This window comes from Buteo buteo, chromosome 2 (genome assembly GCF_964188355.1).
Source record: "Buteo buteo chromosome 2, bButBut1.hap1.1, whole genome shotgun sequence".
In the NCBI taxonomy this organism is placed as follows: Eukaryota; Metazoa; Chordata; class Aves; order Accipitriformes; family Accipitridae; genus Buteo; species Buteo buteo.
Window position 1 is genome coordinate 63,581,225 of NC_134172.1, and position 68,988 is coordinate 63,650,212.

Genomic DNA, 68,988 nt, shown 5'->3' on the forward strand with positions numbered 1-68,988 from the left:
TTCCTTTTGATTGTCATCTTTAGCGATCCAGGCTCTCTCATCAATTCCCACTGGTCCTCTGACAAAGGTCCTTTAACTCTCAAGGCATGGGTCCATCCTCTCTCGGCTGTTCGAATCGCTGTATCTGTAGTGAGTAAAACAAGAAAAGGTCCTTCCCATCAAGGGGTAAGGGACTGCTCTTTCCATGATTTTATTAATACTTTATCACCAGGTGTAATAGAATGGATAGACATATTCAGTGGAGGTCTCTGTACTACCATTCCCTTTTTCCACAGCTCTTTCCTTCTTTTCATTAATTGGGTGATATAGGGTTCAATATTCCCTTCGCTTATTATTGGATTATCTGCAGGGCATTCCATATCATATGGCATCCCGTATAACATTTCAAAAGGAGATAACCCGATATCTGTCCTTGGCTGGGTCCGTATATTTAAAAGTGCTAAGGGTAAACACTTAAGCCAGGACATTTTAGTTTCAATCATTAATTTAGTTAGCTGCCTTTTAATTTCTCCATTCATCCTTTCTACTCTCCCTGAACTCTGTGTGTTCCAGGGGGTATGGTGCTCCCACTTTGTCCCAAAAGGAGCTAGGGCATCCCTCACTATCTTAGATACAAAGTGGGGGCCCTTGTCAGAATCAATAACTTCAGTTCTCCCATATCTGGGTATAATGTGTTCTAGAAGCACTTTTACCACACTGTTAGCTGTTGCCCGTGTTGTTGGAAAAGCCTCTACATAATGGGTTAAATGGTCTACCATTACCAGTAAATGTTTATACCTTCCCACCTTTGGAAGGTCCGTAAAGTTTATTTGTATTCTAGCAAACGGTCGTTGTGCTAATTCCCGTCCGCCCATTACCCTCTTACGAGCTTGCCGCTTGTTAATTTTCTGACAGGTTATACAACCCTGAACGATTCCTTTTGCAACATCGTAGATCCCAATACTCACATATTTGACTGCAAACTGATCTATAAGAGCTTGAGTTCCCCAGTGAGTCTTTGAGTGTATGCTTTTCATAATTTCAAAAGCTAATGCTTTAGGGACTACTCGCCGACCATCTGGCAACACCCAGTCATTTTCCTTTTCCTCAGCTCCCATCTGCTGAAGCTTTTTCTTTTCTGCTTCGGTAAATGAGAGTGTTAACCTCTCACGTTCTTTCTCACCCTCTCTGTCCTTCCTGGTTTCATTCCCTGATTCCTTCAGAGTTAGCAAAGCCGCTGTTCTCGCTTCCCTGTCTGCGATGTTATTTCCCCGGACCTGCGGTGTTAGACCCTTCTGATGGCCCCTGAGATGTACGACTGCTATCTGCTCAGGACCCCGTAATGCTTCCAGTGTTTGAATTATTAATTCTTTGTGAATCAAATTCTTTCCCTTTGAATTCAACAATCCTCGCTCTTCCCATATTTTTCCAAAAGTATGCACTACTCCGAAAGCATATTTAGAGTCAGTATATATAGTACCCGTTTTCCCTTTCAACAACTGCAAAGCCCTTAATACAGCATACAGTTCACACGCTTGAGCAGACCACGCAGCACTCAATGGCCCTGACTCCTTAACTGTATAATGCTCTCCTTCCACTATCGCATACCCAGATTTTCTTTTGCCTTCTACTACCCAAGAAGATCCATCTACATACAACCTTTCTCCATTCTCCAACTCCACCTCCTCCAAATCCGGCCGAATCTTAGTCTGTTCTTCTATATTCTTTAAACAGTCATGTTCTAATCTTTCCCCCGGTACCCCATACAAAAACTGAGCCGGGTTTTGTATTGTTGTGGACTCAATTTCTAATTTAGGGGAATGAATTAATATTCCTTCGTACTTCAGGAGTCTGGCATCTGTAATCCATTTTTCTGCTTTTTGTTGTAAAACTCCCCTGATATTGTGAGGGGTGAAGACTTTAAGCTCCCCTCCAAATGTTATTTTACTAGTTTCTTCCACTAATAATGCCACCGCCACTATTGCTTGCAAACACGTTGGCCACCCCCGCGCCACCGGGTCTAACAGCTTCGATATATATCCTACGGGCTTTCTCCTTCCTGCCCATTCCTGGGTAAGAACTCCATACGCTGTTCCCTCATCAACAGCCACAAACAAATAAAAAGGTCTCCGTACATCTGGTAAATTCAAAACCGGAGCATTTACTAGATCAGTTTTGAGTTCTTCTAATCTTGCATCATCCTCCGGGCTCCATTTAAGAAGTCCGTCTTGTGTTAACTTATGATACAAGAATTTTACTTTTGCACTGTAATTTTCAATCCACTGCCGACAATATCCGAACAAACCGAGAAGCTGCCTCACTTGCCTCTTACTTCTAGGGGGTTTTAGCGACAGAATCCCATTAACCCTATCAGGGTCAAGTTTCTTTGTTCCGTTATTTAACCAGTGTCCGAGGTATTTAACTTCATCCTCCACAAATTGCAGCTTAGCCTTAGACACCTTAAACCCCTGAAGACCGAGGAAATTCAATAGACGAATACTTTCCCGCTGAACTGCTTCCCTATCTCTTCCAGCGAGCAAAAGATCATCTACATATTGTACAAGGGTCACCCCTTCCTGCAACTGATAACCTTGGAGTATTCGCTCCAAAGCCTGACTAAACAAATTAGCAGATTCAGTAAAACCTTGGGGAAGCACCGTCCACCTAAGTTGTTGTTTTCTGTGAGTATCCGGATCTTCCCATTCAAACGCAAAATAATCCCTACATTCCTCCTTTAGAGGACACGTCCAGAATGCGTCTTTAAAATCTATGACGCTGTACCACTGAGTATCGGGAGGAATTTGACTCAGCAAAGTATGTGGATTTGCTACCACCGGGAACCGACTTACAGTTCTCTTATTAATTTCCCGTAAATCGTGCACCAGCCGATAAGTTCCATCTGGCTTTTTAACTGGAAGTATCGGCGTGTTAAACGGTGACATGCAGGGCTCCAATAACCCCTGTTTTAATAATCTTTCTATTTCAGGTTTTAAACCTTCTCTCCCTTCCCGAGACACTGGGTATTGTTTGATTTTTACTGGCACCTCCGGATTTCGGATTACTACTTCAAAAGGCTCAATGTCTAACTTCCCCACTGTATCGGGGGAATACCACACCTCAGGATTTATTAACCCTTCATCTACTTCCGTAAGCGGACACAACTTCACTCTCAACTCTTTCTCCTCCACTTCCAGGGTTATCCCAAGCTCTATGATCAAATCTCTTCCCAACAAGTTATATTCTGCCTCAGGCACCAACAGCAAATTCCCTACACCGCACTTGCAATCTGATTCCACCAATACGTTTTTGATCACCGGAACCTTAAACGGTTCCCCCTTTGCTCCAACCACGCTGACACTTTCTTTAGATATTTTACATCCTTCTGGTAAAGATTGGACAGTCGACCTCTCTGCTCCAGTATCCACCAGAAAAGTCACGTTTTGTTGCTGGGGACCCACTTTCAGTGTTATCAAGGGCTCTGATTTACCTGGGGTCCCCAGCAAATAGAGCCCCTGACCCCTCTAATCCTCACTGAACGCCTTTTTATCCTGCTCTCGCTTTTTACAGTCCCGCTTCATATGTCCTTTCTTTCCGCAATAGAAACACTCAACTTCACCAATATTCTTTCTTCCCTTATTCGGGGTTTTTTGATCACCCCGCTCTCCCCTCTGCTGTCCGGCCTTCTGCACAACTCATCTCTGCCCTTCCCGAACAGCAGCTACCAAAATCCTCGCTTTCCTTCTTTCAACTTCCTCTTCCCTTCTTACAAACACTTTCTGAGCTTCCCTCAAAAGTTCATCCAGACCTCTATTCTGCCAATCCTCTATTTTCTCGAGCTTTTTCCGAATATCCACCCACGACTTCGCCACAAACTGTGTTTTTAGAAGTGCCTGACCGACCGGAGTGGCAGGATCCACTCCTGAATACAACTGAAAACTTTTCCGCAACCTCTCGAGCCATTCTGTTGGTGTCTCATCCTTTTTCTGCTGCTCATTAAATGTCTTATTAATGTTCTGTCCCCGAGGTACCGACTCCCGAATCCCCTGAATTATTATCATCCTAAGATCCGACATATTGTCTCTATGAACCGGGTCCTGATTGTTCCAGTTAGGTCTAGCCAACGGCCACTTTTGATCAGCCGCGGGACCGGCTTGGTGCTGCTGATCCCAGACTCGCATTCCAGCACCCCTAATCATATTTCTCTCCTCCGCCGTAAAAAGAATACCTAAAATTGATTGTAACTCCTCCCAAGTATAGAGATTGGGTCCTAAAAATTGATCCAATCTCTCTGCAACCCCTATAGGATCGTCCAACAAATTTCCCATCTCCCTTTTAAACTCGCGCACATCTCCCGTATTTAACGGGATCGCGACATAACCAGTCCCAGGTGCTCCCTGTCCACCTGCTCCTGGGATCAACATCTCTCTCAGAGGAAACAAACCACCTCCCCTCGCAGACTTCTGCCGACCAAGTCCCCGAGAAACCACATCATTCTCAGCCTCCTGGGATCTTTCCTCCTCCGTTTCGGAGTCTGACCTGGGACCCCCCACTAACATAGGGGCCCCTTCTCCTTCTGAGGCTCTACCACATTCCCGAAATGACCCCCCCTTCTGATTATATGCAGACTTTAACTCCCTGCGAGATCGCGACCGAGTTTTAGGACCTTCACAGGGTTCATCCCGAAGCACAGATTGGGCTTCTAACGGGGCTTCGGGAGGCTGAGGTACATAGGGTGGGGGCCATAAGGGATCCTCCGTCCCTGACTTTTTCTTCTTTTCTTTCAAAGGATACAAATAAGCACCCTCCCCTGGTTGGGGAATCCACAACGCCGCGTATTCACTTTCCTCCGAACTCACAGGGGGTTTCTTTCCATTAACCCAGGCATTTAACTGTTGACACACCCAGTCTTCGGAAGAACCGAAAATCGGCCACACTATATATGGATTAGTAAGGGGTTGACCTCCCCACACCTCCATACAATAATGTATCATTTTGATTTTGGACTTCTCCTGCCTCCGAGGAGAATCATCCCAAAATGTTAGCATCATCCCCAGCGGACTATCTGGGGGTATATCTGGTGACGGGTCCTTCCCGCCCATGGGTCCAGAAGGCCTACTTTTCCTTTGGCCCATCTTCCGAGGTGCCTTTATTCACAGTTACCAGGTGGGACTCGAACCCACAACCTGTTTTTTTCCTTTCGCTTCCCCTTGTTCGTGACTCGCTCCCTCGCGGGCTACGAGAACTGCACTACTTAAAGGGTCCACACTCGCTTGGCCTCTATGAGACCTCTCAAGCACTCGCACCTCAGGATCACCCACCCCAACCAAGCAGCTCACCGCGTACCCGGTGGGACTCGAACCCACAACCACGCAAATACTTACCCTGTCCAGGGTCTTCGCTTGGTCTTCGTGCACGAAACTTTAAGGGGTGCTGCAGGTTTTTTTGCTTAGCCACAGAAATTTAGAGTTCGTCGGTACGGGGGTTGGTACGGGTAACCAACACAAGGCTATCCGTAGATAGGGTGCGCCTCCCTTCTCGTGGGGACCTGCACCAAACTCACCCGTATCCGAGTCACGGCACCAAATTGTTATAAACGCGAATAAGGGAAATCCAAAAGCCAATCAGGATAACCAGTCCGTAATTTATTAGCAGGCTATGGCTAAGCAAACAGCGCTGGGCGAACAGGAGGAGTCTTGCTCCAAAGGCCTGTCGCACCAAACAGTTAATGTGTCCGGTATTTATTTCAGTACATCATACATATTCATTACATCTTTTTTACATAGCTATTTCGGATAGTTAGTTGGTTTTTGTTAACAATGACTTATGAGTTATAAATTCTTAACCTTTATCTATTAGGGGTTATAAATTCCAAGATTCCCCTGTCTAGGGAAGTAGGGGAGTCTGTGGTCTGTCGTATGTTATAAACTGCTGGTTTTTCTCATCCTTGAGGCTGTAATAGCCCATTTGTTTCTTCTCCGGTTATCTTATCTCTTGTGTCTGCATGTGTGCATTTCAAGCTACAATTATCTCACTAGGCATGTTTCTAAGTTTCACACCATCAACTCTAACAAAGCAATCCCTGTTATGTTACAATGGGCCTTACACAACCAATTCTAACAGCACATTATTTAATTAGTTTAAAGAATTATTGCTTAGTCAACATATTAGTACCTTAACCATTACAATCCCCCTCCCTTTTTCTATACCACTAATTTACTTATCAATACCCTATTACCACCCTTCTGGCCGCTTCCAGGATGAAGTTTATATAATGAACAAACCCCAGGTTTTATTACAGTCCCCTTTTAGAGAGTGGTCAAAATTTGCCTTAAATCTCACTGGCTTTCCTTTCCCACTGCTCGTGATGGAAAGATCATTCATGAATATGTATATATTTATTTTTTCCTTCTCATTTCCAGCTTACGTTTATCGTGGTCAGTTTGCATCCGCTTATTCCTGTACCAACACTGTTGAGAGAAAGAATAGCTTCCCTACCCTGCTATTACATTTCTCCAGTTGATTTTGCTTAGTTTGATCCCTCCCTTTTATGATTGTTTTCTTGTTCTTGGGCTCTCTGAGGTTGCTTTCTCACAGGTGCCTTCTGTGCAGAGAAGAAGAGCGTAGCCTAACAGTAAATTCTTCTGGTGTCAGCATGCAGTTTCAAACTCTGGGTTACCGTCAGCCATTTACCTGATTTGGTGATAAGCTTTCCTTAATGCGTAGAGTATGCCTAACCCGCTAGTTAATTCTCGAAGCCTTCTGGCTGTTCCATACATTTCCTCTTCTCTCTGGGGAGAAAATAGATTCATTCCTCAACCGTCAAATAGACCCATTGCCCAAGGGTCAAGATGTGTCCTGATCCCAAAGTGTCAGATGAATGATTCGTCCCCAGCGAAGATGTCATCTTTCCTGCCGGCTTTTACTGTTGCGCAATTACGTGCTTCGGAAGCGAGTCGGCTGAGAAAGGTGGTGGTGTGAACATTACCTCTTTCTTGATTCTTTTTCAGAGATTTGTCAGAGCTGAAGGCAGAGCAATTGAGGCTTTCTGGATCTCTACTTGTAAACTGCTCCCGCCTAAACTGTGGCGTACGGCCCTGGGAACCCGTTACGCTGGGTAGACCTGTCCTCAAGGATCAGGCACAGCAGCAAGCGGAAGAGGAAATAAGCCAGAAGACTTGGGAAGCGATGCACTTACAAGTCGAAGGGGACCCGGAGAAGAAGGAGCTTCAGGACAGGTGAATGTGTTTTCAACTTTGCTGTTAGCAGCGTTATCTTCTGTGGGTGCTTGTTGGATTCATAGGATGGGCTGTGTTCACGTTTAAAACGCACCTATTCTGCACAGCCTTGTTCCTGTCCCTAGTCAAACTATTGCCTTCAACAGAACAGATAGAAAAAACCATCTGACAGACAGAAGCTCTTGTGAGTAAGGCAGGACTGGAAAAGAGATGGCGTATTACAATGTTTTTGCTGTTAACTGATTCTTGGTGAGAAATGGAGACCAGCGTAAAGAGAGCCGTGTCTCTTGTACAGCCCTTTTGCTACCCAGGGCTGTGCTAAAGGAGTTGGGAGGAATTTGCCCAGGACCATCATATGCAATGTAGCCCCTCCGTACTGCCGTTTGCACGCTAGACTGAGCGCAGAAGGCCTTTGGGGCAAGGAGTGCCATTTTGCAACATCACACATACTAACCTGAATCATCCTGTGATCCTGTGACTATTAGTTTGGGAAATTCGTACACATCTCCCCAGATAGATTGCCAGCTCTTTGATCGGTTCACTGCTGAAGGCAAAAGTAATTGTGGGACTCTTAAGGTGGACTTTAAAAGTCTGTCTTACCCAAAGAAGAACTTTGGAAAGTCTCGTGTCCAACGTATGAAAGAGGAGAGGGAGAACTCCCAGGCGGGAAGCTGTTAGCTACCTGAAAGGCGGTTGTAGCGAGGTGGGTGTGGGTCTCTTTTCCCGAGTAACAAGTGATAGGACGAGAGGAAACGGCCTCAAGTTGTGCCAGGGGAGGCTTAGATTGGATCTTAGGAAAAATTTCTTCACCGAAAGGGTTGTCAAGCATTGGGACAGGCTGCCCAGGGAAGTGGTTGAGCCACCATCCCTGGAGGTATTTTGAAGACCTGTAGAGTGTGGTGCTTAGGGAACGCGGTTTAGTGGTGGACTTGGCAGCGTTAGGTTTACAGTTGGACTCGATGATCTCAAAGGTCTTTTCCAGCCTAAACGATTCTATGATTCTATCCTCGTGGTTTTGGAAATGAGAATGTTTTTTACGTTAAAAACTTGTTTGTCTTTCCCCTTCTCCTAGACTGAAGGACTTAGCTGCGCTTGAAGGAGAACACTCATTATTACAGAGCGAGTTGGTAGTCGCAAGAGAGATGCTGGAGGAATCGCACCTTCAGAGGGATCTGCTGAAGCAAGAGAAACACGAGCTTACCGTGGCACTGGAAAAGGTATGGTCACCTTATTCCGAGGCAGCACTTGTGGGAGAGGCAGTTGTGCTAGCAAGACCACCGCAGATGCTGTTTCTGGCAGTAGAAGACAGGGACAATGTTGTTGTCCTTCTTGGAAAATGATGATCAGACCACAGAGGCTCTCCGGTGTAGTTAGTGCCCACGTGCTTGTTGGGAACGCTGAACTGGGAGTGTGCCAGAGACACAAGAGGGGATCTGGAGTTGCTGCTTGAGGTCGGGGATTTTCCTGTCTTTGTTGTCATGTTGTTCTTTTGTCTCTTCAGGCAGAGCAGTCAGTAGCAGAGTTGACAGGGGCTCAGAATAAGCTGACTGCTGAAATAGCCGATCTACACGTTGCAGCAGCGAACATGAGCAGCATCAATGAAGCTCTTGCGTTGGATAAGGTGCAGCTGAACAAACTTGTGTTGCAGGTGAGCAGAGTTGTCAAAGATCTTGCCAGGCGTTTGTCTCCAGCTGCTGCTGCTTCTCAGACTTCTCGCCTTCGGACAGTGTGACTGTCTGAATATGGAAACGTTGCTCTTTTCTCTGTCCAAGCCAAAGCTCCTCCAGAGTAAATCTTACAGTTATTTTATTTCCTCTGTGCTTCTGTGATTGTAGCTGGAGCAAGAGCATGACGTTCTGTCAGGCAAAGTGGATGAGCTGGAGAGAGCAAAGATCTCTGGCCAGGAGAAGCTGAGCTTGTGTGAAAGAACAAATGAGGCGCTGAGCGCAGAGAAAGCCCACCTGGAGCAGCTGCTGAAGAAAGCAGAGGAGCAACAGGAGGGGCTGCAGGCAGAGCTGAGGATGCTGGCAGAGGAGAAGGCAGAAACCCAAGAGAAACTCAATGAGGTGAGGCCACAAACCTGGTGCTTTCTGGGTGGGCTTTTGGCTGCTTGGCTCAGTGAAGCTGTATCTGTTGGATTCTGCAGTGTTTTTTGTCAAGGAGACACTTGGTAGCACTGGGGGTCAGGCGGCATTGTTTACTTCCTTCTGGAAATGTGTTGATGGCTTGCAGAGCTGTTGTGCAATTCTCTGGGTCGTCCTCTGCTTCTACAGTAGATTCCTTTAATCCACCTGTCTGTGTTGGCCTCTTTTTTGGCTTTTGATAAGCTGCAGAGAGGTGATTTGCCTTGCCCACGAATCTGCGTGAGGCTACTACTCTCCACATGCGTCGAAAGAAGCAAACAGGGTAGCTCTTCACCCATTTCCTGAGGCCAAAACCCCCCGGGGCTGCATGTTTCTATTTATGCTTTTTGTTGTGAAGTCTGCAACTTTCCAAGCTCGGCTTGTTGGGGCCTAGAGGGCGGGACGAAGCGGCAAGTCAGTGTCTGCTGTCTTGTACTGCTAAGAACGGGAATGACATCCTGAAATGGTTGAAACTGTATTTTACGACCTACAGGCCGCTTTGAATTGCTAGATCCTCGTTAGGCTTTGAGGGAGAAGCTGAGAAAGAGGTGATCCCAGAAGACTGTTTACTCTGGACTAACTGGTTTTGGTAGAGTGGAAAAAGAGCTTGGGAGAATTGCATCGCTGGAGGAGACTAGGGAGTTTGCCATCATTTCAGTGTCGGCTTCCTAATGTACAGTCTTAGGTCTTATGGGGTAACTTTGAGAGGAGACTTGGTTGTTTCTGATGGTCTGTTCTCTGTTAGGCAGTCTTAGTTTTGGAGTACGTGGTCTGTTTGGCAAATACCCATCAGAGGTGTATTGGCATCACTGCAGAAGAAAGCTGAAAAATCACGGTTAGTCTTCAGGCTTGAATGCCAGCAAGGTCTATTGGACAACTTGTTTGTGTAAGACAAGTAAACAGTATTGTTGACATGAACTACTGTCCAAGTAGAGTCTACCATCTCTTTGGCCACACCAGCCGGACTTCCGTAAATCACTAAATGACACTGCTCACCACAAGGGCTGTTTCCCTGCCAAGGATCACCTCATTGCATCCAGCTGCTGTACACACTGAAGTAGGTGCGTGGTGGTGTTTTGTGACAAGGTGACGCTTTGATGTTGGTTTTTCTTCTTCTAGAAGGAGAAACCATGTGTATTTCCGCTTTGTTTGGCGAGCAAAGTTGCTCTTGCTCAATGGTTCCTGAAAATTTCCAGCACTGGCATAGATTCTGATAGAATTTTAGTTTGCAAGGTGGCAGTTGTGGAAGATGTGGTATTTTTGCGTGAAAAGATGTAGTCTGGGGTGTGTATGTTTGTCCTGAGGGGGCCGTCTGGTCCCAGGCAACCCAGTAGGGCCTTACACATCGCTTTCAGGTTAACAGCCCTAGTGCCTTTTGGCAGCCCAGGGTGTTAGGGCGGCATGAAGCAGATGCTCTTAAACTTTCAGGCCAGAGTGCCGGAGCTCTTTCTCCTCTAGCTGATTCAGAAGTGGCACTGGCTGGCTCTGCACAGAACTCCAGAGAAAGGACTCTAACTGTATTTTGTCCCGCTTTCAGGTTCACCGCCAGCAAGAGTCAGCTAGCAGTGGTCTGGAGCAGTTGCGGCAGGAGTCCTCTCGCCAAGGGCAGGCACTGGCCAACGTCTCCAAAGAGAAGGAATTGCTGGTGCACGAGAAGGCTGCCCTAGAGGTGCAACTGGCAGCCACGGAGCAGGACAGACGAGGCCTTGCAGAGCAGCTGGCAGAGGCCAGGTAAAGGCAGGGGGGAGACCCTAGGCAGGAGATTATTTAATGTCTGTAATTATAGAGGTGATAATCATTACACGAGGATTCATTGCATCCTGTATGCTTTTCAGCTGTTTTCACCTTCCATGGACAGAAAATGGAAGAATCTCGAGAAAAAAAAAACCAAAACAAACAAAACCCCAAACCAGTACAGCATGGTTGGAATGTTATTTTTCTGACAGCTAAAGCTAACAAAGCTCTCCTGAGCCTGGGGCTCATGTTTATGCCCCCTCGCACGTTCCTGTGTGAAGTCCAAAGCAAGCCAGCGTTAATTCCTCAGTATCTGGTACCTTGGCTCTGCATTGAGTAGTAATTAAACCATGCAGATGTTTACTGAAACCCAAAGCTTCTCTCTGGTTTTGGTTTCTCGTTCTGCGCGTTTGAACTTGGATCTTTCCTTATCAAGTAGTTTGACAGGGGATCTTCAGAATTCAAGGCTATTACGTAGGGACATTGCGAGTAGGACACTGCCATTTAGGGTGAAGCTAGAGGCTCGTGCTGAAAATCTTGAGGGCCTACTGTTTCTAGTCTAACTCTTGTTACCTGTGGTGCAGGACCTAGAGTTGGTTACACCAGCAGCAGGGAAGCCTCTTTTGAATGCTCGCCAGTCTGCGGGAATTGTTGCCCATCATTGCTGTGTGGGTCCGGTACTCCCTACCACGTGCTGTTTTGAGATAGACATCATGGAGGAGTTTATGCAGGGAAGGAACAAGATCTTGTCCTTCTGCTGGGTCAGGTTTCTAAGATCACGTGTGACAAGTTCTGCTTTTAAAAAGAAACAACCCCAAACTACCCAACGTATCGAGATGTTTGTCCTCCTCTCAGGTCTTTTTTAGAAGACTCCTGGCCTTGCAGAGCTGTACCAATGCGAGATTGTTTGTCATGCTTCTTGACTTTTACGCCTTACCACTCCAGAGTATGTTGTCAGCAAGGCTGATAAACACCATTTTGACTCAGTCTGTTTCTTGAGAGCTGCTGCTGCTGCTTCTGAGCTCCAGCTCCTCTTACTTGATCCAGCTGAATTATGTTCTGTCAATTATTGGGCTGCAGCAACTATTCTTGCCAGATGTTGTTCTCAAGAGCCTGTTGTTGTCGTCACAACAGTTTGGACTCTTATCTTCTCTGTTCTGTTTTAGAGACTGACTTTGGTTTATCCTTAAAATGGAGCATACTTACTTTGGACTGCCAGAGATTGGCGTAGTCAGAAATATGTGCTTGTTCTCCTTCTTGAAGATGCATCCTCCATCGTCCATCAAAGCAGTGAAATCCTACTGTTGCGGGTCTTATTGTTGTACCACTCGGGTGCCCCTTTACCCTGAAGGATGTTCTCCTGGTTGCACGCCTGTTCTAGTGAGGCAGTGCTGTGTATGGTAGGAACCTGGCCCACAGGACGCCGTGTTAGATCAGGGAGGCAACTTCAGCTCCTGGTTGCAGAGTCCTGTGTGTCGTACGCAGCAGTCGGTTGAAGTCTATGGATGTAACAGTTTGCCTCCGCAGTACTACAACTTCCATTTTAAAGAGCGGCAAGTCATTGGGGCTACTGCCTGCTTAGTTAGCAAGGCTTAGAGAAAAGTAGCAAGTTTTTCTGGTGAACTTCCAAGAGTTTAAACTGAAGGCTACCTGTCTCTCCTTTCAGGTAGTCCTTGTTTAGGTAAAATCTGGTTCAGATTTCTTACAAATGCTGCTTACAAGCATGAGATTTTACTCTGTCATCTGATGTATTGCTTTAGTCCCTTTGAAATATAGGGAGTCTGGAAGATCACCTCCCTGTACGTACACTACGAACAGCATCAAAAAGTCACGAGTCAGCCAGGGAGATACTCTTACTCTGTGCCCCTGCCGAGCAACCTGGAAGTGACGATGAGCAAAGGGCTGTGAGCAGAGGCTGGGCTTTTGCTTGCTGGCACAGACTCTGTGAGCACAGCTACCCGTGCGTCATAGATCAGACAATAGCAATTTCAGATTTGGCTATGGAGATCAAATTCGGCTGGGCTTTCTGTGTTACGCTAGGTCATAAGTAAAGCCTGGGCATTCCCTCGGAGGGGCCTGCATTACTTTTTTAAATGGCAGAAATATGCCTTCTGTATACCAGTTTCCATGCAACCCATTTTCCGTACTGCAGGGTAGGGATCTTGAAGCAGTTCCTACTGGACTAACTCCCTGTGGGCGTCAGGAGCAAGAAACTCATTTCTCTCCGTATTGGCGTCTTGTAGGTCCGGGAGGGAGACCCTGGAATGCAGCCTGCTTGAGGCTCAGCAGCGCTTATGTCAGCTGGAGATCGCCAGGAGTCAGCTTGAACTCCAACTTCAGACAGTCAGGCAGGCCAAGGAGGTGATACAAGGTGAGAGCCTCATGTGCTTTGTTTCTGGTGATCCCCCTGCCTAGGGAGGATGGTATAAAAACAGCTCTCTGTCTGCAGTGCTTCTAAGGAGTGAAGGAGCTGGGGACAGATCCCTCCTACACTGAAATTCAGATGGCTTAAGGTTAGTGAAGCCAGAACCGCTGTTTGTGTAGGCCCTGAATCTTGCCATTTGTCACGTTTGCAGGGGAAGTGAAGTGCCTTCAATGTGAGCTGGAAGCAGAGAGATCTCTCATGAAGCAGGAACGGGAAAACATGGCGCAGCAGCTCTTGCGGACAGAAGAGCAGTATAACGATACCCTCAAGCTTCGGGAAACGGATCACGAAGTGGAAATAAACAAGCTCCTGCAAGAGCTGGTAGGAAACAATATGCTTCTGAAGTCTTGAGGCAAGCTTTGTGGGCTAGCTTTAGAAGAATAATAGCCCGAGCGTGTGAAATGGCAGCAAGCGTCTGTCATAGGCCACACGTTGCCAGGCCAGGCAGCAGAGCCAACGGCTCGCACTTGAAAGCACGTGAAGACCCACGGGACTATGCCGGGACAGTAAATGCAAGCCACGGATTCCGTGTGGGCCTAAGACGAGTTGAGCAGAAGGTTGGGTGGTCCCCACCCAAGGCATGGCAGTACAGCGGTAGGATCTTACCAGACTCCTGTCTACCGTGAAGTAGACTCCTAACTTTCCTGCCAACTGCAGTCGTGGGAACTTTGTTCCTTTCTTTCTGTCCTTTCCCGGTTGACAGAGGTGTTATCTTTGGGCTCAAAGCATACAGAACAGATGGAACAGCCCCTTGTTCCTGGTACTTGAGCTCGTGGCCCGTCTTGTGACTAGGGCATCGGGGTGCTGGCCCCTTTCTCACCCTGCAGTCCATCTGCATCTTTTCCTTGATGAGAATGGAGTTGAGCTTTGAAAATAGCGGCTCTGAGACTAGAGAGAAATCCCGTAGGCGAGAGGTGCTAGGAAACAGGCAGCCGCCAGAGAGGGGAAGGTAACATCTCCTCTTCTTCCACCAGCTGACCGTCCTTTTAAGTTCCTTGATAGGACATGATTTATGGAGGGCACAAAGCCACTACTGTGCGCTGTGGAGGTGGGGGTTTGTGGGAGGGATGAAGCTTCCCATTTTTTTGAGAAGCTTGGCTGGGACTCCATCCTGAAGTCTTCTTCTCCCCTCATCAGGCAAGCGAGCGGGAAGGGCACCATTCAGAGCTACAGGAGATGCTGGAGCAGTGGGAAAAGGAGAAGGCAGAGGCAGAAAGGGAGCACGAGAAGAAGCTGTTTGATATGAAGCAGAAAGTTGCTGCCATGCAAGCTCAACAAGAGGAGGAACGGACGAGAGTGGAAAGTGCCAAGCAAGAGGTAGAGACTGTGAAAGGAGAATTAGTGTGTTTTTTTTTACTCTTCTGGGCTCCTTATTGGCAGTGCTTCTCTGGACACTGTCCGTCTGGGTAGAAGCGTCTCTTAGACACCCCTTTGTAAAGAGGCGCGATGCCTTGGCAGCCATGAGACCTTTGTGCCGTGAGGGACAGGGCCTGTAATGCGAGAGGCTACCAGAGTGTAGGTTTAAGAAAGGCAGGAAGCGCGTTGCAGCCTGAAGAGAACATGAACACCGTAACTGTGTCTGTGATCTGACCACTACTCCTTCAAGAGGGCACAGTGGGGTTCTAGAGGATGGTACCATGAAAACTCTACACGGTAGAGGTCCAAAAAAAACCCCAACCCCAACAACGGGAAATCCCATGTTGGGGTTGTTCTGTCTTCCCTTCTTCCCTCCCTATCAGAGAGAACATTGTCATGCCACTGCCTAAATCATGGTTAGTCTGCACTTTAAATCCTGGCTGCAGTTCTGGCAGCTCCTCCCCAAAAGAACACGCTAGAGCTAGAAGAGGTTCGGAGAAGGGCAAAAAGGAAGACGGGACTGGCCGAGTAAGCTGGGAAAGACGCAACCGAAAGGGTGGCACAGGAAAGGTCTTACAACATCCCGAGAGGCAGGGAGGGAGGGGGCAGCCCCTGACTGCCACTGAAGCAGGAGTTCAAATCTAGTACGAAAAGCAAACATACATGGGTGGAATTATTGAACCTCTTTGTCACTGCTTTGCAGCAGGAACGGGACAGGCTGCGAGCAGTTAAAGAAGAACTGGTATGGGAGATGAAACTTCTTCAGGAATCGGTCACAGCCTCCGAAACCCGAGCAAATGCAGCAACAGATAGGAATCGCTGCCTTGAACAAGAACTTCAGACTACATTGTCTACCTTAAAAATCAAAACCGAGGAAGTGGAAACGCAGCGGGAGAAAATCCAGATGCTCCAAAAAGAGGCAGCACAGAGAAAAGCTTTGCAGGAGAGTCTCACTCATATGACTGCCATCCTGTCAGAGAGGGAGGGAGAAATGAAGTTGTACCAGGAACAGATGAGAATGCTGGAGAACCAGAAAGAAATGCATGAAGCTACTCTCAGTGAGGTTATCAAGGACATAACAGAGAAAACACAGAAGGTTGAATCCCAGCAAGAACAGATACAGGAGCTGGAGAAGCAGCAAGAAATGCTGAGGACTGCTGTCAGCAAGATGAGCAAAGAGCTGGAGGAGAGAGACCGGGAGATCCAATTCCAGGAGGAGAAAATAATGATTCTAGAACGAGATGGTGCATCACAAGTGAGAAATCTGCAGGTGGATCTTGATCATATGAAAGGAAACTTGAAGGAGAAGAATTTGGAGCTTCTGTCTCTGACCCAGCAGATCCAAGCGCTGGAAATGGAGAGAGAACAGGTGAAATCTCTGCACGCGAGCCTTGGACACCTGAGGGCAGTTCTTAAGGACAGAGAGAGCGAGTGTGATTCTCAAAGGGATCAGTTAAGACTCTTGCAGCAGTACAAGGACCAGCAAGAGGGCTACCTGCAAGAGCTTCGTGGTACACTAGAAAAGATGACCCTTTCTTTATCTGAAAAGGATCAAGAGCTTGAGTCGCAACAAAAGCAAATCCGGGAAGCTGAAGAAGTCATGGAAATGCAGTTAAGGACTGTCCGTGACCAACTGGAGCAGACCTTAGGAACCTTAAAAGAAAAGGACAGACTCCTAGACATCCAAAAGCAACAGGCAAGGAGCTATGCGGAAAAAACAGAAGAACAGATGAATGTCTTGCACAGAGACTTAGAATACGCTACAGCAGTACTGAAAGAAAAGGATTTAATGATTGAATCTCAGAAGGAACTGATTGAGACCTTCCAAAAACAAGAGCAAGACTCTGGACAGCAGAAGGAAATTCTGCAGCAGCTTCAAGTGGCACTGAAGGAAAAAGAACAAGAAATGTTATCCCTTAGAAAGCAATGTGAGGCGTGGAAGGAAAAGGAGGAAAAGCGTGAAGCTGAGCAAACAAATCTCCAAGCAACAAAGCTGACTCTGAAAGAAAGAGAGGAAAAGATAGAGGTTCTGGAGGAAGCTCTCTCTAAGCTTCAACAGCAAAAGGAGGAGGCAGCGATGCAGACCAAAGCCATACAGCAAAAACTAGAATACGCTGCATCTTCTCTGGAAGCGAGAGATCAAGAGATAGTGTCTTTGCAAGAGCACGTCCAGGAGCTTCGAGAGCAGAAGGAGTTAGAAGGCAAGCAGGCCAAGAGTCTAGAGCAGGATCTAGACAAAATGAGCCAAATCTTGAAGGAGAACCATTTGGAATTCCTCAGGCAGACAGAGCAAATGAACATGTTCCGGCTTCGTGAAGAAAGCACGAAAGCAGCACTAACGTCATGCCAGCAGCAAGTGGATCTGCTTGAGCAAGCGGTGAGGAAGAGAGATGAAGACAATGAAACTCTCATGCAAAAAGTCCAGCGCCAAGAAGAAGAACTGAAGACCTTGCAGAATCTCCAGCTGCAGCTAACCAAGAAGAATGAAGAGGTTAGGCATGGCAGAGAGCCAGAGAAGCTCCTGGAAGAAGCCTTGCATGAGAAGGAGCAAGAGACCAAGGCTGAAGGTGAACTCAAAGAGTTAGAAGAGGAAGTAAGAGCTCTTCGGGAAGATCTCCAGCCTGTTCAGCCGACTCTGACAAAGAAGGATGAAGAGATCAAGAACCACAGAGACAGAGTCGGGTACTTAGAGAAGACTCTGAGAGAGAGAGAACAAGAGCTTAGGAGGCAGAGTGAGCTCTTGAAACAATTAACATCAGCTTTGCGATGGAAGGCTGGCGGGGAGACCCTGCAGAAACAAATCCAGAAACTCCAGAAATGGGAGGAAGAGGAAGCAGAGAAGAGGCGAGTTCTCCAGGAGAGAGACCGTTCCTTGCAAAGACAGAAGGAGCTAACGCAACAACTGGAGGATGAGCGGAAAGCCAAGGGGGAAGAGTTGGAGCGCACGATTGCTATTTTGAAGCAGACCGAGAGCAGAGAAGTCAAATGGAAAGAGAAGGCACAAGCACTGACTCTTGCCCTCACCAAGAGTGAAATGGCCAATGGGACTCTGAGGGAAGACATAGCCATCCTGCAGAGCATGGTTTCGGAGAGGGACACGGACCAGTTTCATCATCAGGTAGGCAGTGTGACTGATCGTCAGTCAACTAAAATGTCTAGAAAGGATTCTAATGATGATGCCCATAAAGATACGGGAATATATAGTCCCATAAATACATGACCTGCTTGGCCACAGAAACTGCGGTTGTAGCCAGCAGGCTTGCCTGTCTGCGTAGCTCAAGGCGTTCACCTGCTGAAATGTTTTCTGTCAGCCCCCGAACTACTGAAAGAACTACGGAGCTTGCTGTTAGAATTACCCCAAGCCCAAACGTTGGGGATGGGTAACTGGTTCTGTCCTGTGTAGGCAAGCTTAGCCGACGTGTCGTGGTTGGGGTTTGGCATGGAAAGGAAGGGGCACAGTTGACCAAACTAAGGGACTGACCTTAGCAGAATTTTGTAACGATGGTTGCACAGCAGCTACGCTGACGGTGCTTAGAGGATGCTTTCAGAGATGTCGATTTCGGAGGTACAGCTTTTCCAGTGTCTTAAAAATAACGGCATTCGTACCGTTGCCCGATCAGTCGAAGGGCTTTATTGCGCATTCAGGATGTACTTGTGCTGCGGTCCAAAAGGCCGGAAGGCAAATCTGTGTGGATTTCCCCACGGCGATGGGGAGGAGGGCCCCTAGGAAGAGAGTGAGTTGTTTTGGCCCGTCAAGCAGGAGGAGCAGAAGGGACTTGGCACTGTCCGTTCCCGAGCCCGGTCACTCTCCCCGACTTGTCGATTCTGTCCCTCCTAACCTTTATGGGGCACCAGCTCACATAAACTCCTCTCTGTATACCCAGCAGGCTATTGCAGAAGGGGAGCAGCTATCATGGCTCTCGGAGAAGAGGCTCCTGTCACAGCAGCTGGAATGTCTGCAGCGAGCAGTTGCAAGGCTGGAACTGGAGAAGGCGGAGCTGAAGCAACTCAATGCTGAGCTCAGGAGGACTCTCGAGCAGGTAAAACAGGCTTTCGCTGCCTCTGCAAAGCCTCACGGTCCTCTGGATCACACCCCATTTCCACAGACAGCACTTTGGAGTCCTCTGCTTGTTTCCTTCCCTCTCCCACTTCCCCCTGTGGACGCACGCTTTTGTATTTTCTCTCTCTTCTGGCCCCCCGTTGCCTTCACAAATGCGCATGTGCTCCGGTCCCACCCTTCTTGCCCCAGTGTCCCCATACACGCACGTTTGACGCTCTTGTGTCAGGAGCTGTTTCCTCTTGCTCTTTCTGTTCCATAGCCTACTTGGAGTGCTTTTTGCCCGCAGCGTTCTCTGGGGCAATTAACAGCCTCTGAGCAGAGCAGAAATCTCCTTGCCATGATGTCCAGAGCTCCTTCTGCTCCTTGTTTGGTGGCAGGTTTCTGTGACCCTTTCTCCTATCACCAACGTGCAGGTGGAACGTGAGCGGAGGAGACTGAAGAGATACCACAGTGGTCGGATGCTGCCAGATGCCTGCGGATTTTCGCTTGCTGACCAGCACAAGATGGCTGCTTCTAGACAAGTGAGAACAGAATCTTCCTTGGTGGGAGGAGGGTCTGGCCATACAGAGGAACAGTGGCAAATCCCAGTGGCAGCATCCCCCCAGTATAGACCCAAGAGAAGTGGAACGTAGACCATGGCCCTGGCCAAACTGGAGACCAAAAGGAAATCCTTGCATTTTCTTCACAGGAGGAGTCTCACGCTCGCTGCAGTTGTCGATTAGCTGAGTTGCAGAACCAGGTGAGGAGTAGGAAAGCTCTCGTCAAAAGCTGCCGTGGCTGTACTGAGGGGCACAGCTTTGCACGATGCTACAGCCCGAGTTTTGTTTGGCTGTCGGGAAGTGAGTACACCAGGCAGTGGAAATACCCAGTCAGTCAGACACATCTGTTGGCCATGGCCAAACAACATCATGCACCTAGGTCTAAGTCTCTGGCTTGCCTAGAGGTCAGGCGTGGTGGGAGAGGGATTGGAGGAAGTGCAGAGAACTGGCACTCGCCTCAATATAGAGAAGATTCTAAGGATGTTCCCCTTGAGTCTTACTCATCTTGTTGACAGCTTCCATTTTCCCTTGACTCCGTTAACGGTAGAGCTTGCACTCTATCAGAGCTCCAGGGATCTGAGGCAGCGCCAGAGCTTACAGCCTTCGGGCAACCGTTAGTCTCCTATTGCTATGCTGTGCTAATCACGATCCCAGTATCGGACCGAGTCGGAGGCCTAAGCACAGCGTGGACGCTTGTTTTATCAGTGTAAGAACGTACATCCCAGCTCCTGAACCCTATCGCATCCCTTGACAGCGGTACTGGCAGTAGCAGCAGTCACCAGGCTCCTCTTCCACGTGCTTTTAAGGGTCTGGTACGCCCTGGTCTCCCTGAGGAGGTGAATCTCTGCAGGTGTTCAGGGCAAACTGCCTGTAAGATGTGTGCGAGTAAAGTACACGGTGCTCAGCTCTGGCAAGTGAGCCGAGCATACCGCTGAAACCATCAAGTTATACCTTAAAAGGGTGTTTTCACCAGGAAGCCTCAGCGCCTGAAGTTCTGTTGCTACAGATAACGGGTTGAACCCCCTTCCCCCTGTGACGGTTGTGTCTGCCTGCACTGTGGACCTACCCGCTGTTGCCAGGAAATAATAAGAGTTTGAGGATTTTGAAGGCCTCAGCAGTCCTTTAAGGCTCCTTTGCCCCCTGGGCTGTGTTCATCAGATTATGCTCTGCTCATTCGTGAAATGCTCTGAAGTTAGGAAGAGTGAGAGTTTTCTCCCGTTTCATGTGCTAGCTGTCAGGTCCCTAAAGTAGATCGTAACTGAACGGTTCTTCACTACCTTGTGTAAGCAGCAGTCCTCCTGCTGAGGAGAAAGCATGTGGAACTAAGGTGGCAGTAGCCCAAATCTCTCCTTTGAAAAAAAAGGGTTGGGTTACGAAATCCTGTAGAAACCTCTCTCTTTAATATGCATGTCATGTCTCGGTGTTGTGCCTTGTGAATGGTATGCCAGAAAGAAACTCGGAATTGTCGGTAATCTGAGCTCAGTTCAGGGTGGCTCTGGCAACCTGTTAGTTCCCATTCCCCAAGGACAACGTGTTTGTCAGGGCTGGAGTTGGAGGGTGCGTCTTTCCTGACGGCCGCATCTGTGGAGCTGCGGATGGTCCTAAGAGCGTGGGCTTGTCTGAGCTCGGCCTTTTGCCTCTTTCAGGTGTCCCTTCTGCAGACGCAGCTGGCAGAAGAACGAAAATACAAGCAGGACTATATCGAGTGCTGTGCCAAGACCAGCCAGGAGCTGTCAGACCTTCACCAAGAGCTGTCTCGCTCCTTAGCAGCTGTGGTCAGGGAGCCCAAAGCTGCTGTTCTGGAAGCAGAGGCTCGGAAGCTGGGTCAGCCTCTCTGAACCTTCTTTTCCTGTAGAAGAGCAGCTGCAGCATCCCGGCGTTCCAGCCTGGTGCCCTTCCCGGAAACGTGTTATGTTTTGCTGTGGGAAAGGGGGGTACATCTGTTCTGTTTGCGTTGGGAAGCATTTCCTAGCGACACGGATTTTAAAAATTATTTTTTTTAATAAAAGAGATTTTGCAGGACTGCCCTTTTCCAACGGGGGTGTATTGGTTCTGTTTACGTTCGCAAGCATTGCCTAGTGCCAGCGATGTTTAAAATTTTGTTTTAATCAAAGAGATTTTGCAGGACTGCACTTTTTTAGTGGGAAGAAGCAAGGGCTAGGCAAGCCTGGGGCTTAGGCAAAGCTTGTACTCTCTTTTTCACTTGCACAAGTAAGCTGTTCCGAGCTGCTGTACGATGTAACCTCTTGAGTTCGGAAGGGCTCTTCCCTGGGCCGAGAGAGGGAAACCCGGAGGTGGGAGCAAGAGGAAGGGGTGAAGGGCGCAGGCCAGGGATGGGAGGTGGGGCGAGAGCGCGGCGTTTTTTCCCTCCCTTTCCTCCCTTTTTCCGTCTTTTCCTTCCTTTTTCCTTCCGTGCTTCGGCACAAGGAGCGCCGGTCCTCTCCCGAGGTGATTTGCTTTCAGCTTTGTTGCTGCGACAGCCAGCCTGAGGGACAGCTCGGTTGTTCTCCGAAGGGAGGGCGGGGGTCACAAACGCCAGCCCTTGCCAAGCTGGAGGCAGGGGATGGGATGGGATGGGATGGGACTGAGGCGGGACTGAGGCGGGACTGAGGCGGGACTGAGGCGGGCTGAGGCGGGACTGAGGCGGGGCTGAGGCGGGCTGAGGCGGGACTGAGGCGGGCCTGAGGCGAGGCGAGGCGAGGCGGGCTGAGGCGGGCCTGAGGCGGGCCTGAGGCGGGCCTGAGGCGAGGCGGGCTGAGGCGGGACTGAGGCCGACTGAGGCGGGCTGAGGCGGGACTGAGGCGGGACTGAGGCGAGGCGAGGCGGGCTGAGGCGGGGCTGAGGCGAGGCGGGCTGAGGCGGGACCGGCGGGTCTGACGGCGGTTCGCGTCTCCCCGGCAGTGACGGTTGTCAGCGGGCTCATCATGGTGCTGCTTTTCTTCTCGGAGCTGCAGTACTACCTCACCAAGGAGGTGAGTGAGTGGCGGCGGCGGCGGCGGAGGCCCGGCCCGGCCCGGCCCCGCGGTGCTGCTTCTGGCCGGGGCGGCCCTGCGGCCCGGGGCGGCCTGCCGTGCCCCCGCACCCCCGCCGAGCCGCCGCCTCCTCCGCCGCCTCCTCCGCCGCCTCCTGCGGGCTGCCCACGCGGCAGCTTCACCCGCCGCAGATCTGCGTGGGGTTTTTTTCTTTCTCCGAGCTGGTGGCCTTGAGGCCGGGAGCGGGCTGCCCTCCCCCGAAAGCCGCTTGGCGCCAAGGGTGGCTTGTGGCTTCCTGTACCGCGGTGGCAGGAGAGCGTCTCAAAGGCTCTTCTCGCTGCCTCTGCCGCCTACGAGCAGGCCATGCAAAGGAAAGCAAGGAAGCGCGGGAGCCCCCGTCCCCACCCCAGGTTCTAAGATTCCCAAGTTACTACCTTTCTTAAAAGAAAGCGTTAGAAATGGCAAGCGCTTGGCTGCGGTGGGAGGCAGCAGCTCAGGTGTCTCTTGAATCCCACCTCTTAAAAATCAGCTGGTGAGCCAGAGCAGTCGCGGGAAAGAAAGAGGCCTTTTGATGGGCTTCCGAGTGAAACAGGACTCTCCGTTTTTCCCTTGTTCCTAGGTTCATCCGGAACTGCGCCTTGACAAATCAAGGGGAGCTAAACCGAAGACCAGTCTCGATGTTCTTCTTCCGCACGTGCCTTGTGCTTGTGAGTCAGCCGTCTGAACGTTGGGGATAATTTGCATACTTGCCGAGGGCCCGACAGGCTCGGTGTGCCCGGTGCTTCCGAGTGCTGCGCTGCTGCCTGGGCCACGGGCAGGGAGGAATTGGTGATCCCTGGTGGTTACGCAGCGGTTCCAGCCAGGCCCGCTGGGCGCTTAAACCGGCGCTTCCAGGCAGGCTGTATTACCTTTTGAGATGATACGTGAGGCTCAGGTATAAACCCGCTTACGTTTCTGTTCGGTGTGGTGCTTTGTCAGAGAGCTCGGTCGTACTGAAAACGCTGGCACAGCGTTCGGTGTTCGCTTGGGACTCGAGATTGGACTGTACTGTTGTTGAAACGCTTTAGAGTCTCCTTGGGAAGTTACTTGGCGAGGCGCAACTTTTCCGTGGTTTTTGTACTTCAGTTCTGACTGTTAACGCCAACGCCACGTGATAACCTTTGCCCCGAGTTTTTAAAACCGGAGTGAGCCTTGATAGTCGGGTTACCTTTTAACTAAATTCAAAACAAAGCTGCAGGGTGAGGCGACGGAAAATTTTGCAAGTCTTCCTGCGTACCGCTGCTGTGCACGTTATCCGACTGTGCGCTAATCTTCCCTGCCTCTTGTTCTGTTGCGGTAATTCCTTTGGGTAGTGCGTTGGGCTCTAATTGTAGTGAGTCTGACTTCCTCGTGACCCCCCGAGATATTGTCGGTCTTTGCCTTCCTCACGTTTAAAAGGGCGCGGGAAGGCCAGAGAGTTTGGAAGCCCCTGCTGTTTTGTGCAGAGAAGCTGTCAGTCTTCTAAGAGAGCGTGTAGCCGGCAAGCGCATCACGGTGCTTCGATACCAGGCCGAGACGGCAGACCTTCTCCGTCTTCTTTGTGAAAAGGGGTCACGAGGAAATGTGCTGATGGGGAAGGGGGAAGGGTGAGGGGGTAGAGGTAGGAGGCAGCTTTCAACCAATTTGAAGCTTAACTCCTGTGCTCCTGGGAATGGTTATGGGCTTTGAGGGGTTTGGTTTTGGTTTCTTTTGCCTTAAGCGTATTACCTCTCAGGGTAACGCTTTGTGGGCAGCTGGAAACCGTCCTTCTGGTGCACCAAACCCAACCCCGTATTTGGAAGGGTCGTTCAGGGTGCCGCAACGTGCGTTTTATTCCCTGTACGTCACTTGTCCCCAGCCATACGCCCTCTTCCGCTTTGGCGCGTTCTTACCGCCCTCGCTGAAAGAGTCTGTATTTTCACTGGCTGAATGCTTCCTCAGCCTGCCGCAGGCCGTAACAAACGTGTGTTTATAGACCGCTTTCCTTGCTCACTGATTTCAGATTTGAGCATCGATGCCAGGGACGTAGCAGGAGAGCAGCGGCTGGATGTAGAGCACAATCCGTTTAAACAACGTTTGGATAAAGCTGGCAATCGTGTGAGTCCGGAGGCCGAGAGCCACGGTAAGGTGCTATTCTGCCTTTCTTGGGTGGACGCTCTTGTCGTCTTTCCATCACCGTATGCCTGCTTTGAGATTCACGGGAACAAGTGACAGCTGAAGAGCATTTAAAGACCACAAACTTTTGAAGAGTTTATAGCACGCAGATCTATTAAACTGGCCGATCAGGCGAACTCCTGTTATACTGGCAGCTTTTGCGAGGCAGATCTCTGCCTAGTCCCTCTGAAATGGCGACGAGGACTCACGGATGCATTTCAGGAATAAAGCTGCTGCGTGAATGGTCTTTTACGACTAGGAATCAAGCAGCTGTTCTGGCAAAACTTGGCTTTGGTTGTACCTTTAAATCGCAGCGGGCTGGCAAACGGGACGACCTGGTTAGAGGAAAGAGCCTCTCTCCAGTCCAGGGAAGGCTCCAGTGACTCGACCCTTAAGCCCAAGCTTGCACCTTACTGCATTCACTTTGTGTGTGTTAATGCCTACCTAGATAAATATATTTTAGTTGGTTTATCGGTTACAGGTTGTAGTAAGTGGTCCTTGGCTACATAAACCTCTCCTTTCCATTCGTTTTGTGTTATGACTCATCGTTGGGCTTCGATACAAACCAGAAACGATTCTGGCAAAGTGTTGCAATCTAACAGTAATACTGTCCCGACTTTTCCTTTCCAAAGCACGAGCTCCTTACTACTTTTTCTGGGAGATGGTGTAGTTCTACGTGTCGGCAGGAGCTGAATTTGTTGATTTGTATCGCTCGGATTGAACTTTTCTGTTCTTGAAGTTGCAAGGCTAAACTAAGCCAAGAGCTGAGCGATTGGTAGGTACGGGAGTTTCTCCTGCTGCCACGGGAATGTGGTGATAGTGCTGTTACTGCCGTGTTCGCTTAGCAGCCTTTCTGTATTCAGAGGTTGTGGCGTGACAAATGTAACGCCCGGGGACAAAACCAGCTGTTCTGTATCTAATTCTCTGTTAACGCATGTAGGCCTCCTGCCTTACTTGTATTGCCAGTCTCCGTTGGCATTACTCCGTTGGAAGCGGTTGCTCTGGCTCCTTGTGTGATCGATGGAGAGGAGGAGAAACTCGTAAGGAGCAAACGGTCTCGCCTGGAAGAGGCATTTCAAAAGAGATCAGATGCATTGCAGGCAACAAGCAATTTCTTCTGCTGTCTGGAGAAAGCACGCGGCTAGTTTGGTTTCCATCACCCGTGTTGCAGGTTAGGTCAGAAGCATCCACCCGTCTTCATTCAACTCTACGATTATCAGTTTCCGTTAGTAACGCTGACCTTCAGTCAGTTACGTAAAGGGCAGCTGTAGCAGTATTGACCTTAAATTTAGTAAAGCATACCCAAATTTTACGGAGTAGCATCTGGAGGCTTTTCCTGATCGTAGTTACATTAAAATAGTTAATAGCTGAATGATTTCTGTGGTAGGTTGCATTCTGTGCTTGGGATGTCGTCTTACTCCTTTCCATTGAATGACAAGAAATGATTGAATTCTTTATTGGCGGCTCTTATCGTTTCCTTCCTTTTACCGTGGACAGAGTTTTCCAATTTCACGCATCGTATCTGCGTGCAAGTTGAGGACCGTGTTAACGGCAAGAAACCCTGCGTGTAGAGTTCTAGGCACTGCAGTTTCTTTGTAGTATCCAGACTACATGTGTGCATTCCCTCTGGATGCTGTCTCTGCGACAGCTCAACAGGCAGCTAGTGATTCCATTTAAAAAGCTGCTACTGGTTGCTGTGTCTTGAAAGAGTCCGGGTATCGTACAGGTGTTCTCGTTGAAGTGGTGGGAATCATGGCTTTGACAAAGCGTCGCGATTATTTAGCTGTATTCTTCCCGACGCTGTCTTTGAGTGTAATGACGAGATTAAAAGCCGTACCGCTTTTTGAACAATGAATTCTTAAGTGCGCTTTCAGCTGCTTTGAATGTTGGGAGCTTGAGAAGGAAAGTCTCGCACGGTTGTTTACTAATGGGGATATTTTCCTAAAAGCTCTTATTTGCTTGAGCGTCACTGCCGTAGAGTATGTGATTAAAGAAATAAGGGTCATGACTGATTTTGATGCCCATTTCATGGTTTCCAGTTAAAATCTCTTTTTTTTCTGTGGCTCGTACGAAATACAGACATGTTTAATACTCGCTTCCGTCCGCCTGTTAGACCCCCCGGTCTCCACAGACAGGGCCCTGATATCGTTTTATCCCCTCAGCAGTGTCTGACTATGTACCTTGTCCCCTTCCCCAGCGTTAGTGATCCAAGGAGCCACCTTTTCAAGGCTTATAGAGGGTAGTGCAGCCGTGCCTGGATAGTGAGCCTTAGAGGGCTTTTGTTAGGCAAGAGACTTGGTCCTGTCCTTCAGGGTTTGTGCGTTGAAACGGCCTGCTTTTAAGGGGGCCTCTTATAATAAGAGCCAATGTTTTTGTCCCTCTTCAGCCTTCTGCACGTAAGACCATGAATTTCCATGAGTTCGTGCCCCAGCCGTACTGCGGCTGCGCGTTCAGCACGCACATGGCACAGACATTGTCAGAATCGTTAAGTCACGAAGCAGGTCGAAATTCCTTGGAGACTTCTAGTGAGCAGGGGTTAACGTGTGTGCCTTGTCAGCATTGTTGTCCTGGAGGACTGGGTGCCAGTTTTCCATTCGGGAGACTCTCGCTCTGATCTCGTTTCACGACAAGGTATAACCGTGTTCCCTACCCGTCTTGGGACAGGATTCTGCGTTGTGCACTGTTGACTGCCGTTGACTGCTATTTAAAATTTTGTTTGTGTAACAGGTCCTGTTATGCGCGACATTGTCTGAAGTAGACAATGTTTTAACAAAGCCTTTAGGCAAGTAACGTCTGATCAGCGCTCCAGCGAGGCTTACAGGTAGCCGGTTCTTGCTCTGGAGGGTGCGTTTGAGATGACAAATGCCACTCTGCTTCTTGGTCTTACTTCGCACCTCAACAGGCTCTGCGCGTACCGTTTCAGGTGGGCTTTGGGTGCAGGACGCGCAGCTTCCGACACAGAATCGTTGCGTTCGTGTGTGGAACAGTTGTTGCGCGCAGAACGGAACAAGAGTCCGAGATAGCGTTTCTAGTCACGCCTCGTCGCTTTGCATCCTCTTTTGTCTTAGAGCTGGGGAAAGAAGAAGAAAAAGTGTTTGATCCCAGTTCTTTGGCTGCGGATCGCTGCGAGAGCTGTTACGGGGCAGAGTCGGAGGACGTGCGGGAACCTTTACACCTTTTTGTATCTTCTTAGCGCTTGAATGAATACAGTTGTGTTGCACGCGTGTTTTTTTCCAAAGCGTCTGTGAAGGTCTGTGCAATGAAATCCTCCTGGGCCCGTGTTCAGAGAATGATGAGGACCGTTGTGGTTTTGGTCTGCCTTTGGAAGCTGCGCTCACGATTGTTCAGACCGTGCAGAGTTAGGTTGTCTATAGTTTGTGCACGTGCCTGTTTAAGGGCAGCGCAAATTGCGCTACCTTTGCAGCAGCACCAAGGCTGTATCTCATCAAACGGAATCTTTTCTGGGGTTATTTGGTGTCCAGAGGGGAGCTGTGTAAATTATTTCACCGTTCCGTGAGCCGTCTTGGAATGAAACCTGGTTATGGCTTTGCCTTCTCACTTCTGCTGCAGGCTTTGCATCCTTACGGGAGCAAAGACCAGGCATTTATCGCTCACACAAACAACGGGTGTCATTTGGTGTTTCTCGTTCCTCCTACCTGCAAAGAATTCTTCTGTAAGAAGGGATCCGTGGTAGCCCATAGGTTCTGGACTATCCCTCGCTATTATTGTCTCTGTAGTGACTTGGTCTGTCCCATCTGTCAAGTTGCGTCCTTCCGCAGAGGTGTTTCCATCTTGAGAGATTCATGATTCCAGGCTTCGGCTTTTTCTTTGGTCCAGAAAAAACCCAGAGAAGCAAAGAAAGAAAACTCAGTCTCCATCAGTGGAGGACACCGTTTCAGTGTGGAGGAGATCCAAATCCTGTGGCGGATGGCCTGTACAGTATTCCTTCCACAAAGGGTGTTTTGTGTGAGCTCGTTCTTAACTTCTGTCCCAAAGTAGTCACTGGGCTGTAATCCGTCAGAGCTCAAGTCGTACCAGTTGCTGGCAATGCCTAACGTTTGTCAAGCAGCCACCTGGAGGCTCTCCGTACCTTCCATAGCTTCTCCATACCACGAAACATGCTGTTGTAGAAGCCCCGCCAGGGCTGTAGCGTGTGGCAAAGTGGATCGAAACTGCTGCGTGAAGGATTCAGAGGCCCATCTGTGAGGAGGTGTAAGTATGTGACAGTTGTTGGTTAGTCATGCAGAGTGGTGAATATGCGTGAACGGTCTTCCGAAACAAACAAAAAAGGAGGTTACTTAACCTCCTTTGAGGTATGTTGTCCAAATGTACGTTTCTCCTGCCCTCTCCCACCCCCCTATCCTTCCAGGTATTCGCCTTTGTTGGGATCTTGCAGCAGAAGGAACAAAACAGCCTCGTGGTACGCTGCCTTCTCTGTGCATCAGGTGTGAGAAAAGAAGCGCAGGACCGATTAAGAACAAAAACTTGTTACCCAGCTTTGAATGTCAACATGTTGTGAATGTAAACCTCGAGTGCACTTCTGGATAGCTTTGGTTGCTCCTAAAATGACCTTTCTGTTCCCTTAAGAAGTGGGAAAGAGTCTAACTCTAACCAGCATTGTTACCTGGCATGCTGCTTTAGAGCTCGCTTAACATATATGGGCATGCCACTGTGTTTTTCCTTTTAGTGGTTAGTTCCTGCCTTTTTGTTTCTCTGTTGCGCTTTAAATGATTGCTTGTCCATATCTTAGCCCTTTGGCTAGCTAGGGAGTCATTTTATATGGCCTAGAAAGCACACTGGCAAAGCTGTTGCTCTTCCCCTTTTTGGTACGAGTTTTAAGTGCTGCTCTGTCCGAATCTGTGTGTCTTTTTATTGTAAGGATCGGAGTATTTCTCTCTTCTCTCCTGCTCTGCTCGTTTTTGCAGTGCACGCTGTTGAGAGTCAGTGTTGCCGTCTCCTTCCCCCCCGGCCCGCCCCCAAGCCGTTTTAACTAGAGGGCTAACTAATTTCTGTTACTTGCTGTGCCCATCAATCTCCTTTGGGAGGAGCTGTTGATCTAGGCTGGGAGCTGAGAAGAGTTCCTGAAAGCTGAAAGGAGAGCCGTGCCAGGTGACTCTTCTGCGGTAAAGGAGGTCACCAGGTGGAAAAGGTTGAGAATCTTTGTCTTAAACGATTTTAACGTATCAGTGTTGGAGGTAATGCGTTGGGGGATTATTAGTTGCTCTGTGCAGAAAATGTAGTTGCGGAGGACGTGGTGACGTGTTGGAGCGACTTCTGCCTGTTGAAGTCGTCGGATGGGGTGATGATCTCACTTAATCTCATCAGCCTTACAGAAGTCCAGATAGACGACGTTTGTAGCTCTTCCCTCGTCCACTCGTCCCATCCTAGAAGGCCGCTGGGTTGGCCAGGCAGGACTTGCCCTTGGTGAAGCCCTGCTGGCTGCCTCGAATCACCTCCCTGTCCAACACGTGCCTTAGCATGGCTTCTAGGAGGATCTGTTCCATGACCTTCCCAGGCACAGAGGTGAGGCTGTCCAGTCGGTAGTTCTCAGGGTCCTTTCTACCTTTTTAAAAAATGGGTGTCATGCTTCCCTTCTTCCAGTCAGCAGGGACTTCAGCCGACTGCCGTGACTTTCCAAATATCATGGAGAGCGGCTTGGCAACTCCATCGGCCAGTTCCCTCAGGACTCTGGGATGCATCTCGTCAGGTCCCATGGACGCATGTATGTTCAGGTTCCTCAGGTGGTCACGAACCTGATCTTTGCTGGAGGAGGGCCTTTGCTGCCCTAGTCTCCGTCTTGCGGTCCACCCACTGGAGAGGTGTGGGAAGAGAGGCTGCCGGTGAAGACTGAGGCAAAAAAGTTGTTGAGTACCTCAGCCTTCTCCTTGTCCCTTGTAACCAGTTTGCCAGTCTTGCTCATCGGGGGGGTGCGCTTTCTTTGACCTTCCTTTTCGGGCTGACATACCTGTAGAAGCCCTTCTTGTTATTCTTTGCGTCCCTTGCCAGGTTCAGTTCCAGCCACGCCTTGGCCTTCCTGGTCAGATAGCTTATTAGGGATACTAATGGCATTTTAGGGATACTAATGGCATTTTAGGGATACTAATGGCATTTTAGGGATAATGTCAATAGGGGAAGGTAATGTCATTTTACAGAAACGCAGTTGATTTGCTGTAAGAGTAGGACTGGTATGGGCAATGGTTAGAAGAATGGCAGGGTGCAGGAGCATGCTGCAGGGTGATCTTCGTTTATATAAAGATGGGCAATCTGTGTCCTTCTGCAGCCCTGGCACTCTCCTGCCTTTCTGTATTACTTCCGTTTTTCTCGCTCTTGCATATAGATGTGGCTTTCTCCTACCGGTGCTGTCTCCTGAAGCATGCTTGGGTGGACTACATTTTGGTGGAAGATGAGGTGGACTTGGGGTTGAGGTCGAGAGGAACAGCTTGTGCCGTTACTTGCCAGCAGAGACCAAAACAGCCCGGCCCGGGGACTGATGCATCACTCATTCTTGGGGCTAGCTGGGGCTTTAACTGATAGCCTGTAGGAAAAAGAGACTCGATCCTGATGGTGCTTTTTTTAGGACCCTTTGTAAGCACTGTCAGGCCCCCCACAAGTGAGTGGGCAGGGCTACACTGATACGGTTCACTGAACTCCTGGTTTAGTAGCCTTTCCTGTTCCTCGCTAATGAAAGGACGTTTGCTGTGTTTGTTTCCTGCTAGGTGGTAAGGACTAACCCGTTTTCAGTTAGACGACATGAGAAGATAGCCACCGAGCTACTGGGAGACCAGGGTCTGCCTGGTGTATTTGCGCTATATGAACTTTTGCCCATGGTGGTGAAGCTGACAGAGGAACACAGGTAAGAGACATTTCAATCTATATCATCACCCTCCATTGATTTTTGCTGTTTTGCATAGCTTAAGACTCCAACCTCGCTTAGACGCGACAGTGCAAATGCCTGAAAGCCATCCAAGCCCCTTTCCAGTCGGTGGAGGGGAAGAGGCACTCCCAGATGCCCTCCTTCTCCATGTGAACATCTGAAAGGGACTGGGGTTTTTCTGGTACTACCTGAAGCGTTTTAATCCAACTAGCCATTTGAGGACGATTCTTTGAGCAGAGCACCTTCGTTTTCCTGCCGAACTGCTGGAGTAGGTCCACAGTGCAGGCAGACACAACCGTCACAGGGGGAAGGGGGTTCAATCCGTTATCTGTAGCAACAGAACTTCAGGCGCTGAGGCTTCCTGGTGAAAACACCCTTAAGGTATAACTTGGTGGCTTCAGCGGTATGCTCGGCTCACTTGCCAGAGCTGAGCACCGTGTACTTTACTCGTATAAATCTTACAGGCATTTTGCCCTGAACACCTGCAAAGATTCACCTCCTCAGGGAGACCAGGGCGTACCAGACCCTTAAAAGCACGTGGAAGAGGAGCCTGGCGACTGCTGCTACTGCCGGTACCGCTGTCAAGGGATGCGACAGGGTTCAGGAGCTGGGATGTACGTTCTTACACTGATAAAACAAGCGTCCAGGCTGTGCTTAGGTCTCCGACTCGGTCCGATACTGGGATCGTGATTAGCCCAGCATAGCAATAGGAGACTAACGGTTGCCCGAAGGCCGTAAGCTCTGGCGCTGCCTCAGATCCCTGGAGGCGAGGCAAGAGGAGTAACGGTACCTCCACTCGCCGAAGCAGCGGGTTCGCTAGATGTTTGACTACACCAAGGGGTGGAGTGTGACTGTTCACTCAACTCCTGCTGAGATTTTGGCTAGCCCAGCTCACGCTAAGGCCTGATGTATGCTGGGAGCAGTGCCTTTGGGTTGAAGGGGGAGCACCAGGTAGGCAGCACAGGTGGCCAGAAAGAGCTAAAGGGCCATGATGCAGCCATTAGCACCTGCAGCTGGCTGTCTCCTGCAGCCACCATCTTTGCCTGGCAGTATTGTCAGAATCTGCTGCCTTTTGGAAATGGTATAGACCAGACTTCCAAGCTGGAAGGTATAAACCAGCAGCTTAGCCAAAAAGCCTTTGAAGGAGATTGCACAGCAGCTGGACTGCTGGGGCTTTTGTGCTTCACAGCGTGATACAGGGGACGCCCGCGCGGTGACGGAGGAGGAAGGATGAGCACTCTCACTAGGGAAAAACAAAGTCTTTTTTTGGTGGGTTTTTTATTTTTGTTCTTCCCCCCCCCGCCCCCCCCACCATAAGCCCACGACTTTAAGTGTTGCGGGTTGTAAGTTACGAAACCTCGTGGCTTGAGTAGTGCCTCAGTGAATTCACGTAAGAGAGGAGCCCGGGCAAAGGGGCCCGAGCCCTGGTTGTCGTGTGCGTTTGTTGTATTTCTTCACGGGCTCGTGAAATAAAGCTTAATTCAGAGAGTTGGTTGTCCTGTAACTTTGCACTTTTCTCTGCCATGCCGGTGTTTCTCCCCCTGCTTGCAGTCTGTCCCGTTCCTGCCGCACAACAGGGAGCGAAAGCTTCAGTCATTCTACCTCTGTATGCTTGGGTCTCGTACTAGACGGGAACTCCGGCTCCAGGGGCTGAAGTTGGAGCTTTTCGTAGCGAGTTCCAGCTCTTCAGCTGGCTTCCCTGGGCGATGGACCTTTTCCACGGTCCCTGCGGTCCCACCCTTCTTGCCCCAGTGGCCCCAGACCCCGCCACCCGACCCTCGGGGCTTTCCTCGCGCTCCTTCTCTCCCAGCCTGCACCGGGGGCGCTTTTTGCCCCCAGCGTTCCGCGGGGCCCTTAACGGTCTCTGAGCGGAACGCGCTGGAGCGAGCGGCTGCCGGGGCGGCCTCTCCCCCGCGGCAGCACCGCAGCCCAAGGCCGCACCCTCAGCGAGGAGCGAGAAGCGAGGAGCGAGAAGCGAAGCGCTGCCACAGAGCGGCCCCGAGCGAGCCCGGCTCTCCCGCCCGGCGCCCGGTCGCGCCCGGCCGGCAGGGTGAGCCGCTGCGCCCGCCGCGGCAGGCGCCTGAGCGCGGTCCGCCGGGGCAGGCCGCGGAGCAGCCCCCGCCGCGGGGCCCGTCAGGCGGCGGAGCCCGGCTGGAGAGCGGGGGCATGGCGGCGCGGAGCCAGGCCTCCCTGCGGCGCCGGCTGCAGAGCTCGGAGGAGGCGCAGCACCGGCAAGCGGTGCTGGTGCGGAAGCTGCAGGCGAAGGTGAGGAGCGGGGGCGCCGGCCCGGCGGGGAGCTGCCCGGGGCCGGGCCGCGGTGGCGGGGCCGGGGTGCCCGGGCCGCCCGCGCAGCGCTGAGAGGGGCCTCGGCGGCGGCGATGTCGGGGGGCGAAGGCGCGGCCCCAGCGGGGCCCTCCCCGGGGCGTTCCCCGGCGCTGCCGCGGGCGGGACGGCGCCGAGCCCGCAGCTCGGGGGAGGCCCCGGGAGCCGCCCTCCTCCGCCCGGCCCGGCCCGGCCCGGCCCGGCCCGGCCCGGCCCGGCCCGCTGGGCGCCCGGCCCTGCCGCTGTCACCCTGGCGAGCCTCTCGTGAGGGCTTGTCCGTACGGAAAGAAAGATGCCCGGCTCGCAGGCGCCTTTGTTAGCAGGGGGCTGTCCCAGAGGCAGGAGCCGAGCCGGCGGGGGGGGTTTGGGGCGGCCCCGGGCCGAGGCAGGCAGCTCTTAGGATGAGCAGGTAGCAGTACGTGTAAAAGAAGCCCCGTCTCCGTTTCTTCCGTACGAGATAAAGTGAAGCTTCCCTGTATCGTAACGACTTGTAGTTGGCGGCATCGGCAGCGCTGTGAAACGCACTGTGCTTGGGCTGGAAAGACTTGGAGAAGAGCTAACGCGGGAGGAGCCGAGCCTGTGACAAGCTGCATTCGCTCATCTTCATTCTATGTCTCCGTCCAGGTCCTGCAGTACCGGACTCGGTGTCGAGAGTTGGAGCAGCAGCTGGCAGCAGGAGGGGTGAGTGTGCAGGTTGCCAACTAAAGACCGTGTAGGTAGGTAGCGTTTGTTACCGCGGGCCGAGGCAAGCTCCCCAAAGCAATGGCGGAGGGAAGCAAGATTTTGCTGCCTGAGGGTTTAAAGAAGCGCTGTAAGTTTGCCTGCGAGTGCTTTGTCCAGTTGCCGTTCTTGGAGGAGCCAGCGGTCCCAGAAATGCGGGTGCAGGAAACCCTGTGAAGGGGGATTTTAGTTTTGAGAAAGAGTGCTTTATTGCTGGCGTAACGTTTTGTCCTAGGGCTCAGGAGAGGGCTACACTGCCTGTTAGGTTCTGTGGCCGCCTCTGAAAAAGAACGGGTTGAAACGTGGCATTTTGCAAGGCAAGAATGCTGGCGTTCAGCATACGGCTGTGTGCTTTTCTTTCTGCTTCACGGCTAAAGTAAACCTAGGAAGAACAAAGGGTGGGAGAGTAGGAGAGCATTCCCAGGCTTCAAGTCAAAGTGAGCACTCACGGTTGTGAGCTAAGGAGACCTAGCTGCGAGAGTGCCACAGTGGGGGACTGAGGAGAGCTCAGTGGCATTGAGCGCCACCCTTCCCCTCCCTTGCTCTCCATAGTCACGACACTGTTAGGCCTGGAAGAAGCCACGAGCTCCTGAGCCACCCAAGCGAATGGAGCGGAAAGCGGTGGATGCTAACAGCAGTGAAGGCAAGACAAGAATTTGACTAAACTTTTCCTTTCTTCTGAAGGGGCCCCTTCCAGGCAGGTGGGAAGCCACGGAAGAGCAGAGCCTGGAGAAAGCACTGCTTCGGGTGGAAGAGGAGCAGCAAAGGTACAAGGAAGAAGCGTTCCCTCATACCTGGTATCTTGGATGCTCGTGGAAGTGAGGGAAAACCTGTCAGTGCTCCCTGGTCTCCCCAAGGGGAGCAGTTGGTCAAGCTGCTTTGAAAGGAGAAAGGTCCGCAGTCTGTTTTCTGTGGTGCAGTAATAGTGTTGTGTGCTGAATGGCTCTGTTTGGAGCGGGGGGTTATTCCGGGTGACTTCCAAAGGTCCCTTTCCAGCCTAAATTATCCTGTGGTTCAGTAGGTGAGCGGGTCAGGAGAGTGCTAGAGAAAGGCGATGCCTCCAGTGATCAGACAGCACGAAGGGGAGGCGAGACGTGAACTGTGGGCATCATCAAAGTAGAAGGGGAAAGGGAAATTGTAGGGGGAAGTAGAAGGCTTAAAGCAAGGAGAAGCAAATGAGTATGCCATCACAGCGAGATCTTAGTTAATCCTAGAAAGCACTTTTACTGCCTCTCAGTTTGACAACAAAGTCAGTGTTGAGGGAGTTGGGAAATCACGGAGACGCTGCTTGTGGATAGCAGTTGTTCAGTGACCTCATTGCTGTTTCTCCCTTTCCAAGGTGTGAGAATCTGGCAGAAGTGAACATTCTCCTGCAGGAGCGCCTCGATGAAGCGAATGAGGTTAATTCCGCCCTTAAAGAAGATGTTAGAAAACTGACGGTGGATTGGATGAGGGCCCGGGAGGAGCTGGAATTGAAGGAGAGCGAGTGGCGCGGTGAACGTGAGGTAAGGATGGGCGACGGGAATGTCAGACGCGATGCCGGGGTGGAATGAGAATGGGTTTTATTTCTGGCCTGGAGAACTTGCTGTGTGAAAGTCGTGGCACCGTTGAGGATGTATTGGTGTTGATGAGCAGAAGCCAGGGGTGTGAGATGGAGGAGTGTCAGCAGATTGTGGTGATGGAAGATGCCCGCGTGCTGTGACCGTACTGCTCGTTCTCAAAGGCAAATGCTTGCTGTTGCTGGGCACTGTAGGGCAGTGACCCGTGAACGCTCGTCTGTTTTTTAATAGTTCCTAAATCTCTGCCTGCAGCAGTGGAGACCCAAGAGAGGTCTGTGTGTTTTCGGATTCAGGGTAGCCAACAGAAGAACAGGACAGGCCTCCCTTACCAATAGGCTGCTGTAAGCAAATCTGACACTGGTCTCGGAGGGGCTTGTTTTTGTCTTCCTCCACCGAGCCTGTTAGACACCTCTGCAAGGCGAGATGATGAATCGCGATCCGTTTGCTTTGTTGATACCTGCGCCTGCAGGGGAGGTGTGGATGTTCCCTTCTTTGCAGTCAGGTGGCAGGTCTACTGAGGATGCCTCTGTGGTGGCTCTTCAGTCCTTGATGTGTCGTCATTCCCTGCCCCCCTCCGCCCCCCCCCGTTGGAATAGTTCTTAAAGGAGACCCGGTGATGACGGTTGTACCCTCTCCTCTCTGAAAGGCTTGTACAGTGGCAGCGAAGGCTGAATTGGCATTTCTTTTTGTCTTTGCCTGTTTAGCTTTATGACAGCTACCTAAGGGGTGAACGCAGCCGTCTACTCAGCCTGTGGCGTCAGGTGGTAACCTTCCGCTGTCATTTCCTGGAAATGAAGACTGCCACTGACCGGTGAGTCGAAGTGAAGGCTAGATCTCGTTGCAGAAGAAACACAGCTTCCCTTCACAGCTGCTTTTTGAGCCTTGATGTTACGCTAGCTGCGGCTAAAGATACAATTTCTCCTTTGGTAGTCTGAAGCGATGGCCTTAAGCATGCCTTAGGCTATATTCAGAATCATTTTGTTTGATGCTGGTTTTCAGATACAGCTGAGGGGCTCAGGTTATAAGCAATGCAGAGGCCCTGAACAGGTGAACTTGGCTGTGGTGATGTTTGGGCATGTTAACACAGACACAGGCATATGTGGACGAGTTGGGAGAGACTCACCAAAGCTATGCATGCAGCATGTGGAGCGGTCCCCTTTTAGAGAGTGGTCAAAATTTGCCTTAAATCTCACTGGCTTTCCTTTCCCACTGCTCGTGATGGAAAGATCATTCATGAATATGTATATATTTATTTTTTCCTTCTCATTTCCAGCTTACGTTTATCGTGGTCAGTTTGCATCCGCTTATTCCTGTACCAACACTGTTGAGAGAAAGAATAGCTTCCCTACCCTGCTATTACATTTCTCCAGTTGATTTTGCTTAGTTTGATCCCTCCCTTTTATGATTGTTTTCTTGTTCTTGGGCTCTCTGAGGTTGCTTTCTCACAGGTGCCTTCTGTGCAGAGAAGAAGAGCGTAGCCTAACAGTAAATTCTTCTGGTGTCAGCATGCAGTTTCAAACTCTGGGTTACCGTCAGCCATTTACCTGATTTGGTGATAAGCTTTCCTTAATGCGTAGAGTATGCCTGACCCGCTAGTTAATTCTCGAAGCCTTCTGGCTGTTCCATACATTTCCTCTTCTCTCTGGGGAGAAAATAGATTCATTCCTCAACCGTCAAATAGACCCATTGCCCAAGGGTCAAGATGTGTCCTGATCCCAAAGTGTCAGATGAATGATTCGTCCCCAGCGAAGATGTCATCTTTCCTGCCGGCTTTTACTGTTGCACAATTACGTGCTTCGGAAGCGAGTCGGCTGAGAAAGGTGGTGGTGTGAACATTACCTCTTTCTTGATTCTTTTTCAGAGATTTGTCAGAGCTGAAGGCAGAGCAATTGAGGCTTTCTGGATCTCTACTTGTAAACTGCTCCCGCCTAAACTGTGGCGTACGGCCCTGGGAACCCGTTACGCTGGGTAGACCTGTCCTCAAGGATCAGGCACAGCAGCAAGCGGAAGAGGAAATAAGCCAGAAGACTTGGGAAGCGATGCACTTACAAGTCGAAGGGGACCCGGAGAAGAAGGAGCTTCAGGACAGGTGAATGTGTTTTCAACTTTGCTGTTAGCAGCGTTATCTTCTGTGGGTGCTTGTTGGATTCATAGGATGGGCTGTGTTCACGTTTAAAACGCACCTATTCTGCACAGCCTTGTTCCTGTCCCTAGTCAAACTATTGCCTTCAACAGAACAGATAGAAAAAACCATCTGACAGACAGAAGCTCTTGTGAGTAAGGCAGGACTGGAAAAGGGATGGCGTATTACAATGTTTTTGCTGTTAACTGATTCTTGGTGAGAAATGGAGACCAGCGTAAAGAGAGCCGTGTCTCTTGTACAGCCCTTTTGCTACCCAGGCCTGTGCTAAAGGAGTTGGGAGGAATTTGCCCAGGACCATCATATGCAATGTAGCCCCTCCGTACTGCCGTTTGCACGCTAGACTGAGCGCAGAAGGCCTTTGGGGCAAGGAGTGCCATTTTGCAACATCACACATACTAACCTGAATCATCCTGTGATCCTGTGACTATTAGTTTGGGAAATTCGTACACATCTCCCCAGATAGATTGCCAGCTCTTTGATCGGTTCACTGCTGAAGGCAAAAGTAATTGTGGGACTCTTAAGGTGGACTTTAAAAGTCTGTCTTACCCAAAGAAGAACTTTGGAAAGTCTCGTGTCCAACGTATGAAAGAGGAGAGGGAGAACTCCCAGGCGGGAAGCTGTTAGCTACCTGAAAGGCGGTTGTAGCGAGGTGGGTGTGGGTCTCTTTTCCCGAGTAACAAGTGATAGGACGAGAGGAAACGGCCTCAAGTTGTGCCAGGGGAGGCTTAGATTGGATCTTAGGAAAAATTTCTTCACCGAAAGGGTTGTCAAGCATTGGGACAGGCTGCCCAGGGAAGTGGTTGAGCCACCATCCCTGGAGGTATTTTGAAGACCTGTAGAGTGTGGTGCTTAGGGAACGCGGTTTAGTGGTGGACTTGGCAGCGTTAGGTTTACAGTTGGACTCGATGATCTCAAAGGTCTTTTCCAGCCTAAACGATTCTATGATTCTATCCTCGTGGTTTTGGAAATGAGAATGTTTTTTACGTTAAAAACTTGTTTGTCTTTCCCCTTCTCCTAGACTGAAGGACTTAGCTGCGCTTGAAGGAGAACACTCATTATTACAGAGCGAGTTGGTAGTCGCAAGAGAGATGCTGGAGGAATCGCACCTTCAGAGGGATCTGCTGAAGCAAGAGAAACACGAGCTTACCGTGGCACTGGAAAAGGTATGGTCACCTTATTCCGAGGCAGCACTTGTGGGAGAGGCAGTTGTGCTAGCAAGACCACCGCAGATGCTGTTTCTGGCAGTAGAAGACAGGGACAATGTTGTTGTCCTTCTTGGAAAATGGTGATCAGACCACAGAGGCTCTCCGGTGTAGTTAGTGCCCACGTGCTTGTTGGGAACGCTGAACTGGGAGTGTGCCAGAGACACAAGAGGGGATCTGGAGTTGCTGCTTGAGGTCGGGGATTTTCCTGTCTTTGTTGTCATGTTGTTCTTTTGTCTCTTCAGGCAGAGCAGTCAGTAGCAGAGTTGACAGGGGCTCAGAATAAGCTGACTGCTGAAATAGCTGATCTACACGTTGCAGCAGCGAACATGAGCAGCATCAATGAAGCTCTTGTGTTGGATAAGGTGCAGCTGAACAAACTTGTGTTGCAGGTGAGCAGAGTTGTCAAAGATCTTGCCAGGCATTTGTCTCCAGCTGCTGCTGCTTCTCAGACTTCTCGCCTTCAGACAGTATGACTGTCTGAATGTGGAAACGTTGCTCTTTTCTCTGTCCAAGCCAAAGCTCCTCCAGAGTAAATCTTACAGTTATTTTATTTCCTCTGTGCTTCTGTGATTGTAGCTGGAGCAAGAGCATGACGTTCTGTCAGGCAAAGTGGATGAGCTGGAGAGAGCAAAGATCTCTGGCCAGGAGAAGCTGAGCTTGTGTGAAAGAACAAATGAGGCGCTGAGCGCAGAGAAAGCCCACCTGGAGCAGCTGCTGAAGAAAGCAGAGGAGCAACAGGAGGGGCTGCAGGCAGAGCTGAGGATGCTGGCAGAGGAGAAGGCAGAAACCCAAGAGAAACTCAATGAGGTGAGGCCACAAACCTGGTGCTTTCTGGGTGGGCTTTTGGCTGCTTGGCTCAGTGAAGCTGTATCTGTTGGATTCTGCAGTGTTTTTTGTCAAGGAGACACTTGGTAGCACTGGGGGTCAGGCGGCGTTGTTTACTTCCTTCTGGAAATGTGTTGATGGCTTGCAGAGGTGTTGTGCAATTCTCTGGGTCGTCCTCTGCTTCTACGGATTCCTTTAATCCACCTGTCTGTGTTGGCCTCTTTTTTGGCTTTTGATAAGCTGCAGAGAGGTGATTTGCCTTGCCCACGAATCTGCGTGAGGCTACTACTCTCCACATGCGTCGAAAGAAGCAAACAGGGTAGCTCTTCACCCATTTTCTGAGGCCAAAACCCCCCGGGGCTGCATGTTTCTATTTATGCTTTTTGTTGTGAAGTCTGCAACTTTCCAAGCTCGGCTTGTTGGGGCCTAGAGGGCGGGACAAAGCGGCAAGTCAGTGTCTGCTGTCTTGTACTGCTAAGAACGGGAATGACATCCTGAAATGGTTGAAACTGTATTTTACGACCTACAGGCCGCTTTGAATTGCTAGATCCTCGTTAGGCTTTGAGGGAGAAGCTGAGAAAGAGGTGATCCCAGAAGACTGTTTACTCTGGACTAACTGGTTTTGGTAGAGTGGAAAAAGAGCTTGGGAGAATTGCATCGCTGGAGGAGACTAGGGAGTTTGCCATCATTTCAGTGTCGGCTTCCTAATGTACAGTCTTAGGTCTTATGGGGTAACTTTGAGAGGAGACTTGGTTGTTTCTGATGGTCTGTTCTCTGTTAGGCAGTCTTAGTTTTGGAGTACGTGGTCTGTTTGGCAAATACCCATCAGAGGTGTATTGGCATCACTGCAGAAGAAAGCTGAAAAATCACGGTTAGTCTTCAGGCTTGAATGCCAGCAAGGTCTATTGGACAACTTGTTTGTGTAAGACAAGTAAACAGTATTGTTGACATGAACTACTGTCCAAGTAGAGTCTACCATCTCTTTGGCCACACCAGCCGGACTTCCGTAAATCACTAAATGACACTGCTCACCACAAGGGCTGTTTCCCTGCCAAGGATCACCTCATTGCATCCAGCTGCTGTACACACTGAAGTAGGTGCGTGGTGGTGTTTTGTGACAAGGTGACGCTTTGATGTTGGTTTTTCTTCTTCTAGAAGGAGAAACCATGTGTATTTCCGCTTTGTTCGGCGAGCAAAGTTGCTCTTGCTCAACGGTTCCTGAAAATTTCCAGCACTGGCATAGATTCTGATAGAATTTTAGTTTGCAAGGTGGCAGTTGTGGAAGATGTGGTATTTTTCCATGAGAAGATGTAGTCTGGGGTGTGTACGTTTGTCCTGAAGGGGCCGTCTGGTCCCAGGCAACCCAGTAGGGCCTTACACATCGCTTTCAGGTTAACAGCCCTCGTGCCTTTTGGCAGCCCAGGGTGTTAGGGCGGCATGAAGCAGATGCTCTTAAACTTTCAGGCCAGAGTGCCGGAGCTCTCTCCTCTAGCTGATTCAGAAGTGGCACTGGCTGGCTCTGCACAGAACTCCAGAGAAAGGACTCTAACTGTATTTTGTCCCGCTTTCAGGTTCACCGCCAGCAAGAGTCAGCTAGCAGTGGTCTGGAGCAGTTGCGGCAGGAGTCCTCTCGCCAAGGGCAGGCACTGGCCAACGTCTCCAAAGAGAAGGAATTGCTGGTGCACGAGAAGGCTGCCCTAGAGGTGCAACTGGCAGCCACGGAGCAGGACAGACGAGGCCTTGCAGAGCAGCTGGCAGAGGCCAGGTAAAGGCAGGGGGGAGACCCTAGGCAGGAGATTATTTAATGTCTGTAATTATAGAGGTGATAATCATTACACGAGGATTCATTGCATCCTGTATGCTTTTCAGCTGTTTTCACCTTCCATGGACAGAAAATGGAAGAATCTCGAGAAAAAAAAAAACAAAACAAACAAAACCCCAAACCAGTACAGCATCGTTGGAATGTTATTTTTCTGACAGCTAAAGCTAACAAAGCTCTCCTGAGCCTGGGGCTCATGTTTATGCCCCCTCGCACGTTCCTGTGTGAAGTCCAAAGCAAGCCAGCGTTAATTCCTCAGTATCTGGTACCTTGGCTCTGCATTGAGTAGTAATTAAACCATGCAGATGTTTACTGAAACCCAAAGCTTCTCTCTGGTTTTGGTTTCTCGTTCTGCGCGTTTGAACTTGGATCTTTCCTTATCAAGTAGTTTGACAGGGGATCTTCAGAATTCAAGGCTATTACGTAGGGACATTGCGAGTAGGACACTGCCATTTAGGGTGAAGCTAGAGGCTCGTGCTGAAAATCTTGAGGGCCTACTGTTTCTAGTCTAACTCTTGTTACCTGTGGTGCAGGACCTAGAGTTGGTTACACCAGCAGCAGGGAAGCCTCTTTTGAATGCTCGCCAGTCTGCGGGAATTGTTGCCCATCATTGCTGTGTGGGTCCGGTACTCCCTACCACGTGCTGTTTTGAGATAGACATCATGGAGGAGTTTATGCAGGGAAGGAACAAGATCTTGTCCTTCTGCTGGGTCAGGTTTCTAAGATCACGTGTGTCAAGTTCTGCTTTTAAAAAGAAACAACCCCAAACTACCCAACGTATCGAGATGTTTGTCCTCCTCTCAGGTCTTTTTTAGAAGACTCCTGGCCTTGCAGAGCTGTACAAATGCGAGATTGTTTGTCATGCTTCTTGACTTTTACGCCTTACCACTCCAGAGTATGTTGTCAGCAAGGCTGATAAACACCATTTTGACTCAGTCTGTTTCCTGAGAGCTGCTGCTGCTGCTTCTGAGCTCCAGCTCCTCTTACTTGATCCAGCTGAATTATGTTCTGTCAATTATTGGGCTGCAGCAACTATTCTTGCCAGATGTTGTTCTCAAGAGCCTGTTGTTGTCGTCACAACAGTTTGGACTCTTATCTTCTCTGTTCTGTTTTAGAGACTGACTTTGGTTTATCCTTAAAATGGAGCATACTTACTTTGGACTGCCAGAGATTGGCGTAGTCAGAAATATGTGCTTGTTCTCCTTCTTGAAGATACATCCTCCATCGTCCATCAAAGCAGTGAAATCCTACTGTTGCGGGTCTTATTGTTGTACCACTCGGGTGCCCCTTTACCCTGAAGGATGTTCTCCTGGTTGCACGCCTGTTCTAGTGAGGCAGTGCTGTGTATGGTAGGAACCTGGCCCACAGGACGCCGTGTTAGATCAGGGAGGCAACTTCAGCTCCTGGTTGCAGAGTCCTGTGTGTCGTACGCAGCAGTCGGTTGAAGTCTATGGATGTAACAGTTTGCCTCCGCAGTACTACAACTTCCATTTTAAAGAGCGGCAAGTCATTGGGGCTACTGCCTGCTTAGTTAGCAAGGCTTAGAGAAAAGTAGCAAGTTTTTCTGGTGAACTTCCAAGAGTTTAAACTGAAGGCTACCTGTCTCTCCTTTCAGGTAGTCCTTGTTTAGGTAAAATCTGGTTCAGATTTCTTACAAATGCTGCTTACAAGCATGAGATTTTACTCTGTCATCTGATGTATTGCTTTAGTCCCTTTGAAATATAGGGAGTCTGGAAGATCACCTCCCTGTACGTACACTACGAACAGCATCAAAAAGTCACGAGTCAGCCAGGGAGATACTCTTACTCTGTGCCCCTGCCGAGCAACCTGGAAGTGACGATGAGCAAAGGGCTGTGAGCAGAGGCTGGGCTTTTGCTTGCTGGCACAGACTCTGTGAGCACAGCTACCCGTGCGTCATAGATCAGACAATAGCAATTTCAGATTTGGCTATGGAGATCAAATTCGGCTGGGCTTTCTGTGTTACGCTAGGTCATAAGTAAAGCCTGGGCATTCCCTCGGAGGGGCCTGCATTACTTTTTTAAATGGCAGAAATATGCCTTCTGTATACCAGTTTCCATGCAACCCATTTTCCGTACTGCAGGGTAGGGATCTTGAAGCAGTTCCTACTGGACTAACTCCCTGTGGGCGTCAGGAGCAAGAAACTCATTTCTCTCCGTATTGGCGTCTTGTAGGTCCGGGAGGGAGACCCTGGAATGCAGCCTGCTTGAGGCTCAGCAGCGCTTATGTCAGCTGGAGATCGCCAGGAGTCAGCTTGAACTCCAACTTCAGACAGTCAGGCAGGCCAAGGAGGTGATACAAGGTGAGAGCCTCATGTGCTTTGTTTCTGGTGATCCCCCTGCCTAGGGAGGATGGTATAAAAACAGCTCTCTGTCTGCAGTGCTTCTAAGGAGTGAAGGAGCTGGGGACAGATCCCTCCTACACTGAAATTCAGATGGCTTAAGGTTAGTGAGGCCAGAACCGCTGTTTGTGTAGGCCCTGAATCTTGCCATTTGTCACGTTTGCAGGGGAAGTGAAGTGCCTTCAATGTGAGCTGGAAGCAGAGAGATCTCTCATGAAGCAGGAACGGGAAAACATGGCGCAGCAGCTCTTGCGGACAGAAGAGCAGTATAACGATACCCTCAAGCTTCGGGAAACGGATCACGAAGTGGAAATAAACAAGCTCCTGCAAGAGCTGGTAGGAAACAATATGCTTCTGAAGTCTTGAGGCAAGCTTTGTGGGCTAGCTTTAGAAGAATAATAGCCCGAGCGTGTGAAATGGCAGCAAGCGTCTGTCATAGGCCACACGTTGCCAGGCCAGGCAGCAGAGCCAACGGCTCGCACTTGAAAGCACGTGAAGACCCACGGGACTATGCTGGGACAGTAAATGCAAGCCACGGATTCCGTGTGGGCCTAAGACGAGTTGAGCAGAAGGTTGGGTGGTCCCCACCCAAGGCATGGCAGTACAGGGGTAGGATCTTACCAGACTCCTGTCTACCGTGAAGTAGACTCCTAACTTTCCTGCCAACTGCAGTCGTGGGAACTTTGTTCCTTTCTTTCTGTCCTTTCCCGGTTGACAGAGGTGTTATCTTTGGGCTCAAAGCATACAGAACAGATGGAACAGCCCCTTGTTCCTGGTACTTGAGCTCGTGGCCCGTCTTGTGACTAGGGCATCGGGGTGCTGGCCCCTTTCTCACCCTGCAGTCCATCTGCATCTTTTCCTTGATGAGAATGGAGTTGAGCTTTGAAAATAGCGGCTCTGAGACTAGAGAGAAATCCCGTAGGCGAGAGGTGCTAGGAAACAGGCAGCCGCCAGAGAGGGGAAGGTAACATCTCCTCTTCTTCCACCAGCTGACCGTCCTTTTAAGTTCCTTGATAGGACATGATTTATGGAGGGCACAAAGCCACTACTGTGCGCTGTGGAGGTGGGGGTTTGTGGGAGGGATGAAGCTTCCCATTTTTTTGAGAAGCTTGGCTGGGACTCCATCCTGAAGTCTTCTTCTCCCCTCATCAGGCAAGCGAGCGGGAAGGGCACCATTCAGAGCTACAGGAGATGCTGGAGCAGTGGGAAAAGGAGAAGGCAGAGGCAGAAAGGGAGCACGAGAAGAAGCTGTTTGATATGAAGCAACAGGCAAGGAGCTATGCGGAAAAAACAGAAGAACAGATGAATGTCTTGCACAGAGACTTAGAATACGCTACAGCAGTACTGAAAGAAAAGGATTTAATGATTGAATCTCAGAAGGAACTGATTGAGACCTTCCAAAAACAAGAGCAAGACTCTGGACAGCAGAAGGAAATTCTGCAGCAGCTTCAAGTGGCACTGAAGGAAAAAGAACAAGAAATGTTATCCCTTAGAAAGCAATGTGAGGCGTGGAAGGAAAAGGAGGAAAAGCGTGAAGCTGAGCAAACAAATCTCCAAGCAACAAAGCTGACTCTGAAAGAAAGAGAGGAAAAGATAGAGGTTCTGGAGGAAGCTCTCTCTAAGCTTCAACAGCAAAAGGAGGAGGCAGCGATGCAGACCAAAGCCATACAGCAAAAACTAGAATACGCTGCATCTTCTCTGGAAGCGAGAGATCAAGAGATAGTGTCTTTGCAAGAGCACGTCCAGGAGCTTCGAGAGCAGAAGGAGTTAGAAGGCAAGCAGGCCAAGAGTCTAGAGCAGGATCTAGACAAAATGAGCCAAATCTTGAAGGAGAACCATTTGGAGTTCCTCAGGCAGACAGAGCAAATGAACATGTTCCGGCTTCGTGAAGAAAGCACGAAAGCAGCTCTAACATCATGCCAGCAGCAAGTGGATCTGCTTGAGCAAGCGGTGAGGAAGAGAGATGAAGACAATGAAACTCTCATGCAAAAAGTCCAGCGCCAAGAAGAAGAACTGAAGACCTTGCAGAATCTCCAGCTGCAGCTAACCAAGAAGAATGAAGAGGTTAGGCATGGCAGAGAGCCAGAGAAGCTCCTGGAAGAAGCCTTGCATGAGAAGGAGCAAGAGACCAAGGCTGAAGGTGAACTCAAAGAGTTAGAAGAGGAAGTAAGAGCTCTTCGGGAAGATCTCCAGCCTGTTCAGCCGACTCTGACAAAGAAGGATGAAGAGATCAAGAACCACAGAGACAGAGTCGGGTACTTAGAGAAGACTCTGAGAGAGAGAGAACAAGAGCTTAGGAGGCAGAGTGAGCTCTTGAAACAATTAACATCAGCTTTGCGATGGAAGGCTGGCGGGGAGACCCTGCAGAAACAAATCCAGAAACTCCAGAAATGGGAGGAAGAGGAAGCAGAGAAGAGGCGAGTTCTCCAGGAGAGAGACCGTTCCTTGCAAAGACAGAAGGAGCTAACGCAACAACTGGAGGATGAGCGGAAAGCCAAGGGGGAAGAGTTGGAGCGCACGATTGCTATTTTGAAGCAGACCGAGAGCAGAGAAGTCAAATGGAAAGAGAAGGCACAAGCACTGACTCTTGCCCTCACCAAGAGTGAAATGGCCAATGGGACTCTGAGGGAAGACATAGCCATCCTGCAGAGCATGGTTTCGGAGAGGGACACGGACCGGTTTCATCATCAGGTAGGCAGTGTGACTGATCGTCAGTCAACTAAAATGTCTAGAAAGGATTCTAATGATGATGCCCATAAAGATACGGGAATATATAGTCCCATAAATACATGACCTGCTTGGCCACAGAAACTGCGGTTGTAGCCAGCAGGCTTGCCTGTCTGCGTAGCTCAAGGCGTTCACCTGCTGAAATGTTTTCTGTCAGCCCCCGAACTACTGAAAGAACTACGGAGCTTGCTGTTAGAATTACCCCAAGCCCAAACGTTGGGGATGGGTAACTGGTTCTGTCCTGTGTAGGCAAGCTTAGCCGACGTGTCGTGGTTGGGGTTTGGCATGGAAAGGAAGGGGTACAGTTGACCAAACTAAGGGACTGACCTTAGCAGAATTTTGTAACGATGGTTGCACAGCAGCTACGCTGACGGTGCTTAGAGGATGCTTTCAGAGATGTCGATTTCGGAGGTACAGCTTTTCCAGTGTCTTAAAAATAACGGCATTCGTACCGTTGCCCGATCAGGCGAAGGGCTTCATTGCGCATTCAGGATGTACTTGTGCTGCGGTCCAAAAGGCCGGAAGGCAAATCTGTGTGGATTTCCCCACGGCGATGGGGAGGAGGGCCCCTAGGAAGAGAGTGTGTTGTTTTGGCCCGTCAAGCAGGAGGAGCAGAAGGGACTTGGCACTGTCCGTTCCCGAGCCCGGTCACTCTCCCCGACTTGTCGATTCTGTCCCTCCTAACCTTTATGGGGCACCAGCTCACATAAACTCCTCTCTGTATACCCAGCAGGCTATTGCAGAAGGGGAGCAGCTATCATGGCTCTCGGAGAAGAGGCTTCTGTCACAGCAGCTGGAATGTCTGCAGCGAGCAGTTGCAAGACTGGAACTGGAGAAGGCGGAGCTGAAGCAACTCAATGCTGAGCTCAGGAGGACTCTCGAGCAGGTAAAACAGGCTTTCGCTGCCTCTGCAAAGCCTCACGGTCCTCTGGATCACACCCCATTTCCACAGACAGCACTTTGGAGTCCTCTGCTTGTTTCCTTCCCTCTCCCACTTCCCCCTGTGGACGCACGCTTTTGTATTTTCTCTCTCTTCTGGCCCCCCGTTGCCTTCACAAATGCGCATGTGCTCCGGTCCCACCCTTCTTGCCCCAGTGTCCCCATACACGCATGTTTGACGCTCTTGTGTCAGGAGCTGTTTCCTCTTGCTCTTTCTGTTCCATAGCCTACTTGGAGTGCTTTTTGCCCGCAGCGTTCTCTGGGGCAATTAGCAGCCTCTGAGCAGAGCAGAAATCTCCTTGCCATGATGTCCAGAGCTCCTTTTGCTCCTTGTTTGGTGGCAGGTTTCTGTGACCCTTTCTCCTATCACCAACGTGCAGGTGGAACGTGAGCGGAGGAGACTGAAGAGATACCACAGTGGTCGGATGCTGCCGGATGCCTGCGGATTTTCGCTTGCTGACCAGCACAAGATGGCTGCTTCTAGACAAGTGAGAACAGAATCTTCCTTGGTGGGAGGAGGGTCTGGCCATACAGAGGAACAGTGGCAAATCCCAGTGGCAGCATCCCCCCAGTATAGACCCAAGAGAAGTGGAACGTAGACCATGGCCCTGGCCAAACTGGAGACCAAAAGGAAATCCTTGCATTTTCTTCACAGGAGGAGTCTCACGCTCGCTGCAGTCGTCGATTAGCTGAGTTGCAGAACCAGGTGAGGAGTAGGAAAGCTCTCGTCAAAAGCTGCCGTGGCTGTACTGAGGGGCACAGCTTTGCACGATGCTACAGCCCGAGTTTTGTTTGGCTGTCGGGAAGTGAGTACACCAGGCAGTGGAAATACCCAGTCAGTCAGACACATCTGTTGGCCATGGCCAAACAACATCATGCACCTAGGTCTAAGTCTCTGGCTTGCCTAGAGGTCAGGCGTGGTGGGAGAGGGATTGGAGGAAGTGCAGAGAACTGGCACTCGCCTCAATATAGAGAAGATTCTAAGGATGTTCCCCTTGAGTCTTACTCATCTTGTTGACAGCTTCCATTTTCCCTTGACTCCGTTAACGGTAGAGCTTGCACTCTATCAGAGCTCCAGGGATCTGAGGCAGCGCCAGAGCTTACAGCCTTCGGGCAACCGTTAGTCTCCTATTGCTATGCTGTGCTAATCACGATCCCAGTATCGGACCGAGTCGGAGGCCTAAGCACAGCGTGGACGCTTGTTTTATCAGTGTAAGAACGTACATCCCAGCTCCTGAACCCTATCGCATCCCTTGACAGCGGTACTGGCAGTAGCAGCAGTCACCAGGCTCCTCTTCCACGTGCTTTTAAGGGTCTGGTACGCCCTGGTCTCCCTGAGGAGGTGAATCTTTGCAGGTGTTCAGGGCAAAATGCCTGTAAGATGTGTGCGAGTAAAGTACACGGTGCTCAGCTCTGGCAAGTGAGCCGAGCATACCGCTGAAACCATCAAGTTATACCTTAAAAGGGTGTTTTCACCAGGAAGCCTCAGCGCCTGAAGTTCTGTTGCTACAGATAACGGGTTGAACCCCCTTCCCCCTGTGACGGTTGTGTCTGCCTGCACTGTGGACCTACCCGCTGTTGCCAGGAAATAATAAGAGTTTGAGGATTTTGAAGGCCTCAGCAGTCCTTTAAGGCTCCTTTGCCCCCTGGGCTGTGTTCATCAGATTATGCTCTGCTCATTCGTGAAATGCTCTGAAGTTAGGAAGAGTGAGAGTTTTCTCCCGTTTCATGTGCTAGCTGTCAGGTCCCTAAAGTAGATCGTAACCGAACGGTTCTTCACTACCTTGTGTAAGCAGCAGTCCTCCTGCTGAGGAGAAAGCATGTGGAACTAAGGTGGCAGTAGCCCAAATCTCTCCTTTGAAAAAAAAGGGTTGGGTTACGAAATCCTGTAGAAACCTCTCTCTTTAATATGCATGTCATGTCTCGGTGTTGTGCCTTGTGAATGGTATGCCAGAAAGAAACTCGGAATTGTCGGTAATCTGAGCTCAGTTCAGGGTGGCTCTGGCAACCTGTTAGTTCCCATTCCCCAAGGACAACGTGTTTGTCAGGGCTGGAGTTGGAGGGTGCGTCTTTCCTGACGGCCGCATCTGTGGAGCTGCGGATGGTCCTAAGAGCGTGGGCTTGTCTGAGCTCGGCCTTTTGCCTCTTTCAGGTGTCCCTTCTGCAGACGCAGCTGGCAGAAGAACGAAAATACAAGCAGGACTATATCGAGTGCTGTGCCAAGACCAGCCAGGAGCTGTCAGACCTTCACCAAGAGCTGTCTCGCTCCTTAGCAGCTGTGGTCAGGGAGCCCAAAGCTGCTGTTCTGGAAGCAGAGGCTCGGAAGCTGGGTCAGCCTCTCTGAACCTTCTTTTCCTGTAGAAGAGCAGCTGCAGCATCCCGGCGTTCCAGCCTGGTGCCCTTCCCGGAAACGTGTTATGTTTTGCTGTGGGAAAGGGGGGTACATCTGTTCTGTTTGCGTTGGGAAGCATTTCCTAGCGACACGGATTTTAAAAATTATTTTTTTTAATAAAAGAGATTTTGCAGGACTGCCCTTTTCCAACGGGGGTGTATTGGTTCTGTTTACGTTCGCAAGCATTGCCTAGTGCCAGCGATGTTTAAAATTTTGTTTTAATCAAAGAGATTTTGCAGGACTGCACTTTTTTAGTGGGAAGAAGCAAGGGCTAGGCAAGCCTGGGGCTTAGGCAAAGCTTGTACTCTCTTTTTCACTTGCACAAGTAAGCTGTTCCGAGCTGCTGTACGATGTAACCTCTTGAGTTCGGAAGGGCTCTTCCCTGGGCCGAGAGAGGGAAACCCGGAGGTGGGAGCAAGAGGAAGGGGTGAAGGGCGCAGGCCAGGGATGGGAGGTGGGGCGAGAGCGTGGCGTTTTTTCCCTCCCTTTCCTCCCTTTTTCCGTCTTTTCCTTCCTTTTTCCTTCCGTGCCGGTCCTCTCCCGAGGTGATTTGCTTTCAGCTTTGTTGCTGCGACAGCCAGCCTGAGGGACAGCTCGGTTGTTCTCCGAAGGGAGGGCGGGGGTCACAAACGCCAGCCCTTGCCAAGCTGGAGGCAGGGGATGGGATGGGATGGGATGGGATGGGATGGGATGGGATGGGATGGGGAGGAGGTGCAACTGAGTGAAAACTGCTCTCTGCCAGCAGCTCCGCCTTGGTCTCAAGCCCTTCCCAGCTAACCCATCTCGGCACAGTCAGCGTCTCTCGGGTGGCCTCGAGAGGCCCGGGGGCCGTTGGCAGGGAGGGTCAGAAGAGGGCGAGGCGGCAGCGAGGACCTTCCCGCCCCGGAGGAGCCCGGGAGCCCCAGCCCCTCCTCGGCCGGCTTCGGGCCGCGCTGCCCGGCGGGCCGGTGGCGGGGCGGTGGCGGGGCGGTGCCGGCCCGGCGCCGGAAGGCGGGTTTGGTTCCGGGCCGCGCGGCGCCATGGACTCGCTGTGGCGGCTGAAGCGGTTCGATGCCTTCCCCAAGACCAGACCCTGGAGGGCTTTCGGGTCAAGACGTGCGGGGGCGCGCTGGGTGAGCGGGCGGGGTGAGGGCGGCCGGGGGCCGGCGGGCGGGCCCGGGCCTCGCCGTGGGGCGGCGGCCGGCGGGGGGGCCTTGCGGGCCGGCGCTCGGCGGCGGCGGGCTGAGGCGGGACTGAGGCGAGGCGAGGCGGGCTGAGGCGGGACTGAGGCGGGGCTGAGGCGGGGCTGAGGCGGGACTGAGGCGGGCTGAGGCGGGACTGAGGCGAGGCGAGGCGGGCCTGAGGCGGGCCTGAGGCCGGCTGAGGCGGGACTGAGGCGGGACTGAGGCGAGGCGAGGCGGGCCTGAGGCGGGCCTGAGGCGGGCCTGAGGCGGGCCTGAGGCCGGCTGAGGCGGGACTGAGGCGGGACTGAGGCGAGGCGAGGCGGGCTGAGGCGGGGCTGAGGCGGGCTGAGGCGAGGCGGGCCTGAGGCGGGCCTGAGGCGGGCCTGAGGCGGGCCTGAGGCGGGGCTGAGGCGGGGCTGAGGCCGACTGAGGCGGGACTGAGGCGGGACTGAGGCCGACTGAGGCGGGACTGAGGCGGGCTGAGGCGGGACTGAGGCGAGGCGAGGCGGGCTGAGGCGGGGCTGAGGCGAGGCGGGCTGAGGCGGGACCGGCGGGTCTGACGGCGGTTCGCGTCTCCCCGGCAGTGACGGTTGTCAGCGGGCTCATCATGGTGCTGCTTTTCTTCTCGGAGCTGCAGTACTACCTCACCAAGGAGGTGAGTGAGTGGCGGCGGCGGCGGCGGAGGCCCGGCCCGGCCCGGCCCCGCGGTGCTGCTTCTGGCCGGGGCGGCCCTGCGGCCCGGGGCGGCCTGCCGTGCCCCCGCACCCCCGCCGAGCCGCCGCCTCCTCCGCCGCCTCCTCCGCCGCCTCCTCCGCCGCCTCCTCCGCCGCCTCCTCCGCCGCCTCCTCCGCCGCCTCCTCCGCCGCCTCCTCCGCCGCCTCCTGCGGGCTGCCCACGCGGCAGCTTCACCCGCCGCAGATCTGCGTGGGGTTTTTTTCTTTCTCCGAGCTGGTGGCCTTGAGGCCGGGAGCGGGCTGCCCTCCCCCGAAAGCCGCTTGGCGCCAAGGGTGGCTTGTGGCTTCCTGTACCGCGGTGGCAGGAGAGCGTCTCAAAGGCTCTTCTCGCTGCCTCTGCCGCCTACGAGCAGGCCATGCAAAGGAAAGCAAGGAAGCGCGGGAGCCCCCGTCCCCACCCCAGGTTCTAAGATTCCCAAGTTACTACCTTTCTTAAAAGAAAGCGTTAGAAATGGCAAGCGCTTGGCTGCGGTGGGAGGCAGCAGCTCAGGTGTCTCTTGAATCCCACCTCTTAAAAATCAGCTGGTGAGCCAGAGCAGTCGCGGGAAAGAAAGAGGCCTTTTGATGGGCTTCCGAGTGAAACAGGACTCTCCGTTTTTCCCTTGTTCCTAGGTTCATCCGGAACTGCGCCTTGACAAATCAAGGGGAGCTAAACCGAAGACCAGTCTCGATGTTCTTCTTCCGCACGTGCCTTGTGCTTGTGAGTCAGCCGTCTGAACGTTGGGGATAATTTGCATACTTGCCGAGGGCCCGACAGGCTCGGTGTGCCCGGTGCTTCCGAGTGCTGCGCTGCTGCCTGGGCCACGGGCAGGGAGGAATTGGTGATCCCTGGTGGTTACGCAGCGGTTCCAGCCAGGCCCGCTGGGCGCTTAAACCGGCGCTTCCAGGCAGGCTGTATTACCTTTTGAGATGATACGTGAGGCTCAGGTATAAACCCGCTTACGTTTCTGTTCGGTGTGGTGCTTTGTCAGAGAGCTCGGTCGTACTGAAAACGCTGGCACAGCGTTCGGTGTTCGCTTGGGACTCGAGATTGGACTGTACTGTTGTTGAAACGCTTTAGAGTCTCCTTGGGAAGTTACTTGGCGAGGCGCAACTTTTCCGTGGTTTTTGTACTTCAGTTCTGACTGTTAACGCCAACGCCACGTGATAACCTTTGCCCCGAGTTTTTAAAACCGGAGTGAGCCTTGATAGTCGGGTTACCTTTTAACTAAATTCAAAACAAAGCTGCAGGGTGAGGCGACGGAAAATTTTGCAAGTCTTCCTGCGTACCGCTGCTGTGCACGTTATCCGACTGTGCGCTAATCTTCCCTGCCTCTTGTTCTGTTGCGGTAATTCCTTTGGGTAGTGCGTTGGGCTCTAATTGTAGTGAGTCTGACTTCCTCGTGACCCCCCGAGATATTGTCGGTCTTTGCCTTCCTCACGTTTAAAAGGGCGCGGGAAGGCCAGAGAGTTTGGAAGCCCCTGCTGTTTTGTGCAGAGAAGCTGTCAGTCTTCTAAGAGAGCGTGTAGCCGGCAAGCGCATCACGGTGCTTCGATACCAGGCCGAGACGGCAGACCTTCTCCGTCTTCTTTGTGAAAAGGGGTCACGAGGAAATGTGCTGATGGGGAAGGGGGAAGGGTGAGGGGGTAGAGGTAGGAGGCAGCTTTCAACCAATTTGAAGCTTAACTCCTGTGCTCCTGGGAATGGTTATGGGCTTTGAGGGGTTTGGTTTTGGTTTCTTTTGCCTTAAGCGTATTACCTCTCAGGGTAACGCTTTGTGGGCAGCTGGAAACCGTCCTTCTGGTGCACCAAACCCAACCCCGTATTTGGAAGGGTCGTTCAGGGTGCCGCAACGTGCGTTTTATTCCCTGTACGTCACTTGTCCCCAGCCATACGCCCTCTTCCGCTTTGGCGCGTTCTTACCGCCCTCGCTGAAAGAGTCTGTATTTTCACTGGCTGAATGCTTCCTCAGCCTGCCGCAGGCCGTAACAAACGTGTGTTTATAGACCGCTTTCCTTGCTCACTGATTTCAGATTTGAGCATCGATGCCAGGGACGTAGCAGGAGAGCAGCGGCTGGATGTAGAGCACAATCCGTTTAAACAACGTTTGGATAAAGCTGGCAATCGTGTGAGTCCGGAGGCCGAGAGCCACGGTAAGGTGCTATTCTGCCTTTCTTGGGTGGACGCTCTTGTCGTCTTTCCATCACCGTATGCCTGCTTTGAGATTCACGGGAACAAGTGACAGCTGAAGAGCATTTAAAGACCACAAACTTTTGAAGAGTTTATAGCACGCAGATCTATTAAACTGGCCGATCAGGCGAACTCCTGTTATACTGGCAGCTTTTGCGAGGCAGATCTCTGCCTAGTCCCTCTGAAATGGCGACGAGGACTCACGGATGCATTTCAGGAATAAAGCTGCTGCGTGAATGGTCTTTTACGACTAGGAATCAAGCAGCTGTTCTGGCAAAACTTGGCTTTGGTTGTACCTTTAAATCGCAGCGGGCTGGCAAACGGGACGACCTGGTTAGAGGAAAGAGCCTCTCTCCAGTCCAGGGAAGGCTCCAGTGACTCGACCCTTAAGCCCAAGCTTGCACCTTACTGCATTCACTTTGTGTGTGTTAATGCCTACCTAGATAAATATATTTTAGTTGGTTTATCGGTTACAGGTTGTAGTAAGTGGTCCTTGGCTACATAAACCTCTCCTTTCCATTCGTTTTGTGTTATGACTCATCGTTGGGCTTCGATACAAACCAGAAACGATTCTGGCAAAGTGTTGCAATCTAACAGTAATACTGTCCCGACTTTTCCTTTCCAAAGCACGAGCTCCTTACTACTTTTTCTGGGAGATGGTGTAGTTCTACGTGTCGGCAGGAGCTGAATTTGTTGATTTGTATCGCTCGGATTGAACTTTTCTGTTCTTGAAGTTGCAAGGCTAAACTAAGCCAAGAGCTGAGCGATTGGTAGGTACGGGAGTTTCTCCTGCTGCCACGGGAATGTGGTGATAGTGCTGTTACTGCCGTGTTCGCTTAGCAGCCTTTCTGTATTCAGAGGTTGTGGCGTGACAACTGTAACGCCCGGGGACAAAACCAGCTGTTCTGTATCTAATTCTCTGTTAACGCATGTAGGCCTCCTGCCTTACTTGTATTGCCAGTCTCCGTTGGCATTACTCCGTTGGAAGCGGTTGCTCTGGCTCCTTGTGTGATCGATGGAGAGGAGGAGAAACTCGTAAGGAGCAAACGGTCTCGCCTGGAAGAGGCATTGCAAAAGAGATCAGATGCATTGCAGGCAACAAGCAATTTCTTCTGCTGTCTGGAGAAAGCACGCGGCTAGTTTGGTTTCCATCACCCGTGTTGCAGGTTAGGTCAGAAGCATCCACCCGTCTTCATTCAACTCTACGATTATCAGTTTCCGTTAGTAACGCTGACCTTCAGTCAGTTACGTAAAGGGCAGCTGTAGCAGTATTGACCTTAAATTTAGTAAAGCATACCCAAATTTTACGGAGTAGCATCTGGAGGCTTTTCCTGATCGTAGTTACATTAAAATAGTTAATAGCTGAATGATTTCTGTGGTAGGTTGCATTCTGTGCTTGGGATGTCGTCTTACTCCTTTCCATTGAATGACAAGAAATGATTGAATTCTTTATTGGCGGCTCTTATCGTTTCCTTCCTTTTACCGTGGACAGAGTTTTCCAATTTCACGCATCGTATCTGCGTGCAAGTTGAGGACCGTGTTAACGGCAAGAAACCCTGCGTGTAGAGTTCTAGGCACTGCAGTTTCTTTGTAGTATCCAGACTACATGTGTGCATTCCCTCTGGATGCTGTCTCTGCGACAGCTCAACAGGCAGCTAGTGATTCCATTTAAAAAGCTGCTACTGGTTGCTGTGTCTTGAAAGAGTCCGGGTATCGTACAGGTGTTCTCGTTGAAGTGGTGGGAATCATGGCTTTGACAAAGCGTCGCGATTATTTAGCTGTATTCTTCCCGACGCTGTCTTTGAGTGTAATGACGAGATTAAAAGCCGTACCGCTTTTTGAACAATGAATTCTTAAGTGCGCTTTCAGCTGCTTTGAATGTTGGGAGCTTGAGAAGGAAAGTCTCGCACGGTTGTTTACTAATGGGGATATTTTCCTAAAAGCTCTTATTTGCTTGAGCGTCACTGCCGTAGAGTATGTGATTAAAGAAATAAGGGTCATGACTGATTTTGATGCCCATTTCATGGTTTCCAGTTAAAATCTCTTTTTTTTCTGTGGCTCGTACGAAATACAGACATGTTTAATACTCGCTTCCGTCCGCCTGTTAGACCCCCCGGTCTCCACAGACAGGGCCCTGATATCGTTTTATCCCCTCAGCAGTGTCTGACTATGTACCTTGTCCCCTTCCCCAGCGTTAGTGATCCAAGGAGCCACCTTTTCAAGGCTTATAGAGGGTAGTGCAGCCGTGCCTGGATAGCGAGCCTTAGAGGGCTTTTGTTAGGCAAGAGACTTGGTCCTGTCCTTCAGGGTTTGTGCGTTGAAACGGCCTGCTTTTAAGGGGGCCTCTTATAATAAGAGCCAATGTTTTTGTCCCTCTTCAGCCTTCTGCACGTAAGACCATGAATTTCCATGAGTTCGTGCCCCAGCCGTACTGCGGCTGCGCGTTCAGCACGCACATGGCACAGACATTGTCAGAATCGTTAAGTCACGAAGCAGGTCGAAATTCCTTGGAGACTTCTAGTGAGCAGGGGTTAACGTGTGTGCCTTGTCAGCATTGTCGTCCTGGAGGACTGGGTGCCAGTTTTCCATTCGGGAGACTCTCGCTCTGATCTCGTTTCACGACAAGGTATAACCGTGTTCCCTACCCGTCTTGGGACAGGATTCTGCGTTGTGCACTGTTGACTGCCGTTGACTGCTATTTAAAATTTTGTTTGTGTAACAGGTCCTGTTATGCGCGACATTGTCTGAAGTAGACAATGTTTTAACAAAGCCTTTAGGCAAGTAACGTCTGATCAGCGCTCCAGCGAGGCTTACAGGTAGCCGGTTCTTGCTCTGGAGGGTGCGTTTGAGATGACAAATGCCACTCTGCTTCTTGGTCTTACTTCGCACCTCAACAGGCTCTGCGCGTACCGTTTCAGGTGGGCTTTGGGTGCAGGACGCGCAGCTTCCGACACAGAATCGTTGCGTTCGTGTGTGGAACAGTTGTTGCGCGCAGAACGGAACAAGAGTCCGAGATAGCGTTTCTAGTCACGCCTCGTCGCTTTGCATCCTCTTTTGTCTTAGAGCTGGGGAAAGAAGAAGAAAAAGTGTTTGATCCCAGTTCTTTGGCTGCGGATCGCTGCGAGAGCTGTTACGGGGCAGAGTCGGAGGACGTGCGGGAACCTTTACACCTTTTTGTATCTTCTTAGCGCTTGAATGAATACAGTTGTGTTGCACGCGTGTTTTTTTCCAAAGCGTCTGTGAAGGTCTGTGCAATGAAATCCTCCTGGGCCCGTGTTCAGAGAATGATGAGGACCGTTGTGGTTTTGGTCTGCCTTTGGAAGCTGCGCTCACGATTGTTCAGACCGTGCAGAGTTAGGTTGTCTATAGTTTGTGCACGTGCCTGTTTAAGGGCAGCGCAAATTGCGCTACCTTTGCAGCAGCACCAAGGCTGTATCTCATCAAACGGAATCTTTTCTGGGGTTATTTGGTGTCCAGAGGGGAGCTGTGTAAATTATTTCACCGTTCCGTGAGCCGTCTTGGAATGAAACCTGGTTATGGCTTTGCCTTCTCACTTCTGCTGCAGGCTTTGCATCCTTACGGGAGCAAAGACCAGGCATTTATCGCTCACACAAACAACGGGTGTCATTTGGTGTTTCTCGTTCCTCCTACCTGCAAAGAATTCTTCTGTAAGAAGGGATCCGTGGTAGCCCATAGGTTCTGGACTATCCCTCGCTATTATTGTCTCTGTAGTGACTTGGTCTGTCCCATCTGTCAAGTTGCGTCCTTCCGCAGAGGTGTTTCCATCTTGAGAGATTCATGATTCCAGGCTTCGGCTTTTTCTTTGGTCCAGAAAAAACCCAGAGAAGCAAAGAAAGAAAACTCAGTCTCCATCAGTGGAGGACACCGTTTCAGTGTGGAGGAGATCCAAATCCTGTGGCGGATGGCCTGTACAGTATTCCTTCCACAAAGGGTGTTTTGTGTGAGCTCGTTCTTAACTTCTGTCCCAAAGTAGTCACTGGGCTGTAATCCGTCAGAGCTCAAGTCGTACCAGTTGCTGGCAATGCCTAATGTTTGTCAAGCAGCCACCTGGAGGCTCTCCGTACCTTCCATAGCTTCTCCATACCACGAAACATGCTGTTGTAGAAGCCCCGCCAGGGCTGTAGCGTGTGGCAAAGTGGATCGAAACTGCTGCGTGAAGGATTCAGAGGCCCATCTGTGAGGAGGTGTAAGTATGTGACAGTTGTTGGTTAGTCATGCAGAGTGGTGAATATGCGTGAACGGTCTTCCGAAACAAACAAAAAAGGAGGTTACTTAACCTCCTTTGAGGTATGTTGTCCAAATGTACGTTTCTCCTGCCCTCTCCCACCCCCCTATCCTTCCAGGTATTCGCCTTTGTTGGGATCTTGCAGCAGAAGGAACAAAACAGCCTCGTGGTACGCTGCCTTCTCTGTGCATCAGGTGTGAGAAAAGAAGCGCAGGACCGATTAAGAACAAAAACTTGTTACCCAGCTTTGAATGTCAACATGTTGTGAATGTAAACCTCGAGTGCACTTCTGGATAGCTTTGGTTGCTCCTAAAATGACCTTTCTGTTCCCTTAAGAAGTGGGAAAGAGTCTAACTCTAACCAGCATTGTTACCTGGCATGCTGCTTTAGAGCTCGCTTAACATATATGGGCATGCCACTGTGTTTTTCCTTTTAGTGGTTAGTTCCTGCCTTTTTGTTTCTCTGTTGCGCTTTAAATGATTGCTTGTCCATATCTTAGCCCTTTGGCTAGCTAGGGAGTCATTTTATATGGCCTAGAAAGCACACTGGCAAAGCTGTTGCTCTTCCCCTTTTTGGTACGAGTTTTAAGTGCTGCTCTGTCCGAATCTGTGTGTCTTTTCATTGTAAGGATCGGAGTATTTCTCTCTTCTCTCCTGCTCTGCTCGTTTTTGCAGTGCACGCTGTTGAGAGTCAGTGTTGCCGTCTCCTTCCCCCCCGGCCCGCCCCCAAGCCGTTTTAACTAGAGGGCTAACTAATTTCTGTTACTTGCTGTGCCCATCAACCTCCTTTGGGAGGAGCTGTTGATCTAGGCTGGGAGCTGAGAAGAGTTCCTGAAAGCTGAAAGGAGAGCCGTGCCAGGTGACTCTTCTGCGGTAAAGGAGGTCACCAGGTGGAAAAGGTTGAGAATCTTTGTCTTAAACGATTTTAACGTATCAGTGTTGGAGGTAATGCGTTGGGGGATTATTAGTTGCTCTGTGCAGATAATGTAGTTGCGGAGGACGTGGTGACGTGTTGGAGCGACTTCTGCCTGTTGAAGTCGTCGGATGGGGTGATGATCTCACTTAATCTCATCAGCCTTACAGAAGTCCAGATAGACGACGTTTGTAGCTCTTCCCTCGTCCACTCGTCCCATCCTAGAAGGCCGCTGGGTTGGCCAGGCAGGACTTGCCCTTGGTGAAGCCCTGCTGGCTGCCTCGAATCACCTCCCTGTCCAACACGTGCCTTAGCATGGCTTCTAGGAGGATCTGTTCCATGACCTTCCCAGGCACAGAGGTGAGGCTGTCCAGTCGGTAGTTCTCAGGGTCCTCCTTTCTACCTTTTTAAAAAATGGGTGTCATGCTTCCCTTCTTCCAGTCAGCAGGGACTTCAGCCGACTGCCGTGACTTTCCAAATATCATGGAGAGCGGCTTGGCAACTCCATCGGCCAGTTCCCTCAGGACTCTGGGATGCATCTCGTCAGGTCCCATGGACGCATGTATGTTCAGGTTCCTCAGGTGGTCACGAACCTGATCTTTGCTGGAGGAGGGCCTTTGCTGCCCTAGTCTCCGTCTTGCGGTCCACCCACTGGAGAGGTGTGGGAAGAGAGGCTGCCGGTGAAGACTGAGGCAAAAAAGTTGTTGAGTACCTCAGCCTTCTCCTTGTCCCTTGTAACCAGTTTGCCAGTCTTGCTCATCGGGGGGGTGCGCTTTCTTTGACCTTCCTTTTCGGGCTGACATACCTGTAGAAGCCCTTCTTGTTATTCTTTGCGTCCCTTGCCAGGTTCAGTTCCAGCCACGCCTTGGCCTTCCTGGTCAGATAGCTTATTAGGGATACTAATGGCATTTTAGGGATACTAATGTCATTTTAGGGATAATGTCAATAGGGGAAGGTAATGTCATTTTACAGAAACGCAGTTGATTTGCTGTAAGAGTAGGACTGGTATGGGCAATGGTTAGAAGAATGGCAGGGTGCAGGAGCATGCTGCAGGGTGATCTTCGTTTATATAAAGATGGGCAATCTGTGTCCTTCTGCAGCCCTGGCACTCTCCTGCCTTTCTGTATTACTTCCGTTTTTCTCGCTCTTGCATATAGATGTGGCTTTCTCCTACCGGTGCTGTCTCCTGAAGCATGCTTGGGTGGACTACATTTTGGTGGAAGATGAGGTGGACTTGGGGTTGAGGTCGAGAGGAACAGCTTGTGCCGTTACTTGCCAGCAGAGACCAAAACAGCCCGGCCCGGGGACTGATGCATCACTCATTCTTGGGGCTAGCTGGGGCTTTAACTGATAGCCTGTAGGAAAAAGAGACTCGATCCTGATGGTGCTTTTTTTAGGACCCTTTGTAAGCACTGTCAGGCCCCCCACAAGTGAGTGGGCAGGGCTACACTGATACGGTTCACTGAACTCCTGGTTTAGTAGCCTTTCCTGTTCCTCGCTAATGAAAGGACGTTTGCTGTGTTTGTTTCCTGCTAGGTGGTAAGGACTAACCCGTTTTCAGTTAGACGACATGAGAAGATAGCCACCGAGCTACTGGGAGACCAGGGTCTGCCTGGTGTATTTGCGCTATATGAACTTTTGCCCATGGTGGTGAAGCTGACAGAGGAACACAGGTAAGAGACATTTCAATCTATATCATCACCCTCCATTGATTTTTGCTGTTTTGCATAGCTTAAGACTCCAACCTCGCTTAGACGCGACAGTGCAAATGCCTGAAAGCCATCCAAGCCCCTTTCCAGTCGGTGGAGGGGAAGAGGCACTCCCAGATGCCCTCCTTCTCCATGTGAACATCTGAAAGGGACTGGGGTTTTTCTGGTACTACCTGAAGCGTTTTAATCCAACTAGCCATTTGAGGACGATTCTTTGAGCAGAGCACCTTCGTTTTCCTGCCGAACTGCTGGAGTAGGTCCACAGTGCAGGCAGACACAACCGTCACAGGGGGAAGGGGGTTCAATCCGTTATCTGTAGCAACAGAACTTCAGGCGCTGAGGCTTCCTGGTGAAAACACCCTTAAGGTATAACTTGGTGGCTTCAGCGGTATGCTCGGCTCACTTGCCAGAGCTGAGCACCGTGTACTTTACTCGTATAAATCTTACAGGCATTTTGCCCTGAACACCTGCAAAGATTCACCTCCTCAGGGAGACCAGGGCGTACCAGACCCTTAAAAGCACGTGGAAGAGGAGCCTGGCGACTGCTGCTACTGCCGGTACCGCTGTCAAGGGATGCGATAGGGTTCAGGAGCTGGGATGTACGTTCTTACACTGATAAAACAAGCGTCCAGGCTGTGCTTAGGTCTCCGACTCGGTCCGATACTGGGATCGTGATTAGCCCAGCATAGCAATAGGAGACTAACGGTTGCCCGAAGGCCGTAAGCTCTGGCGCTGCCTCAGATCCCTGGAGGCGAGGCAAGAGGAGTAACGGTACCTCCACTCGCCGAAGCAGCGGGTTCGCTAGATGTTTGACTACACCAAGGGGTGGAGTGTGACTGTTCACTCAACTCCTGCTGAGATTTTGGCTAGCCCAGCTCACGCTAAGGCCTGATGTATGCTGGGAGCAGTGCCTTTGGGTTGAAGGGGGAGCACCAGGTAGGCAGCACAGGTGGCCAGAAAGAGCTAAAGGGCCATGATGCAGCCATTAGCACCTGCAGCTGGCTGTCTCCTGCAGCCACCATCTTTGCCTGGCAGTATTGTCAGAATCTGCTGCCTTTTGGAAATGGTATAGACCAGACTTCCAAGCTGGAAGGTATAAACCAGCAGCTTAGCCAAAAAGCCTTTGAAGGAGATTGCACAGCAGCTGGACTGCTGGGGCTTTTGTGCTTCACAGCGTGATACAGGGGACGCCCGCGCGGTGACGGAGGAGGAAGGATGAGCACTCTCACTAGGGAAAAACAAAGTCTTTTTCTGGTGGGTTTTTTATTTTTGTTCTCCCCCCCCCGCCCCCCCCACCATAAGCCCACGACTTTAAGTGTTGCGGGTTGTAAGTTACGAAACCTCGTGGCTTGAGTAGTGCCTCAGTGAATTCACGTAAGAGAGGAGCCCGGGCAAAGGGGCCCGAGCCCTGGTTGTCGTGTGCGTTTGTTGTATTTCTTCACGGGCTCGTGAAATAAAGCTTAATTCAGAGAGTTGGTTGTCCTGTAACTTTGCACTTTTCTCTGCCATGCCGGTGTTTCTCCCCCTGCTTGCAGTCTGTCCCGTTCCTGCCGCACAACAGGGAGCGAAAGCTTCAGTCATTCCACCTCTGTATGCTTGGGTCTCGTACTAGACGGGAACTCCGGCTCCAGGGGCTGAAGTTGGAGCTTTTCGTAGCGAGTTCCAGCTCTTCAGCTGGCTTCCCTGGGCGATGGACCTTTTCCACGGTCCCTGCGGTCCCACCCTTCTTGCCCCAGTGGCCCCAGACCCCGCCACCCGACCCTCGGGGCTTTCCTCGCGCTCCTTCTCTCCCAGCCTGCACCGGGGGCGCTTTTTGCCCCCAGCGTTCCGCGGGGCCCTTAACGGTCTCTGAGCGGAACGCGCTGGAGCGAGCGGCTGCCGGGGCGGCCTCTCCCCCGCGGCAGCACCGCAGCCCAAGGCCGCACCCTCAGCGAGGAGCGAGAAGCGAGGAGCGAGAAGCGAAGCGCTGCCACAGAGCGGCCCCGAGCGAGCCCGGCTCTCCCGCCCGGCGCCCGGTCGCGCCCGGCCGGCAGGGTGAGCCGCTGCGCCCGCCGCGGCAGGCGCCTGAGCGCGGTCCGCCGGGGCAGGCCGCGGAGCAGCCCCCGCCGCGGGGCCCGTCAGGCGGCGGAGCCCGGCTGGAGAGCGGGGGCATGGCGGCGCGGAGCCAGGCCTCCCTGCGGCGCCGGCTGCAGAGCTCGGAGGAGGCGCAGCACCGGCAAGCGGTGCTGGTGCGGAAGCTGCAGGCGAAGGTGAGGAGCGGGGGCGCCGGCCCGGCGGGGAGCTGCCCGGGGCCGGGCCGCGGTGGCGGGGCCGGGGTGCCCGGGCCGCCCGCGCAGCGCTGAGAGGGGCCTCGGCGGCGGCGATGTCGGGGGGCGAAGGCGCGGCCCCAGCGGGGCCCTCCCCGGGGCGTTCCCCGGCGCTGCCGCGGGCGGGACGGCGCCGAGCCCGCAGCTCGGGGGAGGCCCCGGGAGCCGCCCTCCTCCGCCCGGCCCGGCCCGGCCCGGCCCGGCCCGGCCCGCTGGGCGCCCGGCCCTGCCGCTGTCACCCTGGCGAGCCTCTCGTGAGGGCTTGTCCGTACGGAAAGAAAGATGCCCGGCTCGCAGGCGCCTTTGTTAGCAGGGGGCTGTCCCAGAGGCAGGAGCCGAGCCGGCGGGGGGGGTTTGGGGCGGCCCCGGGCCGAGGCAGGCAGCTCTTAGGATGAGCAGGTAGCAGTACGTGTAAAAGAAGCCCCGTCTCCGTTTCTTCCGTACGAGATAAAGTGAAGCTTCCCTGTATCGTAACGACTTGTAGTTGGCGGCATCGGCAGCGCTGTGAAACGCACTGTGCTTGGGCTGGAAAGACTTGGAGAAGAGCTAACGCGGGAGGAGCCGAGCCTGTGACAAGCTGCATTCGCTCATCTTCATTCTATGTCTCCGTCCAGGTCCTGCAGTACCGGACTCGGTGTCGAGAGTTGGAGCAGCAGCTGGCAGCAGGAGGGGTGAGTGTGCAGGTTGCCAACTAAAGACCGTGTCGGTAGGTAGCGTTTGTTACCGCGGGCCGAGGCAAGCTCCCCAAAGCAATGGCGGAGGGAAGCAAGATTTTGCTGCCTGAGGGTTTAAAGAAGCGCTGTAAGTTTGCCTGCGAGTGCTTTGTCCAGTTGCCGTTCTTGGAGGAGCCAGCGGTCCCAGAAATGCGGGTGCAGGAAACCCTGTGAAGGGGGATTTTAGTTTTGAGAAAGAGTGCTTTATTGCTGGCGTAACGTTTTGTCCTAGGGCTCAGGAGAGGGCTACACTGCCTGTTAGGTTCTGTGGCCGCCTCTGAAAAAGAACGGGTTGAAACGTGGCATTTTGCAAGGCAAGAATGCTGGCGTTCAGCATACGGCTGTGTGCTTTTCTTTCTGCTTCACGGCTAAAGTAAACCTAGGAAGAACAAAGGGTGGGAGAGTAGGAGAGCATTCCCAGGCTTCAAGTCGAAGTGAGCACTCACGGTTGTGAGCTAAGGAGACCTAGCTGCGAGAGTGCCACAGTGGGGGACTGAGGAGAGCTCAGTGGCATTGAGCGCCACCCTTCCCCTCCCTTGCTCTCCATAGTCACGACACTGTTAGGCCTGGAAGAAGCCACGAGCTCCTGAGCCACCCAAGCGAATGGAGCGGAAAGCGGTGGATGCTAACAGCAGTGAAGGCAAGACAAGAATTTGACTAAACTTTTCCTTTCTTCTGAAGGGACCCCTTCCAGGCAGGTGGGAAGCCACGGAAGAGCAGAGCCTGGAGAAAGCACTGCTTCGGGTGGAAGAGGAGCAGCAAAGGTACAAGGAAGAAGCGTTCCCTCATACCTGGTATCTTGGATGCTCGTGGAAGTGAGGGAAAACCTGTCAGTGCTCCCTGGTCTCCCCAAGGGGAGCAGTTGGTCAAGCTGCTTTGAAAGGAGAAAGGTCCGCAGTCTGTTTTCTGTGGTGCAGTAATAGTGTTGTGTGCTGAATGGCTCTGTTTGGAGCGGGGGGTTATTCCGGGTGACTTCCAAAGGTCCCTTTCCAGCCTAAATTATCCTGTGGTTCAGTAGGTGAGCGGGTCAGGAGAGTGCTAGAGAAAGGCGATGCCTCCAGTGATCAGACAGCACGAAGGGGAGGCGAGACGTGAACTGTGGGCATCATCAAAGTAGAAGGGGAAAGGGAAATTGTAGGGGGAAGTAGAAGGCTTAAAGCAAGGAGAAGCAAATGAGTATGCCATCACAGCGAGATCTTAGTTAATCCTAGAAAGCACTTTTACTGCCTCTCAGTTTGACAACAAAGTCAGTGTTGAGGGAGTTGGGAAATCACGGAGACGCTGCTTGTGGATAGCAGTTGTTCAGTGACCTCATTGCTGTTTCTCCCTTTCCAAGGTGTGAGAATCTGGCAGAAGTGAACACTCTCCTGCAGGAGCGCCTCGATGAAGCGAATGAGGTTAATTCCGCCCTTAAAGAAGATGTTAGAAAACTGACGGTGGATTGGATGAGGGCCCGGGAGGAGCTGGAATTGAAGGAGAGCGAGTGGCGCGGTGAACGTGAGGTAAGGATGGGCGACGGGAATGTCAGACGCGATGCCGGGGTGGAATGAGAATGGGTTTTATTTCTGGCCTGGAGAACTTGCTGTGTGAAAGTCGTGGCACCGTTGAGGATGTATTGGTGTTGATGAGCAGAAGCCAGGGGTGTGAGATGGAGGAGTGTCAGCAGATTGTGGTGATGGAAGATGCCCGCGTGCTGTGACCGTACTGCTCGTTCTCAAAGGCAAATGCTTGCTGTTGCTGGGCACTGTAGGGCAGTGACCCGTGAACGCTCGTCTGTTTTTTAATAGTTCCTAAATCTCTGCCTGCAGCAGTGGAGACCCAAGAGAGGTCTGTGTGTTTTCGGATTCAGGGTAGCCAACAGAAGAACAGGACAGGCCTCCCTTACCAATAGGCTGCTGTAAGCAAATCTGACACTGGTCTCGGAGGGGCTTGTTTTTGTCTTCCTCCACCGAGCCTGTTAGACACCTCTGCAAGGCGAGATGATGAATCGCGATCCGTTTGCTTTGTTGATACCTGCGCCTGCAGGGGAGGTGTGGATGTTCCCTTCTTTGCAGTCAGGTGGCAGGTCTACTGAGGATGCCTCTGTGGTGGCTCTTCAGTCCTTGATGTGTCGTCATTCCCTGCCCCCCTCCGCCCCCCCCCGTTGGAATAGTTCTTAAAGGAGACCCGGTGATGACGGTTGTACCCTCTCCTCTCTGAAAGGCTTGTACAGTGGCAGCGAAGGCTGAATTGGCATTTCTTTTTGTCTTTGCCTGTTTAGCTTTATGACAGCTACCTAAGGGGTGAACGCAGCCGTCTACTCAGCCTGTGGCGTCAGGTGGTAACCTTCCGCTGTCATTTCCTGGAAATGAAGACTGCCACTGACCGGTGAGTCGAAGTGAAGGCTAGATCTCGTTGCAGAAGAAACACAGCTTCCCTTCACAGCTGCTTTTTGAGCCTTGATGTTACGCTAGCTGCGGCTAAAGATACAATTTCTCCTTTGGTAGTCTGAAGCGATGGCCTTAAGCATGCCTTAGGCTATATTCAGAATCATTTTGTTTGATGCTGGTTTTCAGATACAGCTGAGGGGCTCAGGTTATAAGCAATGCAGAGGCCCTGAACAGGTGAACTTGGCTGTGGTGATGTTTGGGCATGTTAACACAGACACAGGCATATGTGGACGAGTTGGGAGAGACTCACCAAAGCTATGCATGCAGCATGTGGAGCGGTCCCCTTTTAGAGAGTGGTCAAAATTTGCCTTAAATCTCACTGGCTTTCCTTTCCCACTGCTCGTGATGGAAAGATCATTCATGAATATGTATATATTTATTTTTTCCTTCTCATTTCCAGCTTACGTTTATCGTGGTCAGTTTGCATCCGCTTATTCCTGTACCAACACTGTTGAGAGAAAGAATAGCTTCCCTACCCTGCTATTACATTTCTCCAGTTGATTTTGCTTAGTTTGATCCCTCCCTTTTATGATTGTTTTCTTGTTCTTGGGCTCTCTGAGGTTGCTTTCTCACAGGTGCCTTCTGTGCAGAGAAGAAGAGCGTAGCCTAACAGTAAATTCTTCTGGTGTCAGCATGCAGTTTCAAACTCTGGGTTACCGTCAGCCATTTACCTGATTTGGTGATAAGCTTTCCTTAATGCGTAGAGTATGCCTAACCCGCTAGTTAATTCTCGAAGCCTTCTGGCTGTTCCATACATTTCCTCTTCTCTCTGGGGAGAAAATAGATTCATTCCTCAACCGTCAAATAGACCCATTGCCCAAGGGTCAAGATGTGTCCTGATCCCAAAGTGTCAGATGAATGATTCGTCCCCAGCGAAGATGTCATCTTTCCTGCCGGCTTTTACTGTTGCGCAATTACGTGCTTCGGAAGCGAGTCGGCTGAGAAAGGTGGTGGTGTGAACATTACCTCTTTCTTGATTCTTTTTCAGAGATTTGTCAGAGCTGAAGGCAGAGCAATTGAGGCTTTCTGGATCTCTACTTGTAAACTGCTCCCGCCTAAACTGTGGCGTACGGCCCTGGGAACCCGTTACGCTGGGTAGACCTGTCCTCAAGGATCAGGCACAGCAGCAAGCGGAAGAGGAAATAAGCCAGAAGACTTGGGAAGCGATGCACTTACAAGTCGAAGGGGACCCGGAGAAGAAGGAGCTTCAGGACAGGTGAATGTGTTTTCAACTTTGCTGTTAGCAGCGTTATCTTCTGTGGGTGCTTGTTGGATTCATAGGATGGGCTGTGTTCACGTTTAAAACGCACCTATTCTGCACAGCCTTGTTCCTGTCCCTAGTCAAACTATTGCCTTCAACAGAACAGACAGAAAAAACCATCTGACAGACAGAAGCTCTTGTGAGTAAGGCAGGACTGGAAAAGAGATGGCGTATTACAATGTTTTTGCTGTTAACTGATTCTTGGTGAGAAATGGAGACCAGCGTAAAGAGAGCCGTGTCTCTTGTACAGCCCTTTTGCTACCCAGGGCTGTGCTAAAGGAGTTGGGAGGAATTTGCCCAGGACCATCATATGCAATGTAGCCCCTCCGTACTGCCGTTTGCACGCTAGACTGAGCGCAGAAGGCCTTTGGGGCAAGGAGTGCCATTTTGCAACATCACACATACTAACCTGAATCATCCTGTGATCCTGTGACTATTAGTTTGGGAAATTCGTACACATCTCCCCAGATAGATTGCCAGCTCTTTGATCGGTTCACTGCTGAAGGCAAAAGTAATTGTGGGACTCTTAAGGTGGACTTTAAAAGTCTGTCTTACCCAAAGAAGAACTTTGGAAAGTCTCGTGTCCAACGTATGAAAGAGGAGAGGGAGAACTCCCAGGCGGGAAGCTGTTAGCTACCTGAAAGGCGGTTGTAGCGAGGTGGGTGTGGGTCTCTTTTCCCGAGTAACAAGTGATAGGACGAGAGGAAACGGCCTCAAGTTGTGCCAGGGGAGGCTTAGATTGGATCTTAGGAAAAATTTCTTCACCGAAAGGGTTGTCAAGCATTGGGACAGGCTGCCCAGGGAAGTGGTTGAGCCACCATCCCTGGAGGTATTTTGAAGACCTGTAGAGTGTGGTGCTTAGGGAA

At 51.1% G+C, this 68,988-nt stretch overlaps 2 protein-coding genes across 2 annotated transcripts; both read left to right on the plus strand.

The window, feature by feature from the left end:
• The first annotated feature begins 8,271 nt into the window (after positions 1–8,271).
• On the plus strand, positions 8,272–21,289 carry LOC142037644 (uncharacterized). The gene is made up of 12 exons (XM_075042119.1): positions 8,272–8,431; positions 8,716–8,862; positions 9,050–9,340; positions 10,875–11,068; positions 13,315–13,442; positions 13,648–13,817; positions 14,324–14,399; positions 14,590–14,813; positions 15,556–17,970; positions 18,737–18,892; positions 19,290–19,433; positions 21,098–21,289. The coding sequence occupies exons 1-12, from the start codon at positions 8,357–8,359 to the stop codon at positions 21,287–21,289; spliced, it is 4,212 nt and encodes a 1,403-aa protein (XP_074898220.1). The 5' UTR covers positions 8,272–8,356.
• A 568-nt stretch (positions 21,290–21,857) lies between these two features.
• Positions 21,858–55,330, plus strand: LOC142045227 (endoplasmic reticulum-Golgi intermediate compartment protein 3-like). The gene is made up of 4 exons (XM_075058498.1): positions 21,858–21,899; positions 51,225–51,591; positions 52,989–53,076; positions 54,390–55,330. Exons 2-4 carry the CDS (start codon positions 51,499–51,501, stop codon positions 54,596–54,598), a joined length of 390 nt encoding a protein of 129 aa, XP_074914599.1. The 5' UTR covers positions 21,858–21,899; positions 51,225–51,498; the 3' UTR covers positions 54,599–55,330.
• The last annotated feature ends 13,658 nt before the right edge of the window (positions 55,331–68,988 follow it).

What these genes read in the sequence shown, in the direction of transcription:
- LOC142037644 (XM_075042119.1), top strand. Translation starts at nt 8,357, where the DNA reads ATGCTGGAGGAATCGCACCTTCAGAGGGATCTGCTGAAGCAAGAGAAA. An exon ending in TGAACAAACTTGTGTTGCAG is followed by an intron (nt 8,863 to 9,049) that starts GTGAGCAGAGTT and finishes CTGTGATTGTAG; the next exon opens with CTGGAGCAAGAGCATGACGT. An exon ending in TGAGACTAGAGAGAAATCCC is followed by an intron (nt 14,400 to 14,589) that starts GTAGGCGAGAGG and finishes TTTTTTGAGAAG; the next exon opens with CTTGGCTGGGACTCCATCCT.
- LOC142045227 (XM_075058498.1), top strand. Translation starts at nt 51,499, where the DNA reads ATGGACTCGCTGTGGCGGCTGAAGCGGTTCGATGCCTTCCCCAAGACC. An exon ending in GACGTGCGGGGGCGCGCTGG is followed by an intron (nt 51,592 to 52,988) that starts GTGAGCGGGCGG and finishes CCTTGTTCCTAG; the next exon opens with GTTCATCCGGAACTGCGCCT. An exon ending in TCCGCACGTGCCTTGTGCTT is followed by an intron (nt 53,077 to 54,389) that starts GTGAGTCAGCCG and finishes CACTGATTTCAG; the next exon opens with ATTTGAGCATCGATGCCAGG.